The 72,089-nt window shown below is 38.7% G+C and overlaps 1 long non-coding RNA gene and 1 pseudogene across 2 annotated transcripts; one reads left to right on the forward strand and one right to left on the reverse strand.

Annotated features, from left to right (window-relative positions):
• Positions 1-22,851: 22,851 nt before the first annotated feature.
• LOC116740219 lies at positions 22,852-49,511 on the reverse strand. 2 transcript variants are annotated; one of them, XR_004345843.1, is made up of 4 exons: positions 49,382-49,511; positions 42,620-42,622; positions 30,410-30,415; positions 22,852-22,863 (listed from the first exon to the last, which is right to left on the reverse strand). It is a non-coding gene; the product is annotated as an uncharacterized LOC116740219 (long non-coding RNA). The 2 variants fall into 2 exon arrangements; XR_004345842.1 differs by having other exon boundaries at positions 49,288-49,511.
• On the forward strand, positions 47,388-49,063 carry LOC116740218 (annotated as a pseudogene).
• Positions 49,512-72,089: the final 22,578 nt, after the last annotated feature.

Here is a 72,089-nt window from a genome sequence, read left to right on the forward strand (position 1 = left end):
CCACAACAAACCCAGCCGTGCTCCCACAGGCTGCCGTGGACAAGTCAGGGACCACTTTCACAAGGGAAAAAACAACAGGAAAACTCTCACATGCTTTCCTAGGAAATAACCATATACAACTGAGAAAACAGAATGTGCATCACATTCTTGTATACTGGCAATCACAGGCATAGCTGATGTGCCTTTAAAATGCACCTTTCAGGTATCTGATGTGTCCTAGATGAGTACACATAGGCATCGTGCCTTGTGCCGGGCTGCATGACTATCATGGAATATTCTGCCACACCCATACGCAGCCTTCAACATATACTGGTGTTGGATACCTACTGCATTCAACGTACCGAATGCCTACTATACATGTTGCCTACTACATGTATTAAACCTCTACAGTATATGTTGAACTACTCTAGGCACTAGGAAAGAGCAGTGAACAAAGCAAACAAAATTTCTGCCTTCGTGGAACTTATATTCTAATTGTCAAGACAGGTTAAAAGCAAACATTTAAATACATAGTAGACATTTTATATGAGTACTTAAAAAAAAAAGAATAAAGCAGGGTAAATTAATAGCTTGTGATAGAAGCACATTTTAGACAGGTTGTCTAGGCACAGCCTCTCTGGGAGGGACTGAGCCATGATCCATATACCATGATATAAAAAGATCTTCTCAAGCAGAGGAAGTAGTGAGGACAAAAGCCCATGTGCTCATCATATTGGAGGAAGTACGGGGAGACCACAGAGAGGATAGAAGCTTGGACCACAGTGCTGTTCATAGAAATGGTGAGAAGTGTTCAGAAATAAGTGAAATACATTTTGAAGGTAACATTGTCATGGCGAGACTTTCTATCATAGAAAACCCATACACCAGATTTCTCCTCTCATGCAGACATTTGTGACAGACTCTCTAAATTGGGTCCCTAGGCAATTATCAGAAAATGAGCTTGATGCTTAAAGGAGAAAGCAGAGGATTGCCTCATGACGTCATGCCTCTACTATTTAATGTGTTCTTGTATTCCCTCTCCTACTCGGTCTCTTTATAGGCATTTATTTAGCACCTAATAACCTCTCCAGCACCGTGCTGGACACTGGGGGAGAAAAACGAATAAGGCACGATCTCTCTGTTCAAGGATAGAATCTTGCTGATGAAGACAAACAGATGATTACAAAACAGTATGGCAAGTGCCTTCACTGTAGTTTATGCCGAACGCTCCACAGGACTCGAGGAAGTGAAGGTTGGCCGGGGAACTCTTTCCCAAGAAGCAGAATCCAACGATATCAATTGAAGCATGAGGAGGTGCTTGCCAGGAAAAGTCAGGGAGGGAACCAGAGTGGGGAGAGGGGATTCTAGGCAGAGGGGCGCCTGATTAGAAGCACAGGGTGAGGGGACTCAGCAAGCACAAGGCATATCACCAGCTTGGTGCTGCTGGAATGACATTTCTCGTACTTCACTAAGGCCTGTATTCCCTGATAAATATGCAGATTTTCAGACCCCTCCCTGGGGGATGCTGGTTCAGTAGGTGCATGGTGGGAAGTGGGTGTGTGGATCTTCGTAAGTACCCCGAGGAATTGTGATTCCACTATCACAGGAATTGGGAATTGGTATCCACTATCACAGAGCATAAAGAGTTGGAGGGTGGGGAGATGTGCATCTGGAGAGGTGGACAGGATCAGAAAGGCCATCCAAGACGTACGTATGAACAATACACATGGACTTTGTAATGTGAACAATTAGGTTCCATGACAGTTTAAAAAAGGAAGGAAGGAAGGGGGGTGCAGAGAGATGCAGAACAGAGGGAACAGCGGAGGGAGATTAGAGGACTAATGAAAAGATGATTATACTTTCTTTTAGTAAGTAAGAAACTAAACCCCCTCACACACACAGAGTACCATTTTCTATTGTTTCATAGAAAAAAAAAGATGCCAAAAGTCATGATCTCACAAAAATAATAAAAATGTTGTATTAGTTTTTGGTTGTCGCCATAACGAATTTCCACGAACTTAGTGGCTTCATGTAACACAGGTTTATTATCATATGATTCTGTAGTTCAGCGATCAGACATGGGTCTCACTGGGCTAAAGATGAGGTGTCGGCAGGGCTGCCTCCTTCCTGCAAGCTCTGCAGGGAAGTCTGTTTCTTTGCCTTTTCCAGCTTCTAGAGGCTGCTCAAATCTATTGGTTCATGGTCCTCTTTTTCATCTTCAAGCCAGCAATGATGAAGTGAGTCTTTTTCACATCACATATCTCTGTCTCTCCTTCGGTCATCACATCTCTTTTTCTGGCCAAAACTGAGAGGGATTTTTCACTTTTAAGGATTCGACTGATTACACTGGGCCTACCTGGATAATCCAGGCTAAACTCCTGGTCTCAGTGTCTTTAACTCCATCACATCTGCAAAGTCCTCTCTGCCATGTAAAGTAACATAATCACAGGGTTCTGGGGATTAGAAAGTGGGCACCTGAAGGGACTTCCCTGGCAGTCCAGTGGTTAAGACTCTGTGCTTCCAAAGCAAGGGGTGCAGGTTCGATCCCTGGCTGGGAACTAAGATCTCACATGCCACACAGCATGACCAAGAAAATACTAAAAAAAAAAAGAAAGTGGACACCTGAAGGGGGGCATTATTCTGCAGACCACAGATATGTTAAACTGAAAAAAATCTAGTTTATGAGAACCTCCATCCGCTGTTCTGAGTTTCCTCACCTCACTCTGGATCATCAATGGCCCCATTAGGAAAGAACTCTCACTGGGCTATAGGTGCTTAAAACTAGGGGCCACCAGCATCCAACAAAGGATTTTAAGCTTGGGAGTCAGAGTCCCATTTCTTTCAATGAAGAGGATTCCACAAGTATCCAGTTAACTCAGATACTATACAGTTATTAACCCAAAAGAGGAGACCCAATTCTTTTTTTTTTTAATTTTGCAGTGAACCCAAAACTGTTCTAAAAACTAAAGTTTATTAATTTAAAAAAAACTTCAAAAAAGTATAAATATTAGAAATTGCTGTACAAAATAGAGCAATTTTGATCTATTCATTTCTTTTTGTTATGCAGAATCTTTGCTCTTTAAACCCTAAATGAACATGCATTAATAGAAACATTAGTATATTCTACCTTCATCATGGCTTGGACCTAACAATCTAGAACCTCCTGGCTCCCTTTCATATCTACTGGATTGCTTGGATTTCTGGGTGGTTGTTTTTTCATTTCTTTTTTTGTTGTTGTTATTTTATACTCCGTATAAATTGATGTCCTTAAGAAAGAAGGTTTTCAGTAGTTCGGCCCCGAACTTAGTTGCTAAAAACTTTGTCTTAGACAGTATACGGATTTCGTAATAGGCAGGAATTTTGTGAGTAGGTATCCTACCGGTAGATTTTGCCTTTTTCACGAGTAAAACTTTGTGAGTTTGCATTGATGCAGACAAATAAACCCAGTTAGCACAAAAGGTGGTCTGTGCAAGTATATTAGTCACTTCTTCCAAATAATTTTTTTTAAATAGCAACTCACTGCATAATAAATGAATCTAAAGGGAGCAAAGGAAGTTCATTTAGAGGCAAGAGAAAGAGCACAGTGATACATGACAATATTTAATAGCTGAGCTCAGCGTAAAGTCTGGTGCCGCTCAATCACTCCAGAGTCTGTGCTTTATTTTACTCCTTTGTGACAGATGAAGTTCAATAAAGTGTATTTACTTTCACAGTTTCCTTTGATTCTGGTTCTAAGTCACTTTCCTCCAACTCTGTATTTTCTCTTAGGTGCCACGAAGCGACCACTTAAGCCCAAAGTTACAGAGAACAGCCGGTTGCCCAAGCTGACAACCAAGAGTAAACTATCTTGGACCGAGTCAAAGAGGAGATAAGCAGGAATGCTGAAGGTCTGTGTTCTCTATTTCCTCAGTGTTTTCTATTCTTAAGTTTGTCTTCTGGATGAATCACAGAAGTCTTTCCAGTCTCTACATACAAACTGTAGAATGATCTACTGAAAAATTTTTCTCCTCTTGGAAAATTTAACTTTTCAAAGTAAAATATACACAGAGCATCAGGAGGAAATAGGTCATTCATACCACTACTACTCAGAATTAACCACTGTCAATATTTTGTCCTATCTGTGTTCAAAATCTTTTTAAGAAGTGATAGGGCTCAACACTCAAAAGCAGATTGCCCTTCCTAATGTAGGTGGTCTTCATCAATCAGTTGAAGGCCTGAAGAGAACAAAGATGGTGAGCCTTCTGCAGGGAAGAGGGAACTCTGCATCCTGACTGCCTTGAGCTGGGACATTGGTCTTTTCCTCCCTTTTTAAAAAAGATTTTTCTAAATTGAAGTATAGTTGATTTACAATGTTGTGTTAATTTCCAGTGTAAAGCAAAGTGATTCAGTTATATATGTGTGTGTGTGTATATATATATATATTCTTTTCCATTATGGTTTATTACATGATATTGACTATAGTTCCCTGTGCTATACAGTAGAACCTTGTTGTTTATCTATTTTATATATCGTAGTTTGTATCTGCTAATTTCAAACTCCTGATTTATCCCTCCCCCACCTCCTTTCCCCTTTGGTAACAGTAAGTTTGTTTGCTATGTTTGTGAGTCTGTTTCTGTTTTATAAGTTAAGTTCATTTGTTTTCCTGCCTTCTGATTGGAACTGTACTGTCGACTGCCCTAGACCTCCAGCTTGCCAACTGCAGCTCTTGGATTTTTTAGACTCTCAGACTCCATAATCACGTGAACCAATTCCTTACAATATACATACATCCTACTGGTCCTGTTCTCCAGAGAACCCTGATTAAACACTATGTGATTCTACTTACAACACAAAAAGACAAAACTATAGTGACAAAGAACAGATCAGTAGCTGAAAGGGCTTAGGGACTGGGGGGAGGTGTTACTATAAAGGGACAACATGAGGCTGGTTCTTGGAGCTGTGGGCTTGCTGTGTACCCTGACTGTAATGGCGCTTACACAGATCTACATACATGTTAACATTCATAGAATTGTGTGCTGAAGAAAAACAATTTTACTGTATTTAAAAAGCAAAGTTTTGACATACAGCATGATAAAAATTTAAAGTGTACAGCATAATGATATAATGTATGACAATTATGTGTCAATAAACTGAGGGAAAAGTTTTAAATAAAAGAAGTTTGGTCCACTGTTTTTGCTAAAATAATAATGTTTATTATAAAAATTAATTGAAGAAAAATATGAAATTTAAAATTTACTCCAAATCCAACCACATGGAAATAGCATAAGAAACATTTCTTAGCACCATTCCAGGTATCTTCCTACAAACCTGAATGGATAAATGGATGATTGGATAGATAGGGAGAGAGAGAGGAGAGAAAAAGAGAAATACTCTAGGGAATTTTAAAATAAAAAATATTAAATATTTTGTTAAATTTAACATAAGAAATAAACTGAAAAAATTATATAAAATTATTAAAAGGCAAATAAATTATTCTGCTCTAAAAAAGGATCTTCCCAATATCTCTAAAATTTAGAAAGAATAAATAACATTAAAAATCAGGTGTCATCTTTTTTTTTTTGTTTTTTTTGCGGTACATGGGCCTCTCACTGTTGTGGCCTCTCCCGTTGCAGAGCACAGGCTCTGGACGCGCAGGCACAGCGGCCATGGCTCACGGGCCTAGCCATTCCGCGGCACGTGGGATCTTCCTGGACCGGGGCACGAACCCGTGTCCCCTGCATTGGCAGGTGGACTCTCAACCACTGCACCACCAGGGAAGCCCAGGAGTCATTTTTTGTAACCTATAGTTTTAGTTTTACTCAGTTGTGTGAATAAGGACCCTAATGCCACTTTCTAATTTGTTACTCATTCATTATAGTATTTTTACTTTTTCAGGTTTACTATCTATACACCCTGAACATAATTTCTATAGTTGTTTATCAGTAATGTGGTATTTATATTTGAGTACACACTTATATATTTCTATAAATATATATGTATAATCAGACACACACACATATATATAAATGTATATGTTGAATATATATGCAAACATCTATACATATTGAGTACTTATCACCAGTCCTTTTGCCAGTCCTCTGTTTGAAGTTTGTTACTTACATTAAAATCTTAAATGTCTGGATAGTATTGACAAGTTTTTTCTTCCCAAGGAGGAATTCATAGGCATTTCAGATTGAGAAGGTTGGCCATTGTCTTTATACTTGGATAACTTAATTGTGTAGAGTATTCTTGCTTGACATCTTCCTTCAAAACTTTGTTCATATCTCAGTTTTCCTCCTAACAATCTACACTACCTGTTCCACTATACCTTGCCTGCTTGCTAATGCCACAATCTTCCCTTAAATCCAGGACTGATTGATTCTGAAGCACACGTTCTTTAAATGTAGAGTTTCTTTGGTGCTCCTTTTAGAGAAGTAGCCTACTACGATGACTCATGAAACCATTCATTTGACAAACTTTTGCTGAGTGTGTAGAACTTCACATCACACACTCTAACCACTAGGCACATAAAGATGGAAATGATCTTGGCCAGGCTCTCGGTGAGACATCACCTCCCAAGGAGGACAGTCAAGTCAAAAGGAAATTATATTGTAAAGACTATTTCATTCTTTTTATGGCTGAGTAATGTTCCATTGTATATATGTACCACATCCTCTTTATCCATTCCTCTGTCAATGGACATTTAGGTTGCTTCCATGTCTTGGCTATTGTAAATAGTGCTGCAATGAACACTGGGGTGACATGAGGAGATTGGGATTAACATAGGTACACTGATATATATAAAACAGGTAACTAATAAGGACCTACTTAGCACAGGGAACTCCTCAATATTCTGAAATAACCTATATGGGAAAAGAATCTTAAAAAGAATGTATATATATATATATATATATATATATATATATATATATACATATACATATATGTATATGTATAACTGATTCACTTTGCTGTACGCCTGAAACTAACATAACATTATAATTCAGTTATAATTCTGATAAAATTTTAAAAAAGAAAATAGAAAGCAATGCTAAGTAATCTAAAAAAAAAAAAGAATATTACAGAGAGCCTGCAATAGAGCCTGTTAGAAAACCGTGTTGAGCCTCATATCCATTTTTCTTATCACCTTTTACTATTCTACATGGAAAAAGGAAAAAAAGCTTGGGGAGGCTTGGTAAATTATAATGCCAACCAAGCAAATCAAACGTCCTGAAAAGAGTTTCTCAACCTCGGTGCCACTGATGTTTTGGGATAGATGATTCTTTGTTAAGGAGGGCTGTTCTGTGCATTGTAGGATGTTTAGCAGCATCCCTGGCTTCTACCCACTAGATACCAGTAATACCCCTTCTTCTAGTTGTGACAATCAAAAAATGTCTCCAGCATTGACAGCTGTCACCTGGAGATGCAAAATCTCCCCCAGACAAGACCCATTGCCCTAAATCAACCCTCCTTTTGAAGCTCCTTTTTGCTCTGTTTTGTTTTGTTAATTGCCTTACAAAGTGGAGACCTCTGGTGATAAGTTCTTTTTGAGTCACTTACTCATCTCTCATTATTCATTTGAAATGTTATGAGGGTAAGATTAATGAATTTATTATCTTTAAGCATCATTCTGCTGTCACTCTGAGGAATGACATTGTTCTAAGTTGAGAGTAAAGGGGTCCAAATTTTCTGGTTATCAACTGTGCTGCTCAGCAAATCGCCAGCATTCGTGTCATACCGAGAACCGTGAGTAAAGGCATGTATGTATTTTTTAAAATATCTTTATCCCATTTCCCTGGTTAAATGCAACACAGTTGATCTTTTGATTGACATGCCCCAGGGAGTTTATTGGTCCAAAAAGTGGTGCAAGGATGAGGGTCCTGGCACATAGTGGGTTAATGCTCAACAAACAAATCAAATCCATGCATCTGCATTCTTGACACTGACAAAATAATTATAATAAAACACAGCCTATATGGACATATATACACTACCAAATGTAAAATAGATAGCTAGCGGGAAGCAGCCGCATAGCACAGGGAGATCAGCTCGGTGCTTTGTGACCACCTAGAGGGGTGGGATAGGGAGGGTGGGAGGGATGGAGATGCAAGAGGGAAGAAATATGGGGATATATGTATATCTGATTCACTGTGTTATAAAGCAGAAACTAACACACCATTGTAAAGCAATTATACTCCAATAAAGATGTTAAAAAAAAAACACAGCCTGCAGGGTTTTCTTCTTGAAATATGTGGATTGAAACTAGAAAAACAAAACAAAATTGTTAAATGTTTAAATGAACAACATTTTGACAAACTGAAGCATTCAAAGCGTATCTTTTAAAAGATGTATTATTTTAACTTCATTTTTTTCTTACAAAAGTATTCAAATTCCTTGTGATCATTTACAACTAGGCATATAAATCTGTAAGTGTTATCAGCTTAGAAGTTACAAAAAATTGACAGTGAATTTATTTTCACTTCATAAACTGTAGTTGCAGGAGAAACTACAGAAGAAATTCAGAGGGAATTTATTTTACAAATGCTGTTGAGAGCACTGTTCCATGTGCTTTACAAATACTAATTCATTCAGAGCTCATTTCAACTCTCTGAAGTAATATTTATTTTTATTCTATGTAAAGAAAGGGACAGAGAGGGTAAGCATCCTTCTCAATGTCACACAGCTAGTGACTAGCTCAGCTCAAGCAGTCACTCTGGGCCCAGACGAGTCTCTATTATTAATCATTTAATCCTTCAGGCTTTTTCTCAACAAAAAGGAGTTAAAGTTTACATATCATTAATAAAATAACTGAAAATCATAATCTATACCTCTGTCTATATCATCTATATCTACATCTATCTTGGGAAAGAAGTAAAAGGTCATTTCTAGTTCAAGGATGTGATCATGAGTTATCTGCAAGTACCCATAAGTCTAAAGTACATGCCCGTGGAAGTCCCTCTACCAAAGAGGTTGATACTGCAACTGAGACTGAGGAAAAGACAAGAGTCTCCCAGCCTTTACCACCTAGTCAATGCAATGTGTCTTCCGTGCTCTGCTCTTATAATTTTGTACAGACAAATTACACACATACACATATTGGACCCCCTGCAGTACCTAACTGCATCTAAAATACAGTGTCAACAAATGCCAGTGGATTTAATTTCATTGTGCAAATGAGGTATTAAGACCAAGCTAGAATAATTGTTTTTAAATTTAACTTTTTATTTGAGATCATTGTAGATTTGCACACAGTTGTAAGAATAATACAAAGATATCTCCTGTGCTCTTTCCCCAGTTTCTCCACAGTAACAACTTGCAGAACTATAGTACAGACCATCCCCAACTTCTGATTTTTCAGCTTTATGATGGTGCAAAAGCGATGCATATCCATCAGACCGTACTTCAAATTTTGCATTTCGATCTTTTCCTGGACTCAGGATATGGGGAACGATACTTTCTTGTGATGCTGGGCAGCAGTAGTGGGCTGCAGCTTCCAGGCAGCCATGCCATCACGAGGGTCAACCACCCAGACACTTCCAACCATTATGTACCCAGATAACCATCCTGCTTTTCACTTTCAGTACAGTATTCAATGAATTACATGAGATATTCAACACTATATTATAAAATAGGTCTTGTGTTAGATGATTTTGCCCAAGTCTAGGTTAATGTAAGTGTTCTGAGTATGTTTAAGGTAGATGAGGCTAAGCTATGCTGATAGGTAGGTCAGGTGTATTAAATGGGTTTTCCACTTATGGATACTTTCAACTTATGATGGGTTTGTCAGGACATTAACTCCATCATAAGCTGAAAAAGATCTGCACAGCATCTCAACCAGGATGTTGACACGGATACAGTTAAGATACAGAACAGTTCCATCCCCACAAGATCACTCCTGCTGCCCTTTTAGAGCCACATCCACTTCTCTCCCAAACCATAGCCCTCTGTAAGTCCTGGAAACCAGTAACCTGTTATCTATTTCTATAACTTTGTCATTCATTTCAAGAATATTATAAGAATAGGTATATGTTTATGTATAACTGAATCACTTTGCTGCACCTAAAACTAACACAACCTTGTAAATCAACTTTACTCGAATACAAAATAAAACTTAAAAAAAGGAATATTACATAAATTGAAGCCACACGATACATCCCGTTAGGATTGGCAGTTTTCACTCATCGCTTTTCCGTGGAAATTCATCTAGGTGTTGTGTATACCAGTAGCTCATTCCTTTTTACAGCTGAATAGTTTATCATAGATGTCCCACAGTTTATTTAACTGTTCACCCATTAAGGGACATCTGGGCTTCTGTTTTGGGCTATTATGAATAAAGCTGCTATAAACGTTCACGTGGGGGTTCCTGTGTGAACACCGATTTTCTTTTCTCTGGGATAAATGCTCAGAGGTACAATTGTTGGGTTGTATGGCAGTCACATGTTTAGTTATTTAAAAAACATGCCACCAGAAATATATGTGATCTGGTTTCTCGGCATCCTTGCCAACATTTGCTTTGGTCACTTTTAAAAAAAATTTTTTAGCCATTCTAGTATGTGTATAGTGATGATAGCACATTGTGATTTTAACTTTTATTTTTTTATGGTTAGTAATGTCAAACACCTTTTTCCATGCTTCTTTGTTATTTGTATTCCTCTTTGGTAAAATGACTATGTCTTTTGTCCATCTTCTAAATGGATTTTTTTTAAATGTTGAATTTTGAACATTCATTATATTCTTCAACCTTCATCAGATATGGAGCTTGCAAAATTTTCTTCCAGTCTGGTGTTTGGCTTTTCATCCTCTTAACAGAGACCTTTCAAGACAAAAGTTTTTAATTTAGGTGAGGTCCAATGTATTGATTTTCCCTTTTATGGACTGTGTTTTCCGTGTGAAATCTAACATGTTTTTGCCTAGCTCTAGGTCCTGAAGACTTCTCTTTTTCTTCCTGAGAGTTTTATGGTTTCAAGTTTTACATTTACAACTGTGATCTATTCTGAGTTAATTTTTGTATAAGGTATGCGACTTAGGTCGAAGTTCGTTTTTATTTCTTTGCCTGTGGATATTCAATTACTCTCTAGCACCATGTATCGAAAAGGCTATTTTTCATTCATTGAATTGGTTTTGCACTTTTGTTCAAAATCTTTTGGGAATACGTACGTGCTAGAATCTATTCTGTTCCATTGATCTATGTGTCTATCTCTTTGCCAATCCCATATAGTCTTGATTATTGTAGCTATATAATAACTCTTAAAATCAGGTAGACTGATTCATCTCACCTTCCTTTTCTAAGATTGTTTTAGCTATTCTAATTCCTTTGCCTTTCCATACAAATTTTAGAATAATTTTGTCTCTACAGAAAATTTTGCTGGGATTTTGATAGGAATTTAAAAAAATATATTTATATATTTAACATCTTTATTGGAGAATAATTGCTTTATAATGGTGTGTTAGTTTCTGCTGTATAACAAAGTGAATCAGCTATACATATATCCCCATATCTCCTCTCTCTTGCATCTCCCTCCCACCGTCCCTATCCCACCCCTCTAAGTGGTCACAGCGCACTTAGCTGACCTTCCTGTGCTATGCGGCTGCTTCCCACTAGCTATCGGTTTTACATTTGGTAGTGTATATATGTCCATGCCACCCTCTCACTTCGTCCCAGCTTACCCTTCCCCCTCTTGTGTCCTCAAGTCCATTCTCTACGTCTGTGCCTTTATTCCTGTCCTGCCCCTAGGCTCTTCAGAACCTATTTTTTTTGTTTTTAGATTCCATATGTATGTGTTAGCATACGGTATTCGTTTTTCTTTCTGACTTACTCCACTCTGTATGACAGTGTGTAGGTCCATTTGATAGGAATTTTATTAGGCCTGTATAAGAATCTAGAGAACACTAACTTCTTTACTAAGTTGAACCTTCCGATACATGCCTGCAGTGTGACTCTCCATTTTAATCTTTGATTTCTTTCATTAGCATATTGTATTTTTCAGTACACAAGTCCTAAACCTGTTGTGTTAGATTTATACCTAAGTGGTTGACTTTTGGACACATAATGGTATTATATTGATATTATAAATTTCAGTGTACACACGGTTGTTGCTAGTATAACACAGTGATTTTTTTTTTTTGGTATATTTATCTTGTATCCTATGCTCTCACTGAACTTACTTATATGTTCTACAAGGATTTTCTTTCCTTTTTTTGTAGATACCTTGTGATTTTTCACATAGATACTCACGTCATTCACAAATTCTGACTGCTAATTCCTTCTTTCTTAGATGTATGCTTTTAATTTCCTTTTCTTGTCTTTTTGACCAGGTAGAACTGCCAACTCAATGTTGAATTAGCATGGTTAGAGCAGACGTCACTGGGAATCAGAGATGACACCATCTGTGTTCTGAAGATGGAAAAGTCAAGTGATGGGAAGACCTGGATATTTAATGGTAATGATGACTTCCAGGACACTCCTGTACCTATTTTTTTCTAGACTTCTTATATTGTGAGAAAATAACATGGTTTTATTTTATAAGCCATCTTATTTGCAAGCAGAATCATCATAACTTATATATTTATATATGCATTAAGTTTGAGGAACATATACGTGTGTGTATGTGGGATTAGACCCATATACCTCGAGGCACGCCTCTGAACGCTGACTAAGTCAAGTTTTCAAGTTGTATAAACTGGAGGAGGGAGGAGAAGAAAGAAGAGGAAATAGAGAGAGAACACGTGCTGAGTTCTTACTATGTCCCTCGTGTGCTGCCAACATTTTTAAAATAAGCTTTTAAAATTTTAGAATAGTTTTAGATTTATAGAAAATTTGCAAAAATAGTACAGAGAGTTCCATCTATCCCACATCTATTTTCCTCTGTTGTTAATATCTTACATTATTATGCTGCATTAGTCAAAACTAAAGAACCGATATTGTTACATTTATTATTAAGTACATTCTATTTGTTTGGATTTGAACCTGGGTACTTAACTTAGGTCCTTCTTTACTTCCTCCTTTTTTTTCTTTCTTTTTTGTGTGATGATCCCATCCAGATATCATGTGACAATTACTCCGACTTTCCTTATTTTTGATGCTTGTGACAGTTTTGTGAAACATTCCTGAGGTATTTTGTAGAATACCCTCAATCTGGGTTTGTTTGCTAATCTTCTCATAATTAGACTGGGGTTATAGATTTTGGGGGAGGGAAGACCAAAGAGGTAAAGTGTCATTCTTACCGTATCCTATTAAGGGTACATATTATCTACATGATTTATCACTGTTGGCTGAGGTCCAATCTGTCAGTGTATAGCTCCCTGTAATCCCCTGCTTCCTGTACTGTATCCTTTGCAGAAAAGTAACAATAGACAGTCCACAGTTAAGGGGTAGTGAGTTATGCTCTACCTCCTTCATGGGAGTTAGAGGGAGAGAGTATCTACATGGTTTGGAATTCTTCTGTGCATGTGTCAAACATTTTAACTTCAATGTCTCATTTAATCATCATCATAACTACTACCCCTGTTTAGTATATGAGAGAATGTAGGCACTGATGGGTTGAGTTACTCACATACAGTCACAATCCAGGCAGGATTTATATTGTCGTCTGGGACTCCATTTCCCATTCCATCACATCTCTGTGCCCAAGTGAATTATCCCATGGAGCATCTGGTTTGGTTCGTTACCTCCATTCACTTGTCTGATTTCTATCAGATGAGGAATGTCCTGCCCATGGAAACGGCAGGGACTGTGGTTACTGTGTATCTCCTTAATCTAAGGTTGGCATTTCCATCGTTTATTTCACTTGCGCTCCTCAGGACTTTGCATATCCCTTTATGATATTAGCTCAACCCTGTAAAGATCTAGCTATACGGTTTGGTGTTATAATGAACTAAGGATAGGACGACGGCTTGGTTTGGTTATCACACATTTAAAGTCAAGAAGTCTAACTATGACAGTGAAGACCACAGCTCTGTAGCCCTGCCCCCCAGACCAGTGATGTATTTGTTTCCACCAGATATCCAATCCGTGACTGCAAGTTCCTATTTCTTTTTTTTTTAAATTAATTTTTTATTGGACTATAGTTGATTTACAATGCTGTGTTAGTTTCTGCTGTACAGCAAAGTGAATCAGTTATACATACACATACATCCTCTCTTTTTTAGATTATTTTCCCATATAGGTCGTTACAGAGTAAGTTCCTATTTCTTTTGGCAAGTAGCCAGAACTTTCCCTTTCATTCCCGGGCTCATCCTACTCTCCTGGCATTCTCCCTCACTCTCATAAACATCAATCCTTACACACCATTAGTGTTCACACTGAGGTACAAGACCTCTTAAATGGAAAATGGAGAAGCTGTTGATAGTGTAAGAGTCATATCACTATGGCTAAAGGGATATGAAATGTCGATCTGGGTGTGAAATATGAGTAATCCCCCAAATTTATGGTCATATCAAGGGCTCATCGGTTTTAATACCCTGAGTACAATTCTTATCTGATGATCATTGAGGGCTATTGTACACACAACACTCTGTGTAAAGCACTGTTTACACTTCAAAGGCTTTCTAGAAGCCTCTTTTTATTTGCTCCCTACAGCAGCCCTGTAAAACTGAGAATCGGGGGTTAGTGAGAGCTTCTCAACCCTGAATGAACATCCAATCACCTGCAAAGTTTAAAATGCTCTGTTGGCCTCACCTACCAAGAGTTTGATTTCATAGGACTTTTGCACACGCGATTCCTTTTCCAGGCATGGTCTCCCCATCTTTCCCCTAATTAATTTGTTCTTCTTCTGCCTCATCCTTGGTACCTCAGTTCACCTTTCACTTCTTCCAGGAATCTGTCCTTCTAATAAGTTGGTTGCTGCTATTATAAGCTCTCTTTTGAAATATTTATCTTCTTTTTCTTTTCTTTTTCTTATAGTGATTACTTGCTATGCTTGTCTCCCCAATATCGTCTCAAGGACATTTAATTTTTGCTCCCCAGTTCCTAGCACAGTATCTGGTACGACCAGGCACTTAATAAACATGTGCGCAAAAAGTAGGCTGAATTTATGAATGGATAAATAACATGTCTGAGACAGGGCTCGGGCAGCTATTTTTTTTTTAACAGCTCCACATGGGGGATTCTAAGTTGAGGTACTACTCTATATACTGTGTCTCCATTGTACAGATGAGAAAAATAAGATGCTACGGGAAGACAAGTTTGGGTTTAAGTTGCAGTTAAGGAGAGGCAGAGGAGGAAATGAAGCTCAGACTCAGCACTCTCTCCTGGGATTCATCACTGGCTTGTTCTTGGTCTCTATTCCATCTTTTGCAATATGACCCAGTCTTCACATCCTGTGTTGTTCTTTCCTATTCCCCCAAGCAGAGAGGGGAGATCCTCTTCTTGGAGAATCCTTTACCTGTTACGGTTACATATCACATTACATTAGGTTGATGAGCTCATCTGTAAACCGTACTAAATAGTGAGATACAGGAGAACGAAGACCACGTGCCTTACCCATTTCTGAATCCCCAGCACCCAAGAGAGTGCCTGTGATGAAGTACATCCTCGAGCAATGTTTACTGGTTGGATGGATAGACAAATGAATGTATGGATGGACAAACACAGCAAGTTGCAAAAATAAAAAAGAATCACTTTATTATAAGTGAGTGTTTTGAACCTCTTTAGTGATCACTTATTTCTATGAGAATAGAAATTTAATGGAAAAAAAAACTTAGGAGAAAACATACAAATTCACCCTCTGTGGACAACAGCATATTTATATGCCTAGTGGTCTATCAGTCTTTAACCTCCATCAGATCAATTAAGAGCGCATAGCGCCTTAGCAAAGGCAGGACGGCAGGGCCTTGTGAAGGCACTTGACCAGAAGATGAAGAGCTGAGACTGTTCTTGCTCAGAATATGGTGTTCCCATTACAATTATAGTCACTTCAGTCTGATTTTTAGAGGTCATGGCAAACTATGTCATGAAAGGGCCACGTGACTCACACTATCCCAGGCTTCCATTAGGTCAAACTGGGTTATCTTTCAGGTGAACAGGTGAATAACTTCTTGGACGATTTCCCAGAATCCTGCCCAATGGCCCCAAATGCCACAGTTATAGTCTATAACAGGGATAGTTTGCATTCAGAGCAGTTGCTGGAACTTCCTGGTGGCACAGTGGTTAAGAATCTGTCTGCCAATGCAGGGGACACAGGTTCGAGACCTGGTCTGGGAAGATCCCACATGCCCCGGAGCAACTAAGCCCGTGCGTCACAACTACTGAGCCTGAGCTCTAGAGCCCGCAAGCCACAACTACTGAGCCCATGTGCCACAACTACTGAAGCCCATGCGCCTAGAGCCCATGCTCTGCAACAAGAGAAGCCACTGCAATAAGAAGCCCGTGTACCGCAACAAAGAGTAGCCCCTGCTCACTGCAACTAGAGAAAGCCCACATGCAGCAACGAAGACCCAACACAGCCAAAAATAAATACAATAAAAAAATAAAATTAAATTAAAAAAAACAACAACAAAGAACACTAACTGACATGATCTCAGTTAATTCTCCCAAAAGAACTATGAGGCAGGTATTATAGTCAATATCACTATATTGCAGAGAAGACATTGTAGTTCTGAGAATTTCAAGATCTCTTCTATGGTCTTCAGCTAGAAGAGGTGGCGTTGGGTTTAAATAAAGCCAGTCTGATTCCCAAGCCCCTTGGCCTTAGCCACCATTCACCATGTGAATCTGACTTTCTGAATACTGACCAGTAAATTAGCAACTAAAACTATAAGAGAAAATAAAAGAGACCCAAATTACAACAGACACATAGAGAATATTAAACATTCTTTACATTTAAGTAATCTAGTAAGTACCTAGTGAATAGCATATGAAGTAACAAAGATAGGATTAAACCCACGTTCACTATTTTTTGAAGTCCACCTACTTCCTTTTCCAAATCAGGTTTCATGCAAGAATGGCCCTGAGATACTTATTTCTCTCATCCAAATCAAGTTGCCCCCATCAACTGGTATGCTGGTGCAATAGTGCAGACATGAGCAATGTTAAATTATAGATTTGCCTCTATCCAAATCGTGCATGATATTCTGAATGTTTGCCTTCCCTCAACAAATCAACTCATGCTGCAGTTCTCAGGGCTGAAAAACTGTGTCAGATTGACACAGCCATAAATGCAGTAACTTCCAAATTTATAGACCAGCAAAGAGGGCTCGTATTCCAATTATCAGTGAAGCAAAGAAACCATCTCAATAAAAAAGATACAATAAAAGTTGGCTGATGAAGGGAAAGGGCGGGAGCAGTGGCTGAATTATGGGATAAAACCCCAAAGGTTTTGCCCCCGTCTGGCCACATGAAATAGAGCAGGGCATCTACAAACAGCTGGGCTCTCAGACCAACCTGACCTGCCTTTGGGACATACTTAGTTCACAGAGTCATGCTTCTGAATCTTTGAGGATAAGCAACATAAAACAAACACTTTTTACCCTTTCTTTCTCCTTAGAAATTGTGATAAGAATTTAAGAATCTCTGTTGGCTAAAGCCTTGGCCTTTTGATGCTGAGAATCTTTCCTTTGTGGCAACTATAAAAGAGACACCACGGAAGACCTCGTGGCCGTTCCTTGGTCTCAACTTCAAGATTAAGGTTGCACCCCAGACAGCCCTTAGAAGTGTCTTATTGATCAAGCTCTGAGATAGTCACTAAATGGTTTCTGAATCTGTTGACATTTGGGAGTAACTTTACTGTCTTGGAGGGATGAGCTCTATAAGTGTAATATTTTAGCGTAACAAGGTGTTTGGGTTTATCCATCTTAGCAGAATATCCTTTTCAGAACAATTCCAAGACTCCCCTTTGAATGTTCAGCCTCCCCAACTCATACTCTACTGGAATCTTTAGAAAGTCCATCTTGTGCACAAAGACCCCCTAATTGGTTCTCTCACCAAGTGGGAGTTGGAGGGGCAGCCACTTTATTTTAATGTGAAACAGTCTCATGACCAGTCATAGGATCAGGGATAAAGGTCTTCGGAAAACAGTAAGAGGGTAGGAAAAAATGTAAGAGGAAAAGAATATTAGAAAGATAGGGGGAGAGAAAGTATATCAGTCAGTTAGGATTAAGTTAAGAAGTTGATACAGAAAACAAAACAAAACAAAACAAATTAAGAGTAGTTTACAAAAGATGGGACTTAACTCTCACATCAACTTCCAGGAATTGGCATTGCAGGGTTGTTATAGTGCCGTATGGGGTCAGAGTCCCAGACTCCTAACCTCTTGTTGTTCATTTACTCTCTCACCCCGTGGTTCTTTTCACATTTTACCATCTCTCCCATGGTCCTTTCTATGGGTGCTTCAGTTACAGTTATCAATCCTGCAGCAAGATGGACTAAAAGGGGTAAAAGCTCTCTTCCATGTGATTCCCTTTAAGAAGACTTCTTGCAAATTGTACTTGTGTCTTCTTATATCTCATTTGACAGTCATATGCCACAGGTAGCTGCAGCAAAGGTTGAGGTGTGTAGACACTTCCGTTGGGCATGAATCTTGAAGATATTTGGGGGATCTATTACTAGGAGAAAAGGGGTGAACAGATTATTTTAGGAGTATCTAGGGGAGAGAGAGAGAGAGAGAGAGAGAGAGAGAGAGACTGCCTCAAAGAGAGGGTGTCAATCTTGTACCCAACCTGTGAAGTAGGGAAGGGAAACAAACATAAATTAAGTCAATATGAGAAAAGGATCAGAGATGAAGAAAGAAAAGCTTGTCTTTGGGCTACTTCCTGATTCTATCATCTACTTGATCCCTGGTGTCTTCCTGCCCTTGGTTCCTTGCAATATTCCTGTTGCCACATAGAATAGCCTCATTTTCAGCTTCAGCTAGCTGAAAGGGGTTTTGTTGCTTGAAATCAGAAATCTGCAATATACACAGTCTTTATTATCTTAGAGATATTGATCATTCCCTTTGCTATGCTAAAGAAAACGAATGCTGCCCTCTGACCTCACAGAACAGTGTGGCTTGGCTTACTCACATGAGGAGCGAAAGGGGGTGAAGTTGTGGAAATCCACTTCTAGCCCTTTGAAAAACCTGCCAGAAAGGTTCTGGGCTTTATCCCTGGAGAAATATCACAGAGACTGTCTGGGCCTCAGATACATTCCATCAGAAAGGGCCTGGCAAGGATATTTCCTCAAGTCTCTGTTTGGGCTGGATAAACAGAGTGACAATTATACAAGTTCCATACATTTTTTGAAAATCCTAAGTAGAATTTACATTTACAGTGACCCAATACAGAAGAGAAATTTAGGTCTGATATCTTTTTTCCAACATGTGTTCACTGCATATTCCTTTTTACATGTACCATACTAATTATTACTAATTCAGTGTCTTTAGACTTAACTTGATAAGGCTGCTTAATGATAAGCACATATCTATCTTATTCCTGTGGTATCAGCAACTGTCAGAATAGTATGTCATTTAGTAGGTGCTTAATAGTCTAATTTTTTTTGTATTATATGATCGCTGAGTCAAGACACCTGCCATAGTGTACATTATCAAAGGAAATATCCATTGTGTAAGAATTCTAAGAAACTAAACCAATATACAAAAGTACATTAAAATATTCATTTTAGTGTTGCTGAATTTAGTGTTGCTGAACTTATATTTGGTACCATGCAATGAAAATCCAATGAAGACAGAAACATAGTATCTCTATAAGGAAATCTGAGGTCACATTTCTTTCCTATTCCCCAACCAGTAAATTTTCTGGCTCTAATCTTAGATGCTTATACCTCTAACACATAGTTTATCGTTTTTAAAAGGTAAACCTGAACAGGAGTTTTAATAGATATCTTTATGATGGACATTAAAAATTTCCTATTTAGTCTTGAGAAACCTTGCAAATATGTATACAGTATACTTTATATGTTCAATATTTATGGTGATTTGCATAGTCTGATGTTTATTCATGTTATCATTTACAAAACCCATTCGATCAGCTAATATTTGAGGCCTTTCTGGGTGCCAGGCCACAAGAATATCAAGGAGAATAAGACAAGCTTGCATCCACCAAAGGCACATTATCCACGGGAGGTCAAGCATAAAAATGAATAACTGATGATAAAGTGTTAAAGACACTATGATAAAATTTGTTCATAGGTGATGTAAAGAAAAAGGATGTCCATTTATTTTGTTTTGTTCAGAGATAAAGCTGGGGCTAAATCTAGATGATTTGGCCCTTCATGAATGATTTTTGATGGTGACAACAGGCTTGACTTGGAAAGCACAAGATAGATAACTCTTATTCTGGAGCTCTCAGTACTGTCAAGTGTAGAGAGAATTTCCCCAGCAAGAGCAAGATTCGATTGAAGAAAATTATTGTTCAGTGAACTGTTGCTCAAACATGACTCACAACCTTGCAGTTGGGATAGATTCCCTTTAATGTCAGACAGAGAGCTTCTTATACAAAAAGAGGGATAAAAACAAAACAAAATTTAAAAAAACCTTTGGCATGGTGAGTCTTCTATGTATGAACCCAAGGAGAGAATCTGACTGTATTTTAAAATTTCTTTGTATGAGTGGAAAGAACTAGTAAGATTCATCCCACTGGAAATATGTGCAAGTTGACGAGGAATAAATGTTAGTCATTATTCTAATACTCATTGAATGAAAATAAACTTGCGATTTCGGTGCCATGTTTGTATTTAGGCTTCTCTCATAACCCAGAATGCTTCTCCTCTCTACACATCCCAAACCTAGCTTCCAAGTCCAGTGGCAATGACACCTCCTCTTCCTAGCCTTTCCTAATTTTCCAAGGAAGAAGTACAAAATGGCACCATACCTTATTATTGACTTTTTTATAAAGTGATATTCTACTATTAATTTATAATTAATTAATTCTCCTGACAGTAAACACATTTATTGAGCAAGTATCATATTCTAGCTTAGAAGGAGGCAGTGGTGACCAAAACAGTATTGTAGGCCTCATGGAGCTAACATTTTAGTCCAGAAATACATAATTTAACAATGGAAATAAACAAGGTAACTCAGTTCATTGTGACAAGTGTAGCAAAGCAAATAGATAGAATAACATGATAGTAAATGGGTGGGTGGAGAATGGAGTCAGGGTTCGGGTTGCTTTATCAAAGGGGAGTCAAGAATGGCCTTGCTGCAAACTTAAATGGATTATGGTTCACTCACACAGATTGGAGTTCCCCTACTGAACTGCAAGACTTTTATATCCCAAAAGTACCCAACACAAGACTTGGCCAATGGAAGTGACTCAATAACAATTGCTGAGATGAATCCTGTGAGATAACCCATTTTCTCAGTGGATTAGAGCAGAACTGTGGAATGCAAGACAGGAAATGAGGAAGGCTCTAGGCCTGGGAATTTCTTCTCTTAGAGCTACAGTACCAATAATTTATTGATTTGTATTGTGTGTTGAGATTTGAGAGATAATGCATCAGGACACTTCTCTTTCCCTGTACGTTCTGAATAAACTGAAAAATAAAGAGAAGAGTCAGACAGATGGAAATCAAAATTTCAGCCTTTTAATTAGGTTTTCACACTAGTGGGCTTTATTTTGGAGAGTTTCGTTTCAATCTGCAGCCACAGTCAAGCTCTGCAGTGCTTCCTGAGCTGAATCCATGGTCCATCCCAAGAAGAGTTAGGGTCTCAGGGGTGGACACTTATCCAGACACCCAGAGTCACTTCCTTATATGCTCGGGTGGTGACAGTGGGCACACACAGGACTGATTCTTTACACAAGGGTGCTTACAATACAGAAGCAGAAGCACAAGCAAGTACACAAGCATGTCCAGGGAAGATAGAACATATACATGCTCAGATCCAAATGGCACCAATCCAACGTGTGTGGAATTGGATGGATAATAGACCAGGTACTGAAATTCCCACTACTTCTAAAAGGTGGAAAGTTCCTACTTAGGGCAAAAATAGGAACATAGGAAAAGGGGGAAAATGCTTCTCTTACTGAATATTTAGTAGCACCAATCACTAATCATTTATGAGAAAGTTCCAGCTATCTTGGTCACTCTCCAGGGTTTTCAGAGGGTTTTTTATTTCTTTCCATCTTTATAGTTGTGCTCTGTGGGGTGGAGGTGGGCTGGGGGGAGCGGGGATTAGTCTGCCAGAAGCCATTCTGCCATAGCCAGAAGTAAAACTCTCATATCTGTGTAATTATGTTTGTTTTTAATTTTTTAATATTAAAACTCATTATTCAAAAATAACCTGTGAAACAGAATCCCAACAAGCTAGAAACATTAAAAAAAAAAAAATCAAGAGCTCCAGTTTAACAAGGGCATGAATACTCAAGGTCTTCCCATTCAGCCCTCCCTCATTCCTTAGCATAAGCTTTGGGGCCCTCTTAAGAATTTCCAGACACTGGGAGAAAGGCTTGGAATATCATAGATCTAGGTGGTTTGTGAGGATCATTAACCTATTTTTTAAAAATCACAGCAATCAAATTGTAGCTCAACTGAGTGTTAAGTACTCAGTGCAGAACTTAAAAAATATATTTCCCTGTTCCTACCTTTCCACTCATTTCCATTCAGTCTCATTTTCATTATAAGCTCTAAGTGTGTCCATCAAAGTTTATTGCCTGAACATACCGTGTGGTTTCAGCCTTTGCCCATGATAATTTGACTTCATGTCTTTCTCTTATCTGCCTAAGAAGCTCAGAAATACCATCAACTCTTCTGAAATACTACCCTTCTGCAATGCTTTCCCTAATCTCCAATATCTGTCTCATGCTCCCAGCCTTCCTAATGCACTACTTTCTGTCTGCCTAAACTCACTATATATACTTCCATTGAAGAACTTATCAATACAGCGAATGCCCAGTTTGTATTGTACTGTTTCTTTAAAATGTAATGGATATCACTATCTCAAATACTCTTCTCAAAGGCTTTTTAGACTTGTGCTCCTTTTCATCATTCAGACCCAGCAACACTTCTTCAGGGATGGCTTTCCTTGACCATCAAATTGAAAGTAGCACTCCTCAACACTCCATCATGTTGCCTGTTTCATTGTCTTCACTGCATTTATAATTTTCTGAAAAGTACTCATTACTTTATATGTCAATCTCCCACAAACTTCATGAGAACAGAAACTTTTGCCTTGTTCATCCCCAGCACCAAGAATAATTCCTATCACATAGTAACTACTTAGTAAAGAATTGTGAATAAATATATGAATCTCAGAAACATCTTTTTATCCCATGCTGATAGGACAGAAGAGAATTATTGGTGTTTGTTGATTGACTGAAGAAATTAATGGATGAATGACTTCTTTGTGAGAAGATAAAAATAACGCAGCAAGACTTAGAGCTGGGTAAGATACATTAATGTTGGGGATTGCAGGGTCAAATGTTTGCCTCTGGTGATAGAAGCAGCCTAGAAAATGAGTCAGGAAGGCCCACTTCCCCATGAGTCATGCATATCCTCTATCAGGCATTCCTGCAAACCAATGGTATTTTAAAATCCACTACTGAGCAACTGTCAATGTCTCAAACATGTGCATCTAAATCCCTGTGACAGAATTTAGAGTGAATTTGTACCTGGCATCAGAAAGTAAAATAGAGGAAGCTGTTAAGGAAATTGACATTTCCATCATCACATTTTTTTTTTGTTGCTGTTGTTAGATGTGTTTAGTTTAAGGTCTTCTGCAAATTCTATTAAATCTAACAGTTTTATCTTTTCTTAGGTATTTACTTGTTCGCCAAGTAAGACTGAGGTAGAATACAAACTAAGCTCTAGTGAGAACAGTTTCTGTTTCTAGTTATCAGTTTTCCCTCATTTACACCTTTGATGCAGTTTATTCTTCTTATGACATTTTCAGTCTTTTCTGAGATAGAGTCATTGACTGATTAGCCATTCTGCTAGAGCAGAGTCCCTCATTTCTGGTTGAAGAACTGTAACTTATATATTTTTTACAGCCCCCCCACCTGTGCCTAAACAAGAACTTTCTAAAAGCAGATCCACACAGCCACTGGCTAGGTTACAATGACACAACAGTGATGCTGGACTCCAAAAGACCCTAGGAGGGAAGCTTGTTGGGTGACTAACAATTTAGATTGAAAGAGGCTGGATATGGTTGTAAATGGAGAGATCCTGAAACAAAATACATTCAATAGAAATGATTTCACTGTGGTATCACTAAATTCATTCATTAAAAAAAAATGAATGTCTACCTTCCTTCATTTCTTCCTTTCTTTTTTTTTTTTTCAGTCAGTCTGGTGACAGCTGTGGTCCATATGAGGAGGGTATTGAAATGCAATAAGATGACAGTTCAGTGAGGTTTCTCACTGCCTGAGAAGGGACGGGAAAGATGGAAAGGGGAAAAGCTAGAATAAACTTTTTATTGTTGGATCGGAATTGGAGATATTGATGTGAATTCTCCACCCTGAGATCCTAAGATCACTGACATCCTAGTGGCCATGAGTACAGCTAGTGTCCAGATCTTGGTTTCTAAATATCATTTCTCTATTGAAAGGAACCAGGTCTCATCAGAGAAATGGCAGATTCCCAGGACTAGGTCAGGAAAATCACAAGATAGCCTGGAGCACTTTGTCCTACCAGAAAGTAAGAAAATGCTCAAAGATTGATGAGGACATGTCAAAAGGATGCAAAGACAGATTGAAGGGGCTCCCACTGGCTAAAATCAGGGAAAATTTGAGCCTCAAAATTAATAAAGATATTAAGAGATTATAACTCACTAAATTAAACTGGAATCTACAAGTCCATACTAATATAAACAAATAGTTGTATGAATAAAAGGGGGGGATTTTTTCCATACAAAAAAATGCAAACTAACAACTATAAAAGAAATTGTGTAATTAGAAAATCTCCATTTCATGGTAATAATCATACTAATAATTAACTCAGCCAAGGCATATCAGTGGTGCTAAAACCAGTGGTAAAAGTGAGAAGAATAGGATTTTAATTAGTCTCAAGTTACCTCTCTACAAAACACTGTTAATTACAAGGGGGAGGAAAGTTACTCTGTAGAGGCAATAATGCCAGGCAGGTACCATCTTAATGAAGTAACCAGAGTTAGCACCACCAGTAATGAAACAAATCTGTGTCACAAGCCATGCAGTAGGATGCAGACAGAAGAATAAAATATCACATATGTGATAATCTGGTCAAGAAAGAAGAAATGCATACCTTAGTCAAATCATAAACAAATACTAGAGAAACCCCATTCCACAAAATAACTGGCTTGTAAGCACTGAAAATTAATGTCAAGGCCACATTAGGGCCCTGTCCCAGTTGAGAGGAGATCAGAGAGCTGACAGCTGGTGCCCTGCAATCCTGGATATGCATCCTTTTACTTCAAAGGACATAAACGGGAAAATTAGAAACTTGAAAGAAGCCTCTAGGCAAAGGATATATGGGAGTACTATGCACTACTCTTTCAACTCCTCTGTAAATTTGAAATTGCTTCTGTATCTTTCATATAGGATATATAGTTTCTCCTGATGTTCTGATCCCTTATACAACACATAGTTATTGGATATATGATAGGTGGCCATTAATACCATAGTTCTAAGCAAAGGGAATGTATCAAAACTGTTACCATGTCTTAAGGCATACCTTACCTAGCACCCTTCCCCACTTCTCATCTTGTTTTATTTCGCTTTACCCACCCTTGTCTCCTTTCCAGATCATTCTTTATGTAAAAGGACCTCTGTGGATACTGTTCCTTAGCCTGGAACATTCTTTTCCCTGTCTTTTCACATGGCTTGTCCTCATCTTTCAGTTCCTTCAGTTCTCAGACCACCTTTTCAGAGGTCTTTTCTAACTACACTATCTGTTGAAAATAACCAGCAACAGATTTCTATCATATCACCCCATGTATGACTCCCACAGAAATGATCACTCTATTGTTTATTCAGGTGTTTGTTTTCTGACTCACTATCCTTTAAGTTCTATAAGGACAGCACTTCTGTATTTTGTTTACAGCTCTATCTCCAGAGCCTAGCACAAAGCTTGATAATCAGGAGAGGTTCAATAAACATTTGCTGAATTAATCAAAATCTGCATCCTCTTGCTTGGGATCTGATGTTCTTTCTGTGCATTTCTTTCATTCAACTGGCTGTCTCCATACCTAATTTTATGCTCAGTGCATGACTGTTAAATGAATGAATGAATGAATGAATGAATAAACAGATAAATGAAGGAAGGTGGGCGTGAAATGAAGAGGTAGTGTTTAACTTGAAGAAATTATTGCACAGTTATAACTTTAGTCAATTAAGAACTCAAAATTTAGGGTATTTTGTGACAAATCTTAGGGCAAATGCTGCCCCTTATTTTTCCTCATATTATCCCATATGAGTGATATACAACACTCTGTTGAAGGAAAAAGAATGTCAGGAAAATGTTCCTCTTCTTTCAGTTACCTTAAGGTTCAGAGAGACAAAAATATCATAACTTTAAAGTTCTGAAAACTTCAATATCTCACTTTTAAAAAGAGGCCAGGATGTCTAAAGCATCTGAAGAAAAGACTGAGAATGTATTTTTTATTTTGTTCAGTACTTCTACAATGAAGAATAAGTTCCCAGGGCTTGACAGAACATATTTTAGCAAAAGAAACAAAAGTGATTTTGTAAAGTATAAAAAAAATCTAGATCAACATATTATCCAGAATTTGAAATATTCATGCTCTTTATAAAATATGTCAGCACACAAAACACACCACCAGGTGTGGACCTGCCCACCAGAAAGACAAGATCCAGCCTCATCCACAAGAACATAGGCATTAGTCCCCTCAACCAGGAAGCGTACACAACCCACTGAACCAACCTTAGCCACTGGGGACAGACACCAAAAACAATGGAAACTACGAACCTGCAGCCTACGAAAAGGAGACCCTAAACACAGTAAGTTAAGCAAAATGAGAAGACAGAGAAACACACAGCAGATGAAGGAGCAAGGAAAAAAACCACCAGACCTAACAAATGAAGAGGAAATAGGCAGTCTACCTGAAAAAGAATTCAGAATAATGATAGCAAAGATGATCCAAAAACTTGGAAATAAAATGGAGAAAATACAAGAAACGTTTAACAAGGACCTAGAAGAACTAAAGAGCAAACGAACAGAGATGAACAACACAATAAATGAAATTAAAAATTCTCTAGAAGGGATCAATAGCAGAATAACTGAGGCAGAAGAACAGATAAGTGACCTGGAAGATAAAATAGTGGAAATAACTACTGCAGAGCAGAATAAAGAAAAAAGAATGAAAAGAATTGAGGACCATCTCAGAGACCTCTGGGACAACATTAAATGCATTAACATTCGAATTACAGGGGTCCCAGAAGAAGAAGAGAAAAAGAAAGGGACTGAGAAAATATTTGAAGAGATTATAGTTGAAAACTTCCCTAATATGGGAAAGGAAATAGTCAATCAAGTCCAAGAAGCACAGAGTCCTATACAGGATAAATCCAAGGAGAAACACGCCAAGACACATATTAATCAAACTATCAAAAATTAAATACAAAGAAAACATATTAAAAGCAGCAAGGGAAAAACAACAAGTAACACATAAGGGAATCCCAATAAGGTTAATAGCTGATCTTTCAGCAGAAACTCTGCAAGCCAGAACACAGTGGCAGGACATATTTAAAGTGATGAAAGAGTAAAACCTACAACCAAGATTACTCTACCCAGCAAGGATCTCATTGAGATTTGGCGGAGAAATTAAAACCTTTACAGACAAGCAAAAGCTAAGAGAATTCATCAACACCAAACCAGCTTTACAACAAATGCTAAAGCAACTTCTCTAGGCAGGAAATACAAGAGAAGGAAAAGACCTACAATAATAAACCCAAAACAATTAAGAAAATAGGAATTGAAACATATATATCGATAATCACCTTAAATGGAAATGGATTAAATGCTTCAACCAAAAGACATAGACAGGCTGAATGGATACCGAAACAAGACCCGTATATTTGCTGTCTCCAAGAGACCCACTTCAGACCTAGGGACACATACAGACTGAAAGTGCAGGGATGGAAAAAGATATTCCATGCAAATGGAAATCAAAAGAAAGCTGGAGTAGCAATTCTCATATCAGACAAAACAGACTTTAAAACAAAGACTATTACAAGAGACAAAGGAGGACACTATATAATAATCAAGGGATCAATCCAAGAAGAAGATATAACAATTGTAAATATTTATGCATCCAACATAGGAGCTCTTCATTACATAAGGCAAATACTAACAGCCATAAACGGGAAATCGACAGTAACACAATCATACTAGGGGACTTTAACACCCCACTTCCACCAACGGTCAGATCATCCAAAATGAAAATAAATAAGGAAACACAAGCTTTAAATGATACATTAAACAAGATGGACTTCATTGATATTTATAGGATATTCCATCCAAAAACAACGGAATACACATTCTTCACAAGTGCTCATGGAACATTCTCCAGGATAGATCATATCTTAGGCCACAAATCAAGCGTTGGTAAATTTAAGAAAATTAAAATCGTATCAAATATCTTTTCTGACCACAACACTATGAGACTAGATATCAATTACAGGAAAAAATCTGTAAGAAATACAAACACACGGAGGCTAAACAACACACTACTTAATAACCAAGAGATCACTGAAGAAATCAAAGAGGAAATCAAAAAATACCTAGAAACAAATGACAATGAAAACACAACGACCCAAAACCTATGGGATGCAGCAAAAGCAGTTCTAAGAGGGAAATTTATAGCTATACAAGCCTACCTTAAGAAACAAGAAAAATCTCAAATAAACAACCTAACCTTACACCTAAAACAATTAGAGAAAGAAGAACAAAAACACCCCAAAGTTAGCAAAAGCAAAGAAATCATAAAGATCATATCAGAAATAAATGAAAAAGAAATGAAGGAAATGATAGCAAAGATCAATAAAACTAAAAGCTGGTTCTTTGAGAAGAGAAACAAAATTGATAAACCATTAGCCAGACATATCAAGAAAAAAAGGGAGAAGACTCAAATCAATAGAATTAGAAATGCAAATGGAGAAGTAACAACTGACACTGCAGAAATACAAAGGATCATGAGAGATTACTACAAGCAACTCTATGCCAATAAAATGGACATCTTGGAAGAAATGAACAAATTCTTAGAAATGCACAACCTTCCAAGATTGAACCAGGGAGAAATAGAAAATATGAACAGACCAATCATAAGCAATGAAATTGAAACTGTGATTAAAAATCTTCCAACAAACAAAAGCCCAGGACCAGATGGCTTCACAGGTGAATTCTATCAAACATTTAGAGAAGAGCTAACACCTATCCTTCTCAAACTCTTCCAAAATATAGCAGAGGGAGGAACACTCCTATACTCATTCTACGAGGCCACCATCACCCTGATACCAAAATCAGACAAAGATGTCACAAAGAAAGAAAACTACAGGCCAATAGCACTGATGAACATAGATGCAAAAATCCTCAACAAAATACTAGCAAACAGAATCCAACAGCAAATTAAAAGGATCATACACCATGATCAAGTGGAGTTTATCCCAGAAATGCAAGGATTCTTCAATATACGCAAATCAATCAATGTGATCCACCATATTAACAAACTGAAGAATAAAAACAATATGATCATCTCAATAGATGCAGAGAAAGCTTTTGACAAAATTCAACACCCATTTTTGATAAAAACCCTCCAGAAAGTAGGCATAGAGGGAACTTTCCTCAACATAATAAAGGCCATATATGACAAACCAACAAACAAACAGCCAACATTGTCCTGAATGGTGAAAAACTGAAACCATTTCCATTAAGATCAGGAACAAGACAAGGTTGCCCACTCTCACCACTATTATTCAACATAGTTTTGGAAGTTTTGGTCACAGCAATCAGAGAAGAAAAAGAAATAAAGGAATCCAAATTGGAAAAGAAGAAGTAAAGTTGTCACTGTTTACAGATGACATGATACTGTACATAGAGAATCCTAAAGTAGCCACCAGAAAATGACTAGAGCTAATCAATGAATTTGGTAAAGTAGCAGGATACAAAATTAATGCACAGAAATCTCTTGCCTTCCTATACACTAATGATGAAAAATCTGAAAGAGAAATTAAGAAAACACTCCCATTTACCATTGCAACAAAAAGAATAAAATATCTAGGAATAAACCTACCTAAGGAGACAAAAGACCTGTATGCAGAAAATTATAAGACACTGATGAAAGAAATTAAAGATGATACAAATAGATGGAGAGATATACCATGTTCTTGGATGGGAAGAATCAACATTGTGAAAATGACTCTACTACCCAAAGCAATCTACGGATTCAGTGCAATCCCTGTCAAACTACCACTGGCATTTTTCACAGAACTAGAACAAAAAATTTCGCAATTTGTATGGAAACACAAAAGACCCCGAATAGCCAAAGCAATCTTGAGAACGAAAAACGGAGCTGGAGGAATCAGGCCCCCTGACTTCAGACTATACTACAAAGCTACAGTAATCAAGACAGTATGGTACTGGCACAAAAACAGAAAGATAGACCAATGGAACAGGATAGAAAGCCCAGAGATAAACCCACGCACATACGGACACCTTATCTTTGATAAAGGTGGCAGGAATATACAGTGGAGAAAGGACAGCCTCTTCAATAAATGGTGCTGGGAAAACTGGACAGGTACATGTAAAAGTATGAGATTAGATCACTCCCTAACACCATACACAAAAATAAGCTCAAAATGGATTAAAGACCTAAATGTAAGGCCAGAAACTATCAAACTCTTAGAGGAAAACATAGGCAGAACACTCTATGACATAAATCACAGCAAGATCCTTTCTGACCCACCTCCTAGAGAAATGGAAGTAAAAACAAAAATAAACAAATGGGACCTAATGAAACTTCAAAGCTTTTGCACAGCAAAGGGAACCATAATCAAGACCAAAAGACAGCCCTCAGAATGGGAGAAAATATTTGCAGATGAAGCAACTGACAAAGGATTAATCTCCAAAATTTACAAGCAGCTCATGCAGCTCAATAACAAAAAAACAAACAACCCAATCCAAAAATGGGCAGAAGACCTAAATAGACATTTCTCCAAAGAAGATATACAGAATGCCAACAAACACATGAAAGAATGCTCAACATCATTAATCATTAGAGAAATGCAAATCGACACTACAATGAGATATCATCTCACACCAGTCAGAATGGCCATCATGAAAAAATCTAGAAACAATAAGTGCTGGAGAGGCTGTGGAGAAAAGGGAACCCTCTTGCACTGCTGGTGGGAATGTGAATTGGTTCAGCCACTATGGAGAACAGTATGGAGGTTCCTTAAAAAACTACAAATAGAATTACCATATGACCCAGCAATCCCACTAGTGGGCATACACCCTGAGAAAACCAAAATTCAAAAAGAGTCATGTACCAAAATGTTCATTGCAGCTCTATTTACAATAGCCCGGAGATGGAAACAACCTAAGCACCCATCATCGGATGAATGGATAAAGAAGATGTGGCACATATGTACAATGGAATATTACTCAGCCTTAAAAAGAAATGAAATTGAGCTATTTGTAATGAGATGGATAGACCTAGAGTCTGTCATTCAGAGTGAAGTAAGTCAGAAAGAAAAAGACAAATACCATATGCTAACACATATATATGGAATTTAAGGGGAAAAAAATGTCATGAAGAACCTAGGGGTAAGATAGGAATGAAGACGCAGACGTACTGGAGAACGGACTTGAGGATATGGGGAGGGGGAAGGGTGAGCTTTGACAGGGTGAGAGAGAGTCATGGACATATACACACTAACAAACGTAGTAAGGTAGATAGCTAGGGGGAAGCAGCCGCAAGGCACAGGATATTAGCTCGGTGCTTTGTGACAGCCTGGAGGGGTGGGATAGGGAGAGTGGGAGGGAGGGAGACGCAAGAGGGAAGACATATGGGAACATATGTATATGTATAACTGATTCACTTTGTTATAAAGCAGAAACTAACACACCATTGTAAAGCAATTATACCCCAATAAATATGTTTAAAAAAAAAAAAAAAAAAAAAGACAGTATGGTACTGGCACAAAAACAGAAATATAGATCAATGGAACAGGATCAAAAGCCCCGAGATCAACCCACACACATGGTTACCTTATCTTTGATAAAGGAGGCAAGAATATACAGTGGAGAAAAGACAGCCTCTTCAATAAGTGGTGCTGGGAAAACTGGACAGCTACATGTAAAAGAATGAAATTAGAACACTCCCTAACACCATACACAAAAATAAACTCAAGATGGATTAAAGACCTAAATATAAGGCCAGACACCATCAAACTCTTAGAGGAAAACATAGGCAGTACACTCTGTGCCATAATTCACAGCAAGATCCTTTTTGATCTACCTCCTACAGAAATGGAAATAAAAACAAAAAGCAACAAATGGGACCTAATGAAACTTCAAAGCTTTTGCACAGCAAAGGAAACCATAAACAAGATCAAAAGACAACCAACAGAATGGGAGAAAATATTTGCAAATGAAGCAACTGATAAAGGATTAGTCTCCAAAATATACAAGCAGCTCATGCAGCTCAATATCAAAAAAACAAACAACCCAATCCAAAAATGGGCAGAAGACCTAAAGAGACATTTCTCCAAAGAAGATATATAGATTGCCAACAAACACATGAAAGGATGCTCAACATCACTAATCATTAGAGAAATGCAAATCAACACTACAATGAGATAGCAACTCACACCAGTCAGAGTGGCCATCATCAAAAAATCTACAAACAATAAATGCTGGAGAGGGTGTGGAGAAAAGGGAACCCTCTTGCACTGTTGGTGGGAATGTAAATTGATACAGCCACTATGGAGAACAGTATGGAGGTTCCTTAAAAAACTACAAATAGAACTACCATACGACCCAGCAATCCCACTACTGCACATATGCCCTGAGAAAACCATAATTCAAAAAGAATCATGTACCAAAATGTTCATTGCTGCTCTATTTACAATAGCCAGGAGATGGAAGCAACCTAAGTGTCCATCAACAGATGAATGGATAAAGAAGATGTGGCACATATATACAATGGAATATTACTCAGCCATAAAAAGAAACGAAAGTGAGTTATTTGTAGTGAGGTGGATGGACCTAGAGTCTGTCACACAGAGTGAAGTAAGTCAGAAAGAGAGAAACAAATACTGTATGCTAACATATATATATGGAATCTAGGAAAAAAAAAAAAAAGGTCATGAAGATCCTAGGGGCAAGATGGGAATAAAGATGCAGACCTATTAGAGAATGGACTTGAGGATATGGGGAGGGCAAAGGTAAGCTGCGACAAAGTGAGAGAGTAGCATGGACATATATACACTACCAAACGTAAAATAGATAGCTAGTGGGAAGCAGCCGCATAGCACAGAGAGATCACCTTGGTGCTTTGTGACCACCTAGAGGGGTGGGATAGGGAGGGTGGGAGGGAGGGAGACGCAAGAGGGAAGAGATATGGGGACACGTGTATATGTATAACTGATTCACTTTGTTATAAAGCAGAAACTGACACACCATTGTAAAGCAATTATACTCAAAGGTGTTTAAACGAAAAGAAAGAAAATATGTCAGCAAACATGTATAGTAGATTAAGACGTCACTCAATAATTTGAGAAGTTAATATGTTGTAGACATCATGTAGGTGCTTTGGATATGGGAGAGGGTATGGAAGAGACATGACAAAATGCCCCGAGTTTCTGGATCCAACTTCTGTGAGCTTATGTGTGTGCGTGTGTGTGTGTGTGCGTGTGTGTGTGTGTGCGTGTAGTTTGTTTGAAATGGGTTCCCAGCACTGATACTTTGAAACCATCATAAGACAGCCTGGGTTATTACCTGATTTTCATGGCTTGGGGTGGGAGTGTCATCTTGTGACAAATAAAATGTCCTAATATTTTTCCAGCGAGTTTTTCCCTAGAAGCTAAGGTTCCCAACTACAGAGTGAAAAGGTCTTAAGCTCAATATCATAGAGGTAAACTTGGTCACCTGCACTGGCGTTTGGAGATCACATCACTGAGGGTAGGTACAGTATAGACAGAGCATTGTAACCATCCCCCACGTCTCTACAGCCCTTTAGATCTTACTCTCTTTCAATCTTCACAGCATTTTGAACAGGAGGTAGAACAGAAAAGATGGCAGAAAGGTCAAGGTTTTACTGTGGTTTGCCCACTGTGTAAGTGGGCATTTCCAGGACTCTAACATAGGCCAGTCTACGTGGGAGTGTGGATACTATTACATTCCAATTTTAGAGATTAGGAAACTGAGGCACAGAGGGGTCAACAGGTCCAAGCCACTAAGTGGTGGAACTGGGTTAACAGGTATGCAATGACTGTTAAAAGGCCAGTATGAATCATTTAAGCAAATTTTTAAACATCAATTCCAGAGACCTGTGCCCAGATTCTCAGTATTTTCCTCTTGCTGTATTTTCTAGCAACTCTAAAAGTGAAACAGTAACTCATTTAATTCCCAGCCTGTGCCTCACTGTAGTAACAAGTTGCCCCTGCTATGTGCATGGCTCTCTCTTCATCTGCTTTAATCTCCTACTTTTCACACATAACTTTAAAAAACTGAAAGAATAAGCATGACTTTTGTTAGTAGAAGGTGGTTATATGAGCCTCAAAATGAGACACGGCAGCTGGATTTGGACTTGGAGAGGTGCCCGAGCCTGCAGGGAGCAAGCACCAGCAACGTGTGCCTGAATTGCATCATTTTGTGAAATGTGCAATCACTCCCTTCACACCGACAACAGGGATATTCTTAGCATGTGGATTTTGTCTTTTATGTAAAGTGGGGAAAGTGCACTTTATCTGCAACTAAAGCTGCAGTGATCACAGTGTTAGAACACAGCCCTTTTGTTTTACCCAAGAACCAGCTGCTCCCCACAGAGGGGCCAGTGTGCGGGGTCAGCATTTGTCTATTTTTATATTTTTTAATTGACGTATAGTTGACTTACAATATTATATTAGTTTCAGGTGTACCACATAGTGATTTGATAGCTTTATAGATTATACTCCATATAAAGTTATGATAAAATATTGGCTATGTCCCCTATGCTGTACATCTGTACATTACATCCTTGTATCTTACTTATTTTATACCTAGTAGTTTGTGCCACTTAATCCCCTACCTTGTCTTGCCCCTCACCCTCACCCTACTGATAACCACTAGTTTGTTAGCATTTTGGATTAGAAGTCAGGAGACCCTGGACCCCTGACCTGCAGTGACCACCACAGGTCTCTATGTCCTTGGTTATCAGTTTCCTCATCTGTAAAATGAGTAATTCAGACTCTGTTGTTTCCTGAGGCCTATTGGTGGTTTTGGGAAGGTCTTAACTCACCTTAGATCACAAATGCACTTAAGTGCCCAACTTTATGTATACTCCTAATTTTCATTATAGTCGCTACATTACTGTTCTCAAAAATATATTTCTAAAATGTATAAAGAATTAAGTAGTTTTGCATATATATTAAATTATATATTATATATATTTGTATATTTATACTAAATTAAGTGCCCCAAATATCATGTATATATTTATATTTGATGTCATACCATATACGATATTTTTGGCATTTAATTTCAGATTTTTTTTGTTGAAATGATCCTATCAAAGGCTATACCAGGAACCTTTCTTTGTGCTCAGCTTCCCAACATCAGGTAGCACGTTGCTTTGTTTATCTTATAATAAATTGTCACTACTCCTGACTCAATATATCATTAATAAGAACTTTACTAGAAATTAAATTCCTTAATGAAGCATTTTCACTTTTTTCTTATGAGTTAATTTTCTACGTGTGTTTGAAATATGGTTATGGATTTTGTTCATTTAGTGGAATCTAATGATTAAGGATAGTTTCACAGGGTGGAAGGAGAGGTGGTTCTAACCCAGAAAAAGCTCAGGTTTAATACGTGTACTGATGATTTTTTAAGTGATCAATCAAGCTCCATTTTCATTCTTACCTTCTTAGATGTTTTCTTTCTTTTTTTGCCAACTTTCTGATGAAGGTGGTGCTGAAGTAACATGCACATTGATGAAGATTTCCATGCACTGATGTCTTTGAGATTTAAAACCTTGGTCAGCAACAAAAAATCCCCAAATCAAGTTGTCCTTGCACTTGCATTACGGATTTATTAAAGAAGTACCCATTGAAAAATAGTGAGATAAATGCTCCACTACCAATCTTTTGAGAAACAGATAAGCTTTAGCTTTCTAGAACTTCAGATTCAAATATTTTGTCCTGATCTTTATCTAACAAAGGTGGGAAAAGATGGAAAGAGACAGTGCCTTAAAAAGAGGGTGAGGAAGTAGAATCGGGAATATGTTTGTCAGAAGAATGAGTTTTACCTTTGTTAAAATGATCTCTTCAAATTTGAAGAGTGAGGGAAATAGTTGCCTAAGTATATACACCTCTAAAATACTCACTGAAAGGTAATATTGCCAGGGGTGCCCATGTGACTGCCATAGTCTTAAGTCTACAATGCCAGATGACAGTGTATCAGCAAGGATTCAATCAGAGAAACAGAACTGTAGATCAGATATATATGGATTTAGTACCTATTTGGCCATAAGTAACTGTGGAAGCTGAGTACTTAGCTTCTCTAAGGCTGTTATCCCATTTCTGATGCTGGAGCTGGTATCTGCTGGACAGAAGTTGGGTCTGGGGGAGGAAAGCTGATGCAAAGTGGGTGGGAGTGAGAACAAGCTGGAACCTACAAGGATGGACAGAAACCCTCATCAGTTCTTGTTGCCTCTGACCATAATGAGTAGGGTGTCCTATGGAAGCTGGACCTTTCATCATGGAGCTGAACACATACCTGGCCCAGGGGTCAAAGAAGCTGAAGGAAAAACCAGGGAAACTGAATCGATAGCTGACCCAGCTGGTGGCTCAGGCCAAGGAGGTGAGCTGACAGTTGAGTGGTGACAATGTGTGTCACCATCCACAGAAGGGCTACAGCTCCACTTCACCCTCCTGGTCTCCCACGAGGATCTCTCTCTGGCCCTCCCTGACCACACACCTGCATAGAAGGGGATTCCAGGAAATGCGGTTCCACCAGGCCACATCAGCACATACAAAGCCAACAGGGGCAACTACTGCCTAATTTTTGGACTGGAAATTTTTCAAGAAGTTCAAACATTTAAATCAACTTGAGATAAGGCATACATTTCCTTCACCATGAGTCTATTTTGTTTCCTCCAACCTCAAAAATAAGATTTACGCTCGGATCCCTCAGCTGGAATAATAAAGTCCATGTAAATTATATTACCAGATGGTGTCAGTTCCCTAGGTGAAGTTACACAATAGGGGAAGAGTTTACTTATATACTCAGATTAAATGCCTTTGACCTCTCATCCCACTGATTTGGGGAAGTCCACACTTCATTTCTCATTCCCAGGATCTAGTAGCTTTGGCGTGCTGATGGTCATAATAGAAAGGAAGGTGAGACTTCATTCTCCATTGCTGCTGCTACTACCTCTGTGTGTCATTCTTCCCAGCTGGGAGGGCCAGCAGTCTAAAGATGTAACAGAGATTGTACAGAGGATCTCCTTCTTTCAACCACACTCATGGTACCTGAGTAACTGGGTCAGAAAGGGAACAAGTGTAACTCACCTGTTATATGACCTGACATAAAAACTTACAGGTTGGTGCTGTGTCTGGGACACCAGCCCTAATTCCTCTTTTCATTACAGTTATCTCCCTTTAGGGATTCGTAGGTCTCAGTCATAGCTCCAGGTCCTTCAGACATGGTTTAAAAACATGGAAACTCAATGGGAAGGAGTCTAGATCATTATCTTTCCACTCTCAGCAAGCCTCTGGGCTCCCTATGCAAACGTGTCCATTTTTTCACCAAACTATAAGGTGGGAAAAAGAGAAAATTTACCCCAAGATAAATGGACAACACTATCTCTAGAAATGGAAAGAAGCAAGCAGTTTTTATGTGCAAGCTCTCTTATTTAAATACATACATACATACTTAGAAATTAAAGTTCTACCTCACTGGACATCATGCTTCAAATGATACCAGGTAAAGAAAAAAAGGCATCACTTGTAAAGGTTATTTTGTTAGTAATTCCAGCTGAGCGTTTTGTAGTTAAGGTTTACTGCAAGCAAGAAAGATTGAACTGGGATGAAAATTACTAATTGCATGCAGGAATTATAAAATAGCTTTCTGTTAGCACATATATAACACACCCTCACCTATCATTATCGGATATGGGCACTGCCAGAGATATGTAAATTTAACATGACAAACAACAGATGGAGAGAAACATCACCCCACCTAGGCTCTCCTGGTGTGAACCTTGGTTCATTAAGGGGGAAATTAAGGGTCATAAACAAATTGGTAGCACAGTACCAGGTTGTGCTAAAGATTCGAAGGAAGGAAGAGAGGGAGGGAGGGAGGAAGGAAGGGGAGAAGGAAGGTACGGAGGGAGGGGGGAAGGGACAGAGGGAAGAAGGGAGGGAGGGAGGAAGGAAGGGGGGAAGGAAGGGAGCGGGAAGGAGTTATTAAATCACCAGTGTACTGTCATAAGGAAAGACATAAAGGAATTATGTAGAATTAGAATTTAGATGACATAGGGGAGGTAGATTTTTTTTTTTCTGCGGTACGCGGCCCTCTCACTGTTGTGGCCTCTCCCATTGCAGAGCACAGGCTCCGGACGCGCAGGCTCAGCGGCCATGGCTCACGGGCCCAGCCGCTCCGCGGCATGTGGGATCTTCCCGGACCGGGGCACGAACCCGTGTCCCCTGCATTGGCAGGCGGACTCTCAACCACTGCGCCACCAGGGAAGCCCTGGGGTGGTAGATATTGAATGAAGAAAATTGAAATAATATTTCCCCTTGGAAAATTCTTACCTATTTGGGGGGCTATTCTTAGAATGTAAAGAATTAAAGTGGCCTCAGGGATAGTAAAGAAGAAAGGAAAAGCTGGGTTTTATTTTAAAATTTGTCCAGTCAATGGACAGAAAACTGGGAGATGTGATTAAAAAAGTTACTTTATAGTCTTACCTTGTCACTTATTTTTCCAGACAGTGTGGAGACTGTGGGGCAATCTTTTGTGCATTTAAAATTTTCCTATTTTCGATCAAATCATATTTTGTAAAATTCCTATCCAATTCTTTTTATTTTCTTTTGTTTCAGCAAAAAAAAAAATATTTGTAGCAACTTAGTATGTTGAAAATTAGCTTAGAAAATGTTGCTATAACTTATTACTTATGGTACTTTTGCTGTTACTTATTATACTTGTTTAGTAGTTTATTTCACTACCTTTGGGATTATTGAAGAAATTCTCCCTGTACTTTCAAATATAATGTGGCACTGTCTTTCTATCACCACTGGCAATTCAAGAAGAAACAATGATTCAAGCAAACATTAAAAGTGGTTTGAATATAGTAGAAGCATAAATAAGTGATTATGGGGGCTTCCCTGGTGGTGCAGTGGTTGAGAGTCCGCCTGCCGATGCAGGGGACACGGGTTCGTGCCCCGGTCTGGGAAGATCCCACATGCCGCGGAGCGGCTGGGCCCGTGAGCCATGGCCGCTGAGCCTGCGTCCGGAGCCTGTGCTCCGCAATGGGAGAGGCCATAACAGTGAGAGGCCCGCGTACCACCAAAAAAAAAAAAGTGATTATAAAGAAAAAGTGATTATGACTGTTCCTCACACATATCTGTGGAAATTTCTTTGGAATTGTAAATGAATTTAAGAGGAATCTTATATTCTCTTGTTTATTTAAATAAAACTGCTATAACTAATAAATCATTGCTCTTCAAATTATAATTCTTTAGTAATCTTTGGGTCTTGAGACTCTGATAATCTACACCATAATGGTTATGAAATACAGTAATTTTTATTAAGTTTGAGGAAATAAATAGAGAGCCTAACAAGTGACAATGGGAGAAAAAAAATCGAATCAAAATTATGACTATAGCTAATATTGCACTGAGTTCAGGAACTGTAGCAAAAAACAGCAAAGTCACTGGGAGGCAGGGAGATGTTCCTCCTCCACAGCCCAATCTATCAGGTTTAGAATTAACAAGTTTATTTTCTTTATATTTTCCACTAGAAACTGGGTATGGTAGGGAGCATATTTGATTGTGAACATTTGTGCATCAACAAAGTGCAAAAAGTCTCTTTAGTTAACACATTCAGTAAATATTTATAAAGAATGTACTTTGCACTGGATGCTATGTCAAAGAATACAAGGAAGACAGCGTGCCCACACTCACGGTGTCTGCACATTTAGTGGTGAAGACAGATATGTAGATGGTCAGTCACAGTGCTCTGGAGAGATATGGTAAGTGCAGATGGAGCAGCTGTGGGATGTCATAGCATCACTGAGGAAGGGCACCTAACTCAGGTTAGGGATTCAAGGAAAGCTTCCAGGAGGAAGAAATACCTATACTGAGACCTTAAGGAAGAAGAGGAAGTAGGTGGTTAGGAAAATGTGTTCCAGACATAAGGACTAGCCAGAGATAAAAGAAAGCAGTGTACACTGGAAGAAGTGAAAGAAATTTATAGCCAGAGCTTCTACAGTGAGAGTGAAAAGTGTTGAGGAATTAGACCAGTGAGGTACATGGTAGTCAGAACACAAAAAACCTGGTAAGTCCTGTAATGGAGTTTGGGCTTCACTGAAGTGTTTCAGCAATAATAAGAAAAAACTAAAACAACTAACATTTATATAGCACTTACATAGTATGCATTTCATGTGGTTAATTTCATAGTAATCCCATAAGGTTATCATTATTATTATCCTTATTTTACAAAAACAAAATTGATGCATAGAGAGGTTAAGTAACTTTCCCAAGGTCATAAATGACAGAGCCAGGATCAAACCCAGGCAGTCTGGCTCCATGCCTTAAACCCTATAGTACTACAGCAGGAACAGGGATTGGCATGTTCAGATATTCATTTTTAAACGTTTACCTCGTATTACAGCATGGAGTTCAGATTGTAGGAGTGGACAAGGAAAAAGATTGAATAGAAACCCCTTTAGAAAGCTAGTGGATTGATTCTTGAAAATAGATGCCAGAGACTGAACAACATTAGGGGCAAAAAGGCTGACTACTTGAGAAATATAGACTGTAAAGCCAGTGGGTCCTGGAGATCGATCAGCTGCAAGAAATGAAGAGTAGTCAAATGTGCTGCTCTGGTGTTTGGTTGGCCACCAGATGGCTGGTGGTACCCTTCAATGAAAAGTGGAACACGGAATGTGGAACTGGTTCTTCCCTCCTTCCTTATTTCCTTCCCTCCTTCCTTATTTCCTTTTCATTCTTTCTTTATCACATCTATAATGTTTATTTCGCAGAGAGGTGACAGAGTTGGTTTTGGAATTGTTGAATTCTAGACGCCAGTGAAACCTCTAAATGAAGAAGAAGTACTTGGACTCAAGGATTTGGAGCACAGTGAAGATGTATGGGCTGGGGAGTGAGATTCGAAAACAAGCAGCACGGATATAATAATTTAGTCCATTGACATGAATGAGGTCACGCAAGGAAAGCAGATAGAAAAAACATTGGGACTAGATTGGAATCCTGATGTTCAACACCCCAGTGTGAAAAACTAGAGTATGATGTTGAATTCCATTATTAACAGCTTCTATTTTATCAGCAGGAGTTTTCAACTCATGGAATGGAAGTTGAGTAGACAAAGTTGGGGGGGGAAACATAGTAGGGTAAACTAGACCTAACAACTTTGGCTCCTGAGGGCACATTTTATTTTCCTTTCCCTATTTAAGAATAACATTCGGTGAGGAAGAATAAAAGGTTAACAGGTTAATATCCAGTAATTCTTAAACTTATGAGAAAAGAGCAAAGAAGTGAGTTTTGACAAAATACTTCATATGGCTGAATGTACACACATAAGGGACATAGGGTCAAAAATGACTTAAGTTTAAATCCCAATTTCACCTCTTAGCATCTGAGTGATTTTGTGTAGATAATATCACCTCATGGAGCCACAGTTATCTGTGGTAATGGTAATACTTCCACCACCAAGGAAGGGATGAAGGAGGTAGTGTTTGTAAAATGCTCAATGATTGTTTGTTGCTTTTCTTTGTTTTTCTTTTTCTCTTTTTCAGTGTCACCAATATTGTATTAATTCTGCCTTTTCTGGTACATTGAAAGAAGAATTTTCCTGTCATCATTTGGGAAAAAGAAAACAGGAGTTTACCCTCTCAGGAATGCCATACAGGGTTGTTGAGGGTTAAAAATTGAACCCAGAATACCAGTAAACTTGTAATTTCTTGACTTTATAAAGAAAAACATCATTTTTATTACTTTAGTTGTTGAATTCAGAGGGAACAATGGCTTAATCCTCTTTTTGAAGGAGGGAGGCATGAGGGAAAGGACGATTCACTGGCTAAGATTATTCATCCAGCAAACAATACCTTCTCCATGGTTAGACTTAGGTGTTGACATTTTAATAAGAAGGGAGGGGAAAAAGCACTAAGAGACTTTTTATATAAAACATCTTCCAATGATTTGATTTTGAGTGCTTAAGTGTACTAGTCTATTTAAGGTACAAGAGAGTGAAGCAAAGGAATTTGGCATATTGTAAGAAAGTTTTTGCCACGATGATATGACATTTGTTAACAGTCTCTTATTTAGAGAGTAGAAACACAGGCCCTTCTGAATTGATAAACCTAACTCTCTCTTTTTCAGAGTCAAGAACACAGCTCTCCCTCCATGCCCACAGAACTTGGAAAACAACAATCTACGTATACTCACGATACTCCTAAATTTGATTAGCTCATTTAGCTTGGAGTTACTAACCACTTAGATATATAAGCGGGTACTGAGAACCAGCTCTAAGGCATGAATTCAGTCTCTATACAGCCTAGTGGTTAAGGGCTTGTGCTTCCACATTTGTGAAATGAGAGGAGGGGGAGGTAATATTGCAAATTCACAGGATTATTGGTCAATGAAACACCAAGGTTATTGGTGTTGGTACGGGAATATTTTTGAGACATACCAATGTTGTAATATACATTACTTTGTTCCATTCTATGGAAGAATGGTATTTTTTAATGAAATCTTTAAAAATGTGGTATATTCATTCAGTGGAATACTACTTAGCAATAGCAGCAATAGTAGCACAGGGAGATCAGCTCGGTGCTTTGTGAGCGCCTAGAGGGGTGGGATAGGGAGTGTGGGAGGAAGATGCAAGAGGGAGGGGAAATGGGGATATATGTACATGTATAGCTGATTCACTTTGTTATAAAGCAGAAACTAACACACCATTGTAAAGCAATTATACTCCAATAAAGATGTTTAAAAAAAGAAAAAAATATAGTTGAATATAAAACTGAGCCTACTCCATATTTATTGATCATCAGAAAACGTGGTTCACATTGGCCATTGCTGATGTCTTTGTTTCTACACTGCACAGCACCCTTCATATGTTATCCATAACCCAGTGAGCAAAATTTTAGCTTCTGCAGCACAGTGGGTGAAGCCTGGAATATTCTTCATATATGTGTGTATACCTTGTGTGTATTTACTCGTGATTTTTATACCCAACAAGATGGTCTTCTTTGCTGACTGCCATGGTAAGGTTTTCCTCCTGTGCTAATCTCTGTAGCCAGGTTCTTACCTATCTGCTTACTTTTTATAGCTCTCCACCAGAGCGCACATAAAACAGGAGAAATATTATGTAATTTTAATATAGCTGGAGAGAACAATGAGATTGTTGTCAGTTGGCAACAACCGATGGGACGTTTCTGCCATTCCAAGCCCATGAGTTACTACAATTCACACATGCTTGACACCTTTAACTAGACCTTTTTCATGAGTTTCAGAAAAATCTATTTTAGGTTTGCCACAGTACTGGTTTAAAAAGCAAGATTTTTGTATAATCTAAGTATAATAATGCTCATAATATAAGAAAGACTTGACTTTACTTTAGTATTTTTAATCTCTATTTTTTCCCTAACCAGATCCTCAAACATTTGACTGACTGACAGGTAGTAGGTGTTACCTTCTAATTTGAAAATAAGTTTTAATTTAACTTTCACGTTGTTGAAGAAAAGTATTACTATTCACTCAATAATTAGACTTAATTGGTCTGAGGATTTAAATGCTACCTTGACACCAAATATTTCAAACTGTGTATATTTCACAACTCTAAACGGACTCCTGACACCACAGCTACCAGATATATTTTATCAGCTTGTGGTATACTTCTGTAAGCAAGCAAATTTAAAAGCCCAATTGCTGACACTTAAAAATAAAAATCAAAACCAAAGATAAATATTATGTTTTCTATCCTGATTTCTGGACTACATATGATATTGATTTCTTTTCATGTTAGAGATTGACTATTTATATTGCTTTCTTATTTGTCTTCTAATCAGCATCATCATTAAATGGCTACCAATTAATATGACACCAAAAGCACAAGTAGCAAAAGCAATATTAGACAAATGGGACTACATCAAACTAAAAAGCTTCTGCAAAGCAAACAAAACAACCAACAGAGCGAAAAGGCAACCTACAGAATGAGAGAAAATATTTGCAAAACATATATCTGATAAAGGATTGATATCCAAGTTATGTAAGAAACTCCTACAACTCAATAGCAAAAATGAAATAGTCATTAAAAAATGGGCAAAGGACTTGTATAGACATTTCTTCAAAGAAGAAATACAAATGACCAACAGGTATAAGAAAAGGTGATCAACATCACTAATCATCAGAGAAATACAAATAAAACCACAACGAGATATCACCTCACACCTGTTAGAATGTCTATTTTTAAAGCAAAACAAACAAAACACATATTGGTGAGGATGTGGAGAAATTGAAACTCTTATACATTGTTGGCAGGAATGTAAAATGATGCAGTCACTATGGAAAACAGTATGGAGACTCCTGAAAAAATTAAAATATAGAATTACCCTATGACCCTGCAATCCTGCTTCCGGCTATATATCCAAAAGAACTGAAATAAGGATCTGTAAGAAATACATGCACTCCCTTGTTCATTGCAGCATTATTCACAGTAGCCAAGACATAGAAACAACCTAAATGTCCATTGATGATGAATGGATAAAGAAAGTGTGATATATATATGTGTGTGTATATATATATATATATATATATATATATATATATATATATATATAAAATGTAATATTACTTAGCCTTAGAAAAAGAAGGAAATCCTGCCATATATGACAACACGGATGAACCTGGAGGACATTATGCTAAGTGAAGTAAGCTGGACACAAGGGACAAATATTGTATGATTCTGCTTATATGAAGTCTTTAAAATAGTCAAACTTATAGAAATAGAGAGTAGAATGGTGGTTACTAGGACTGAGGGAAGGGGGGTTGGGGAGTTGCTTCTCAAAGGGTATGGAATTTCAGTCATGTGAGAGGAATAAGTTCTAGAGATCTGCCATACAATATTGTGCCCGTAGTAAACAATACTGCATTGCGGACTTAAGGACGTGTTAAGAGGGTTGACCTCCTGTTAAGTGTTCTTGCCACAGTAAAAACATGAAAAAGAATCTACAAATCATATCCACCATTTATTAAACATCTCTCTTATTTCAAATATTGTTAGACTCGTTATATACATTAAAAATGTCTCACAATGATGTTTTATGAAATAAATTATCGTTTCTATTTTTAAAATGAGGAAGTGAATTCTAAGAAAGTGTGATAAATGTTGCTTTTGCCTGACTGATACAGACCACCCCACCGCAATTCTCATGCCATCTCCCCAAAGATGGGAACATGGCCTATGTTGGGATCATTGTAACATCTACAGGGAGTGATTCTGTAATGAACACATGATTAAACCTGGACCAATTAAATAAATTCTTGCATATTTTTCTGGTTGAAACTAGTGAAGAAGACTTTTCTTCTATTAGGTCATAAAACTAGATTTAAGGGAATCTGATATGGACACCAGGCATATTTCCTGCGACGCAGACAAAGATAAAAATCAAGCTTTGACAGAAGAAATGAGAGAGGAATAACAAAGAATTCCTAATAACTTGAGTGTTTGGATCTAGTCGAGTTTCTCAATTTTGGCACCGGTGGCATTTTGGGCTCAATACTTCCTCCTGGTGGTGGTGAGGGTGCCTACCTCTACCTGGCACTAGATGACAGTAGCACCACTTTCGTGCAGTTGTGACAACAAAAATGTCTTCAGACATTGTCACATTTCTCCTGAGGGACAGTAGGTGGAGGGACAAAATCACCCTCTACTGAGAACTACTAAGTTATAACCAAGATTGCCATCCACCATTATATTTGCCAATATGAAATCTTCCCCATTTGCTAAAACTAATCTGAATTTGTTTTTTGCAAATTATATCCAAAGGAATCTTGAGATAGTAAATGTTACAGCACTGTGCTAAGGGTGATGGGTGTATGCCGTAAGGAAAACAGAAGAATTCACATCAGTGTATGTATGGGAGGGGGCAAAAGAGAGACCAGGATGCAAAGAGCTTTAAGAGTGAATTTTCCAGATTGTTGACCCAGGAAACAGATTTACCCAGGTGTGTTTCCAAAACAAGGTATTCTGAGTTCAGCTATGTTTGGGAAATGTTTGGTTAAGCAAAGCTGCTTTTTTCTTTTTCTTTTTTTTTTTTAGAATAGGATGTTCAGACTTTAGCATGATTTAATATTCACCAATTTCTCAAATTTCTTTGACCAATTTTTTTAACAGCTCCAGTTAACATCTTTCATGACTTACATTCTGCAGAATTCAATGTGATAAATGCAATGGCTACCGACACAAAAGGCAGGCCAAGCCAGGGTAGACAGAACAACGTGAGAGGTAAAGAGTGAAGGGTCCCCTGCCTGTGGAGATGTAGACAGAAACCTGATCACTTTGCAGCTCATAGGCCCCTTGGTTGAGGAGGTTTATCCGCATTTAGAGAGAAGTGGAGAATCACGATGCACCCTCTAGTCTGTAACAGAGAGTTTGGACATTTCCCGCCACAGGCAACCAAAGAGAGCCAATGAGAAGAATAACCTGACCCATGACGACTGTGGGAAATCTCTCTGCCATGTGGAGAATAAATTACAGCAGGGTGAGACTGCAGGTAAGGGAACCTGTTAGGATCGCAACAGAAGTGGTAAGGGTTTCGACTAAATCAGTAGAAATAAAAATGGATGAAAGAGAGTGATTTGAGAAATGCTGATGCAAAAGATTGTACATTGGTATTCTTCCACTTTTCGCTGCCATTTTTAACCACTTTGGTAGGCCATTTTAATTTCAAAGACTACACAGTGTTTTTTCACACCAGTGAGCCAAATCCTATGGGAAGGTAATGAACATAAGTGTGACTCGCTTAGAATCTGGCCTCAGTAGAAGAAAAAATCTCCTTAAGAAATGTTTCTAGGGAGAGCGGCTGAGCACAGTCCCGAGGTGAGGCAGAGCTCTGAGCAGGTGCTACATTATGGCTGACACGCAAAATCTGGTAGAAAGACTGGAGAGAGCGGTGGGCCGCCTGAAGGCAGGCTCCGTGCCCCTGACACGCACCGTGGGTGTAGAGACAGTGCTGCAAAAGCAGGAACGACTCCGTAGGTGCAAGCGTTTGACTCACCGTTGGCCAGTCCTGTGGCAGAGTACCTCAAGATCGGTAAAGAGATTGGGGGAGATGTGCAGAAGCATATGCGGAGACGGTCCACACAGGTCTGAAGTTGGAGTGAGCGCTCTTGGTTACAGCCTCTCAAGGCCAGCAGCCAGCAGGCAATAAGCTTTCTGATTTGTTGGCACCCATCTCCGAGCAGATCCAAGAAGTGATAACCTTTCGGGAGAAGAACCGAGGCAGCAAGTTGTTCAATCACCTGTCAGCTGTCAGCAAAAGTATCCAGGCCCTGGGTTGGGTGGCTATGGCTCCCAAGTCTGGTCCCTAAGTGAAGGCAATGAATGATGCTGCCATGTTTTATACAAACTGACTCCTCAAGGAGTACAAAGATGTGGGTTGGGTCAAAGCTTACTTGAGTATATGGACAGAGCTGCAGGCTTACATTAAAGAGTTCCATACCACTGGACTGGCTTGGAGCAAAACCGGGCCGTGGCAAAAGGACTGAGTGGATTGCCATCTGGTCCCTCTGCTGGATCGGGTCCTACCCCAGCCCCAGGCCCACCTCCCCCTGAGTCCCCAGCAGTTCAGGCTCAGATGAGTCTGCTTCCCGCTCAGCACTGTTTGCACAGGTTAATCAGGGGGAGAGCATCGCACATGCCCTGAAACTTGTATCTGATGACATGAAGACTCAAAAGAACCCTGCCTTGAACGCTCAGAGTGCTCCAGTACGAAGTAGCCCCAAACCATTCTCTGCATCTAAACCAGGAGTCAGCCCATCCCCCAAACCAGTCACAAAGAAGGAGCCAGCTCTACTTGAACTGAAGGGCAAGAAGTGGAGAGTGGAAAATCAGGAGAATGTTTCCAACCTGGTGATAGATGACACAGAGCTGAAACAGGCGGCTTACATATTCAAGTGTGTCAACTCAACATTGCAAATCAAGAGCAAAATTAACTCTACTACAGTAGATAACTGTAAGAAACTTGGTCTGGTGTTCAATGACGTGGTGGGCATTGTGGAGATAATCAATTGTAGGGATGTCAAAGTTCAGGTAATGGGTAAAGTGCTGACCATTTCCATTAACAAAACAGATGGCTGCCACGTATACCTGAGCAAGAATTCCCTAGATTGTGAGATAGTCAGTGCCAAATCTTCTGAGATGAATGTCCTCATTCCTACAGAAGGCGATGACTTCAATGAGCTCCCAGTCCCTGAGCAATTCAAGACCGTATGGAATGGGCAGAAGTTGGTCACCACAGTGACAGAAATTGCTGGATAAGCAAAGTGCCACTGGGTTCTTTGCCCTCTCCCTCACACCGTGGGATAAATCTGTATCAAGATGGTTCTTTTCTAGATTTCCTCTACCTTTCTGCTCTTAAACTGCTTCTCTGCTTTGAGAAGCACAGCTACCTGCCTTCACTGAAATATACCTCAGGCTGAGATCTGGGGTGGGATAGCTGGTCTTTGATCTTCTGCAGGAAGGTGCAGCTTTTCCGTATCAGCTCAACCATACAGCCAATCCATTCTTAAGGAACTGCACATCAGGACAGGTGTGTTTCAGCTTTCAGCCTTTGGGGTTATTTGACCAAAAAATAGTCTTTGGGGAAGAATAAAGCAGTCCCCAGGAATTAACAGATCAGAACGTTCACACAAGTTAATCTTTTTCTAACAATGAGCGTGAAGGTAGCAGAACTTGGTGTGACCCTAGTTGGTTCTTCTAACTTAAACTAATTTTCACTATTGACAAGTGAGGCAAGGGTTGCACAGGACCAAAGGCTGAAGCTTGGCCATCTAGCATTCCAAGCAAAATGATTTCCTATAAGCATTCATTTTCTTCTGCATTCCATCCTGTATCTGCCCGAACCTGAGATAGTAGGTTGTCCTGTGTTAGCTGCTGGGGTGGTGCCCTGCACCCAGGCCAGCTAAAGGAGTCTTGGACCCTTCCTTTCTCTGGGGCCCCTGCCCACCACCTTCCTACAGAGATGAGTTAAAAAGAGAGAGAGAGGGCTTCCCTGGTGGTGCAGTGGTTGAGAGTCTGCCTGCCGATGCAGGGCACGTGGGTTTGTGCCCCGGTCCGGGAAGATACCACATGCCGCGGAGTGGCTGGGCCCATGAGCCATGGCCACTGAGCCTGCGCATACGGGAGCCTGTGCTCCGCAATGGGAGAGGCCGCATACCACAAAGAAAAAAAAAAAAAGAGAGAGAGAGAGAGAGAGAAAAAAAAGGAAAACCACACCACTCCCAGGAATCTGGCTTCCCTTCCTCCTTCCATGCTGGGTGCCCATCATCCATCTTCATTGCTTCCTTTGCCCTGTCATGCTCGACAGCTTTTGGCTTCTGTCTGGGCACCTGAACAGAGGACTAAAATCTCCATTGCAGGCTGGTTTTAGGCCTTGTGTAAAAATCTTGCACAGAATTGCTATTGTAAATTTCAGTTTTTCCTCTAGGACAAACACTTTACCAAAATACGCAACTTTTTTTGGTGGGAAGAGAGATTGTCCTGTGATTTCTACCCATTTCCTGAGGCCTGTGGAAATGAACCTTTATATACTTAAAGTTATACAGAAAATAGAATAAAATTAAAACCAAAAAAAAAAAAAGAAATGTTTCTAGAAGCCAATTCTACTAGCTCCATAATAGACTCCATTTTATCCATAAAATGTAAAAATACTAGTACATCCTATACTGATATTCCGATATAGAGGCACCATGTCTGTGTTGAACCCCTGTGTGTACTTTTCTTAGTGACTTTGCAAGCGGAAAGCATCAAGCTGCTCCCTCGCTCTCTCCACGTGTTAAAACCATCGGGGTTGTAATGGGCATCTTTGGATCAGGTACCTTCTGGCTCTTGCCGTCTTTGCTGCCTGCACGCTGAAAGATAAGGATTTGGCCAACCAGCCAGGGCTTGCACAGGGCAGCTCGCAGGGTCTCGCTCACGCCTGGCAGCAACTGAACACTCGGTGTCATTATGCAAGTTATCATCAATCAGCAGGCAGCTGCTTTTAGGACTTCCAGGCAGCAAGGCAAACATTTGTGATTGTGGTTTCCTCCCCGAGCGTGCTGGACCCAGGGCCCATCAGACAAGAGAACTGCACACACAATCACTGCCCACTGCTCAGGACCACCTGAACAGCTGTTCAGGCTGGTGTCAGGATGCTCACCTGGCAGCCCTGGTGAAGCGCAGAGGAAGATGTGCAGATTAGAGCCTGTTTGCTCAACACAAAGGGCTTTCTGTGAAAGAACCACAGGGAGGCCGGGGAGGGAAAAGCAAAGCTGAGGATAAATCTAACAAGACATTCTTCATAAAACAGACCAGATGATGTAGACACAGGGGTGTACAAGACCAGCCGAAAACAAAATGCAAAAACACCCCACCACAAATAGAAACCATTTGGATCCTGATGGAATGACAGTGAGGCTGGCCAGATGTGTTCAAGGAATAAGAGGAAGGAACACTGATTCCATAACCAACGAATAAATACTTATTAAGCACATGCCATGCACCCAGCCATCTAGGATACAAGATGAAATGCAAGGACCCAACAGCCCAGGGAAGTTGCAGTCTTGTTAGGCAGATAAGACACACCCATGGGAACAAGGTAGGCATGAATGGCACTTGATGTCAAAAGCTGAACTTCAATATACGGAACTTGCAGGAAGGATGGGAATCAGGGAATCCTAAATAGGTGATGTTCTGTGAGTGAAGTCCTTTAGGCCTCTCAGCAGATGTAGGTGGGCAACACCCCTAGTTTAAAAGGGTCACAGTGAGTCCAAAGAAACAGGAAATGCTCCAGGGTTTAGAATGTGTGCACCAGAATCTCCCAGGAGCTTTTAAAGTTTTCATTGAACAGAATCACACAACTGTTGTTAAAATGAAGAGTCCTGAACCCCACACTAGAGAAACTTTTTTAATAGGTCTGAAATGGGGCCCCAGGAATCTGCATTTTAAACAAACATCCCAGGTGTTTCCAATGTAGCTGGCTCCCAGCCTTTACTTTGAGAAATACTGCATTAAAGGTGAAAATGAACTAAAGGGATTTAGACTAAAGTTTTCCTAAAGTATTAATCTGTACCTGCTATGGAGCCTTCTGTGATCTCCTTGAAATTACATTTTTAAAAATGGTATGTTTACGGGCATTATTTTTTGAGTGAGAAAGGCAAAATCTTCCTTATATTCTTCAAAGGGTCTGCCCACAACTTTACCCCCAGAGCTAATAATCTCTAAAGATGTTTGCGTGTATGTGTTTATTTATTTAGAAAACAACTTATTCAATTCTTCCGTCTCCAATCTAGACCTGGAAATCTCATTCTGCTCAACTTCTATGGTTTCCACCTTTGTCAAGTCCTTTCCAAAAGTGAGTGCAACAAATCACTCCAACATCTGGGTTCTCCAACACTTGATATTTAGCTACACTATGGGACTCATCACATTCCATCATGAGTATTTGTTTAAGCATCTGTTCTGTTTCCCCAGGGGGAATATGAGGCAGCTGACAGCAGGGACCATGCTACTGAATTGCTCCAGATACTTTGCATAACCATCACCTAACATGTGTCAGAAAGAATTCAATTCATAATTTCTAATAATTGAATGAATGAATGAATGTACATGTTGAATGTTGAGAGAATGTGATAGAGAAGAGAGGAAAGTTGTTCCTGTTTCTTCTTCCTACTTGAATCTGTAATTCAAGAACAGTTTGGTGTTGAAGACAATTCAAGATAAAGAGATTTCAGTAACCCAGCTAAAGTCCTTATATCCTTGAATATTCAACCAGAATCCGGGCACTTCCATGTCCAATGATGTGTGGTCCAGTTTTTCAAGATGTCAGATAAAACAGAACCCTTACATCAAATATGATACAATTAGAATTACAGCCATGATCAACCCACAGACGTGTTTTTCTGCAATGGCATAACTAATCCCATCTCACACTGAGAGAAACAGTTAAATCTTAGTGCTCCCAGCCTTGGTTATTGTCAGACAGGGACCTCCCTGGTTTGAGGAATGACTGCTAGTTACCACTCCCCATGCCTACCCCAGGCCTGTAAGCCACGTTCCCTGCCACAAGTCCTGCCAAGATTTCCCTCAAAACACATTAATTTTCAGCTGTGGAAGAAATTTACTTTCCTTCAAGCAGAGAGCTGTTTCTGGCCAGAGGCTTTTAGCGGATAAGCAAGCGCTCTAAACAACTCTTCATCCCCTTCTGCCTATAATCTGGAATTTTCAATCACTCGACCCCGGCATTTGAAGACTTCAGCTTGGCAGGGGCAGCAGCTTCAAACCATGTTTGCAGTTAGCAAGTAATGAAGCTGTTTGTGCGGCTGACAAGAATAGACTTTGTTGGCACTGCTTCTATTGTGTGCCTGAGATTGCATTCACGTCGCTGGAAAGGAAAAAAAATGTCACCTTGGAAGTGTTGGGGGTCCCTTGTGAGAAGACAGCAGTTCTTTTTACTTTTGGGAGAAAAATGGCTGTAATATCTGTGTCACAGATATTTCTACTGAAGCCTGTGGTGGTAGAATTCTGGGGAAAACATTACTCTGGGTGGAAGAAACCACTAAATGGATCACCTGAGAAAGGTAGTGGTGGCTGAAAGAGCTGAAGATGGCCCTCAGTTCAGGAAATACTTGGGTCTTGCAACAGGAAGAGCAAACAGCAATAAATTAGACAAAATCAGTGGTTATTGATTTTTTGTGTGTTTATTTGTTGATTTGGGGGGGTTTTTGGTGTATTTATTTGCAGTAATTAGTTAAAATGCTTTCAATTGTTAATTTGTCTGTTTTTTGTTTGATTTTTGGTTTTATTGTTTGTTCTTGTTTATTTAACCAACAAGTGGCACAGGAGAAATTTCCTCAGGGTTAAGGGTCTGGGAGTACCCATCTATCTCAGTCTACTGTTCTTTAATGAATTAATTCATTTTAAAAAATCCAACACATATTTATTGAGCACCTACTCTGTTGTGGGTCTTCTTCTAGATTCTGAAGATTATAGATAGGAATGAGATGGGCATGACCTCACCTCCAAAGAGATCACATTCTCATCAGCAAAGGCAGACAAGAATCATGTAAATTATCGTTGTAATTACTAGGAAGAAAATCAATCAGGATAGGTGACAGTGACTAGAGTTAGGAGGGCATTTTAGACTGGATAGTCAATGAAGGTTTCTCTTAGCAGAGCTGAAATCTAAAAGATAAGAAGGCAGCCATGTAATGGCCTAAGGGATAATATTTAAAATCAGAGGAAATCATAGCAAATTCAAAGTCTATAAGATGGTTATGAACTTGAAAAGCTCTAGGAAGAGTAAGGTGCCCAATATGGTTGGAGCAGAAAGATCTAAAGAATAAGTGGTCTGGGATAAGGATGAGAGGGAAGTAGGAGCTGTATCATACAGGCTTTATAGGTCATGACAAGGGGTCTGAGTTGAGTAACGGGTGTAATGAGAAACCAAAGGAGGGTTAATGTGGGAAAGTTGCATAATCAAATATAGATTACCTTAAGATTATTCTTACAATTGTGTGGAAAAAGACCGTAGAATGACAGAGCAGGTGGATCACTGAGGACACAATCATAGTTGTCCACGATGGAGAGGATGGAAGCTTGAATGAGGATGGTGGTGGTATGGATGGAGAGAAGAGATGGATTCTGAATATAGTTGAGGGTATATCTAAGAGGACTTGTTAATGGATTTGATGTTGAAGTAAGAGAGAAGAATCAAAGGTAAATCTTAGGTTTCCAGGCTTTTAGATAACAAACTTGTATATTGCACATTTATTTGTTTCTTGATCAACATTTCTAGGATGCTCTTCAGTGTGTTTAGGGGTAATTGGTGTACTTTTGGTGATCACAATAATTTCAAACATACACAGCTTATGATGTGAAGGACAGGAGTGGTATAAGCAGATGAATAACTTATGCTTGTAGAATTGGCAGGAAATTATATAAATCAAAACACAGGTGGAAGTAAGGATTGAGAGAAAATGGATTCCACATAAGTATTTTGGGGACAATGTTTCCAGATACACTACATCTTTGTCCATTCACTGAGAACCATGAACCAGTGATTCTAAGGTCTTTTTACGTCCCCATCCCTTTGAGCAGTGTGCATTCCCACTACACACTCAATAAAACCTTTTTTTGAAAGTATGGATGGATGGATGAATAAACGATTATCATTCCATCTATGAAAGATCGGAATAAGAGTGGAAAATAGCCGAGGCTTATTTATTCATAATTCTTTCTTTTGCTTTTGTTTGTATTCTCTTTTTTCCCCCCACAAAGTAGAGCTCAATCCTCAGCCTAGATGAAGGAGGGTGAAGAAGACATACTCCTATGTATAGAACTTCTGGGAGACAAGAAATTTTTCTCCTCGAGGAGAGTTGGGAGACAATGGTCATAGTATAGAGTAGGTACCCAAGACTTATTTGTTGAATATTTAAGGGAGCAATATATTATATAAGAAGAAATTGAAGGTCAGAAGGCACCTCTATAACCTCACAAAATAAGGCAGAGATAAGAATTTCCTTCCTCCTCAGCTGGGGTTATCTCTACTCAAAGGACATTTCTTCTTTCTTTCTTTGGTTCCAAAGTATCTCTCCATCCACTATTCCATCTTTTCCTTTCCCTTCTCTAAGTTCTAACTTTTCCTTTCCTTTCTCTAAGTTTTGTGGGGCTCGGAAGCCTGAGATTCTACACTGGGAGGTAAAAGTCATTATTTGCAGCAGCAGTTGGGCTGCAGACTCTTCTATCTCAGGCACCACCACAACAGAGGGAAGAATGCTCCAGAGCAGGTGCCTGAAGGCAAGGAACATTCAGGAAAAATTACATCTTATGAAGAATCATTGTCAAATGAAAACTTTTGTGAAAAAAGTTTCCCTAGAAGAGAGACTTCACCATAAATTATCTCTGGGAAGATACGGCCATCACTCTACTTGGCTGTAGGTGCTGTACATAGAGACTGCAGGAAAATTTCAGGGGCCTGATACCAGAATGCCAATCAATAGCTGTGGGTCAGGATGAGTCACAGTCCCACCACTTTTCATCAGTATGTGTCCTGCTTTCAGTCCTGGTGGATGATGAGTTGGCATAAAGTATATCTAAGTCTCCTAGAAATCGGCGTGTCAGATCCTTAGCTGTCTCCAATGGCCAAGTGGTGGAGATGACCGTAAGTCTTACTCCAGGTTCTCAAACTGAAGTGTCATCATGGTCTCCTGGTTGGTTCCAGCCATGGCATCAGTTAAATAACACCTGGATGTTTGGAATCCTCTGGCTACCACATTGTGCTGTTGGGAAGCCTCCTGCCTCCCCCCTCCCCCTGGAAATACACACATACTTATTTGATGGTTACAGTGTGGCTTCTCTGAGAGCCATGAGATTTTTGCATAAGGTTCCCAAGGTACCAATCACTTACATTGTCATCTCAGGTGACTGGACACAAGGACCTGATCACAGACCTGGGCTATGGGTAAAGCATCCCCCTTAAGCCTTCTTGCCATTCTTTCTTTAAATATTTGCTTTTATCTTTTCCATGCTGGATGGTGTGTTAGATATCATCAATACTGAGATGAATATGCCCCTGCTTTCAATGAGTACATAGTCTAATAAGCAGAAAGAAATAAATAAATAGTCATTTATAGTGGCTGATCAAATAGATATTAGAAGGAAATCAGAATTTCATCAGACTTGATTATAATATTTTTCAGGACGTGTGTCTGAGCTTTATCTAGTTCACAATACGAATAGAATTGAGGAGATGACAAGGAAACAATAATAACCAAGCATCTTTGGGCCAGACTTCCATTGTATTAAGAAAATTAATTTGTGTTCAGAAAAAGCTCTTAGTCTCCCTTATTTTTCCAACCCTGGCATGAAGCAAGGCTCTTCACAGAATTCCTCAAACATATGAATTAACTGGCTGCCTTCAGACTGAACATCTTCACCAGCTCTTCTCTCTGTTGGCTCTGAATAATCTGTGGTCTCCGGGAGCTGTTCTCTCCTTCCCTACCGTATCATTTTCTGCTGGAGCAATTGCCCTAAAATGCACATTAAATCCTAAATGAGGAATGGCAAACTGCTCATGCTTTGAATAGGAAAGAAACCAGCCCGCTGCCTTGCTTCCATCCTGAGAACAGCCAACAGATGGGTGGCACAGGTGAGTGCCAAATACGTGCCATTATCATAACAGCAGAGTCTAATATTTACAGTTGTGTCCCAGCACAATGCTGAGGCCTTTACATTTAGTGGGCATTTGGGCTCCTCCTCCTACTTTTTCGTTAACTGTTATCTGATGATTCTCTATGTCTAAAGATGCCAGAAGTGAATTTCAGCTATTGGAAAAAATCACTCTCCTACCTGCCTCGCTCCCATACCAGGCAGTGCTCTAGGCAGTGTGAACACACTGGCTCTTTCTTTTCTCCTCTCTCTCAAAGACAAGGTGCAGACCCCCGACCTGTGCAGCAATTTCTCATTATCTTTTTGTGATCATTACAGATAGTTTCACTACCCTAAAAATTCTCTGTGCTCTGCCTATTCATCTTACCTTCCCCCCAATCCCTGGCAACCATTGATTATTTTACTGTCTTCATAATTTTGCCTTTTCTAGAATGTCCTTTAGTTGAAATTATACAGTATGTGCCTTTTCAGATTGGCTTCTTTCACTTAACAGTGTTTGTTTAGTTTGCACCATGTCTATTCATGACTTAGTAGCTCATTTCTTTTTAGCATTGAATAATATTCCATTGTCTACAGGTACCACAGTTTATCCATTCACTAGTTACTGAAGGGCATCCTGGCTGCTTCCAAATTTTGGCAATTGTGAATAAAGCTGCTATAAACATCTGTGTACATGTTTTTGTGTGGACATAGTTTTTAGCTCCTTTGACTAAATACCAAGAAGCATGACTGCTGGATCATATGGTAAGAGCCTGTTTAGGCTTGTAAGAAACTGCCTAACTCTTCCAAAGTGGCTGTACCATACAGCATTTCCACCAGCACTGAATGAGAGTTCCTATTGCTCCACATCCTTGCTAGCATTTAGTGCTGTCAGTGCTCTGGAATTTAGCTACTCTAATAGGTATGCAGTTGTATCTCACTGCTGTTTTAATTTGCATTTCTCTGATGACATGAAGCATCTTTTCATATGTTTATTTGCCATCTATATATCTTCTTTGTGAAGTGTCTGTTAAGGTCTTTGGCCCATTCTAAAAATCAGGTTGTTTATTTTCTCTATTGTTGAGTTTTAAGAATTCTTTATTTTGTCCTCTACCAGGTATGTCTTTTGCAAATATTCTCGCCTAGTCTGTGGCTTGTCTTTTTATTCTTTTGCTGTTGTCTTTTGCAGAGCTGAAGTTTTTAATTATAATAACATCCATATTTCAATTATTTATTTCATGAATTGTGCCTTTGGTAACGTATCTGAAAAGTGTTACCAAAGCTAATGTCACTTAAGTTTTCCTCTATATCTTCTAGGAGTTATATAGATTTGCACTTTACATTTAGGTCTGTGATCCATTTGGAGTTAATTTGTGTGAAGATGTAAGATCTATCTCTAGATTTTTTTTTTTTTTTTTTTGGTACGCGGGCCGCTCACTGTTGTGGCCTCTCCCGTTGCGGAGCACAGGCTCCGGATGCGCAGGCTCAGCGGCCATGGCTCACGGGCCCAGCTGCTCCGCGGCATGTGGGATCTTCCCAGACCGGGGCACGAAGCCGTGTCCCCTGCATTGGCAGGCGGACTCTCAACCACTGCGCCACCAGGGAAGCCCCTGGATTCATTTTTTTGTCCAGTTATTCCAGCACCATTTGTTGAAAAGACTATTTTTCTGAATTGTATAGCCTTTGCTCCTTTGTCAAATATCAGTTGACTATATTTACATGGATCTATTTCTGGGCTATTCTCTTCCATTGATGTATTTGTGTATTCTTTCACCAATATCACACTGTCCTGATTACTGTAAGTAAGACTTACTTTATAGTAAGTCTTGAAGTCCAGGGTATTAGTCCTCCAACTTTGTTCTTCTTCAATATTGTATTGGCTATTCTGTTTTTGTGTATGTGTGTGTGTGTGTCTCCATATAAACTTCAGAATTAGTTTGCTGATATCCACAAAATAAAGTGCTGGGATTTTAATTGGGATTACATTGAATCTATAGATCAAGTTGGCAAGGACTCACATCTAAACAATATTGAGTCTTCCTGTCCATGAACATGAAATATTTATCCACTTCACTTAGTTCTTCTTTGATTTCTTTCACCAAAGCTTTGTCATTTTCTTCACATAGATTTTTGTGCATATTTTGACAGAGGTATACCTAAGTATTTCATTTGGGGCGGTACTACTGTAAGTAGTACTCTGCTTTTAAATTCAAATTACACTTGTTCATTCTTGGCATATAATAAAGCAATTGACTTTTGTGTATTAACCTAGTGTCCTGCAACCTTGATATAACTGCTTATTAATTCCAAGAGTTATTTTGTTGATTCAGATTTCCTCCATAGATTAATATCTCATCCGTGAAAAAGGACTGTCTTTTCTCCCTTCTTAATCAGTATACCTTTCATTTCCTTTCTTGTCCTATTGCATCAGCTAAGACTTGCCTAAATAGCATTTATAATCTATAAGTATTTATAACTATGTAGGAAACATTACATTCATATAAACATTGGAAAGGTTCTGGTGACTGTAATGGTCTACAAAGAATGTCTTCTAACCCCCAGTTCATTATTTTTTCTACCACAGATAAACTATGTTGCTTTTCTTATCCCTCATGTTACATTTTCAGCATTGAATGTCTCCACATTTGGGGTATTAAGGGTATATTAAGGCCCAAGGTTAACAGAGGAGGGATTATCAAATTAATAAACTTAGTATGGTAACTAGAAGAGTCTCCCAGATGCTACCAGTGTCACTAGGTAGTTCTAGATGGCTGAGAACTGCCTATGAAGAAAGGTGGAAACAGAGATCCAAGGATTAGAGAAACAATTGAAATAAGTGAGCGGGGAAGGTGAAAATGTATAGAAGGAAGAAAAGTGGTTGGGTGGGGGGGGTGGGGAATTATCATCTAGCAACTGAGAACTGTCAGAGGCTCACCATGGCATTTAAGTGCTTAGAACTTCCCTAGAAGCAAGGCTTTTGGTGTCCCCAGCATATAGGTCTTATATTCATTCCACTTTCTGTCATTTCCAGAGCTATTATTTTGTTGCCATTTCTAGGACATGGAGGCCTCCTGAAAATTGCTCCTTCAATGCAAAGGCTATTGTGGTTGTCGATGGTTCATTTCTGAATCTATAAACAACCCCCTCCATATGCACATGTTTGTGTTTACATACTATATAAATAGGTATTTTCTTTAGGTAATTCGTCCAAAAGATTATTTGGCTTTTAAGATTTCCAAATTTTATTTATTGAAAGCAAACCCCATAACTTCCTAAATTAATCTATTCTCTTCATTTTAACAGGAAGTTCCTAGTATTCTCACATCAGTCTTTTAAACTTGACGGTATTCAAAAGTGAAAAAGTAGATATTTATGTAGAAACTTCAAAACTAATAAAAGGAAGTTAAATTATTCAGTTTACAAAATGAATAGACATTGTCAAGCCAGTCCTAAGTCTATCCACAGGAAATAAGATGACAATCTGTACTTGTATTTTTAGACCATAAAATGTTACATCCAACGTACTTTAAGAAACAGAATAAGACAGCACATCTAGCTATCTCTCCCTGCTCTCTAGGACACAGGCCATGAGACAGACACACCAAATTTGTTGTCACCCCTTTGTGCTTGCTCGTACAAGCATACTATTGCACACACCCCATTCCTGCCCTGTCTACTCTCCACCTTTCTCCCAACCAATAGTTCAGCCAACTCCAATAATCTCTCAATACATACATCAGGTGCAGCCCCACAGTGACTCCAGAAAATTTTTTAAGGGTTATGTACAACCACATCCCTCATCTTAAGATTCAAAAGAAGGATTCTAATGTGAATTGCATGTACATCAAGGAGGGAAGTAAGGAGAATCCATGCAACTGCCAATTTGCAAATACTTCTCTTAGAGGCAAGCATGAGGAAGCAGGATAAAAGTAACATATAGACTCTAAAAGCAATCTGACACATTTATGTCAATGAACTTATATGAAAACTTTTATCTTTCCAAGTTACTAGAGAAATAAGAATGAAAAGAATAAGGAGATTTCATTTTCAACTTTCAAATAGGAAACAACAATGTTTCTCAGCATTGGCTAAAGTTTAAGATAAACAACACCCTAACACCACTTGGCAAAGATTAATTGGAAAACTCTTTCAGGAGGGCCATTTTGCATATGTATCATTTATCTTAAAATATATGTGCATATTAAGTAAATAAATATTCTCCCACCAAGATATACTAAGGAAATAACCAAATACATAAATATATATGTATTTTATGTATGTAATTATTAATTACACATGTGAAAAAATTAGAAAACAGCATATACATTGAGTTATTTTAAATGATAGACTATTCATATCAGAATATGATATAGAAATTAATGGATATTGCCTACCCGTTAATATCATATAAAAATTATTTTTAATGACTTAGGAAATGCTTATATATACTCATCAGTTTAATTAAAAAAAATTAATATTGTATGATCCAAACTTGAAAATTAGAAACCATCTCTCTAGGTACAGAGAATGCAATGATACAAACCATGTTGAACAGTTAGAGGTCATATATTTTTTATTATCTTAATTATTCCTTCCCTCAGTCATACATTTCTTTAATTATTCAACAAATGTCCACTGAGCTGTGGCTTTGTCCCACAGAGTGCACTAGACACAGGCAATAATCATCAGTGGACAAGGGACTTATATTTTAGGCCCTCAGAAAACTTAAAATTTTAGAGCATTTTCAGCCCATATTCATTCTCTTGGATGTTCTGCTAAGATTTCCTTGGGGCATGTCCCACCCTGTAGAGAAATTCTGAGAAGTAATATGTATATGCATTCATGGGTTTTTTGTGTGTGATTCACCATCACATTCACATTAATTGAAAAGTAAGTAACTAAAACATCTGAAAATGTTTTAAATTTACTTATTCATTCCTTCAACAAATGTATAGTACCTACTACATATTAGACCCTATTCTGGTTCAGTGAAAGAGACCCAATCCTATATATTTGGAGCTTGTGTTTAGGACAATAGATTCTGAACACTTGTCCTTGTATGACATTTTATCTGCAAAATGGCAAATGTAACAAAAAATTCATGTATTTTCAAAGAGCTATATATATGTTTAATACTTGGTGCTAAAATATTTTTGTTGCTATTTGCAATCACTCCCCAAAGCAGAAAAGAATATTAGATATAAATCTAACAAACATGTATAGGATTTGTAAGCTGAAAACCACAAAATGCTAATGAAAGAAATCAATAGATGGAGACATCCTGTGTTCACAGAATGGAAGACTCAACATAGTAAAGATGTCAGTTCTCCACAAATTGATCTACAGCTTTAACACAATTATTGTCAAAAACCCCAGGAGGATTCCTTGTAGATATAGATAAATTGATTCTAAAATTTATATGGAAAGGCAGAGAAATTAGAATAGCAAAAATAATTTTGAAAAAGAAGAATAAAGTTGGAGGAATCACACTAGTTGATTTTTAAGACTTGCTGTATAGCTACGTAGTCAAGACAACGTGATATTAGCAAAAGAATAGACATATAGATCAATGAAACAGAATAGAGAATTCGGAAATAGGCCCACATACAGTATGATTTTTGACCCATATGCAAAAGTGATTCAAGAGAGAAGCACAGTCTTTTCAAAAAAGGGCACTTGAACAATTGGACATTTACAGGCAAAACAAAACAAACAAACAAACAAGAACCTGAAACAAAAACCCAGACCTATCAAGAAGAACTTGAATAGATTATAGGTCTAAATATAAACAGTAAAATTATCAAACATCTAGAGGAAAACGATGAAGAAAATCATGACCTAGGACTAAGCAAAGAGTTCTTAGACATGACACCAAATGTCATGATACATAAAAGTGAAAGTTAATACATCGGTTCTCATCAAAATTCAAAACGTCTTTTATGCCAAAGACTTTGTTACAATGATGAAAACGAAAGCCACAGATGCAGAGAAAATATTTGCAAATTACATATCCAGAATATATAAAGAACTCTCTAAACAGTAAGAAAACAATCTAGTTAGAAAATGGGCAACAGTCTTGAACAGACATTTCACCAAAGATGATATATGGATAGCAAATAAGCATATGAAAAAATATATATATTCAGCATTTGTGATGATTAATTTTATGTATCAACTTGACTGGGTTAATGGATGCCCAGATAGTTGGTAAAAGAGTATTTCTGTGTGTGTCTGTGAGGATGTTTCAGGAAGAGATTAGCATTTGAATCCACAGATTGAACAAAGAAGGTATACAACCAGTGTGGGTGGTGATCACCTAACCCACTGAGAGAGGCTGAATAGAACAAAAGGTGGAGAGAGGGCAAATCTGCTCTCTGCTGAGTTGGGACATGCATCTTCTCCTGCCTTTGGATATCTGCGCTCTGGGTTCTAGGGCCTTCAGACTCAGACTGGGATTTAGACCACTGGTTCCCCTGGTTCTTTGGGTCTGTACAACACTGGCTTTCCTGGGCCACCAGCTTGCAGAGAGCAAATTGTGGGAGGTTTCAGCCTCCACAATCACATAAGCCAACTCTTTATAATAAATCTCTTTCTATATTCCTATGTATAATATATTAGACTGGTTCTGATTCTCTGGAGAACTGTGACTAAAACACATACTTTTCTACAAAAGCTGTGAAGGAAATTCCAAAGTCTGAGATCTGGTGTAGTAGATACTGATCCTGACAAATCCCAAAGTCCATTTTCCAACGCTTGTCTTTCTGAAATACTTGAAATATGATGCTCCCAAGAAAGTTCCCCTAATGTGATCCTATAAGTGTGGGAGCCATATCTAGTTTTTCAACCATCTATCTTTTGACTAGTACCTGAAGCATAGTAATGCTCATTTGTATAACAGATGAATGAATGAGCTAAGGCTTATGACTTCAAGTGTAATTAACACAAAAGTAGAGCTATCAAGGCTGTGTTTTCTTTCTTTGTGGATTTCCAGACCTGAAACTCCTCAGGGAACTCAGCATAATGACCATAGCTAATAATACTGTACTGTTTACTTGAAATTTGTGAAGAGAAGAGGTAGGCAGTGTTCTCACTATACCAAAAAAAAAAAAGAAAAAGGTTAACTGTGTGAGGTGATGGATATGTTAATTAACTTGATTGTGGTAATCATTTCACAATGTATATGTACATGAAATCATGTTGCACACCTTAAAAATATTAATTTCTATTTCTCAATTATAACTCTTTAATGGTGTAAAATAATTTCAAAAACATTTCTGGACAAGCATTAAGTATAAATGTTAGGAGAGTGTTGGATAAAATGTATTTAAATTATCAAAATAAAAACACTTTAGATATTTTAAAATAAAAAATCTTTTAGTTAAGAGAGGAATTTTTCCTAAATTTTTTTTCTTTCTCCCTTTTAATGGTCTTTCTTAAAAAAAAAAAAGTGCTAGGTCTACAATTAGTGTTGCAAGGAGGGCACAATTCTAAAATCTAATCAGAAATGCTCCCATCTTCTCTTAACCGTCATAGTGTTTACAAAGTATTTTAACCTATAACATTCTTCCAATCATGCACAGACTGTAATTAGCGAATTGAGGGCATTAGAGCATTTTTTTTAAACATCTTTATTGGAGTATAATTGCTTTACAATGGTGTGTTACTTTCTGATTTATAGTAAAGTGAATCAGCTATACATATACATATATCCCCATATCTCCTCCCTCTTGAATCTCCCTCCCACCCTCCCTATGCCACCCCTCTAGGTGGTCACAAAGCACCAAGCTGATCTCCCTGTGCTATGCAGCTGCTTCCCACTAGCTATCTGTTTTAAATTTGGTAGCGTATATATGTCCATGCCACTCTCTCACTTCGTCCCAGCTTACCCTTCCCCCTCCCTGTGTCCTCAAGTTCATTCTCTACGTCTGCATCTTAATTCCTGTCCTGCCCCTAGGTTCTTCAAAACCATTTTCTTTTCTTTAGATTCCATATATATGTGTTAGCATATGGTATTTGTTTTTCTCCTTCTGACTTACTTCACTCTGTATGACAGACTCTAGGTCCATCCACCTCACTACAAACAACTCAATTTCATTCGTTTTATGGCTGAATAATATTCCATAGTGTGTATATGTACCACATCTTTATCCATTCATCTGTCGATGGACACTTAGGTTGCTTCCATGTCCTGGCTATTGTAAATAGAGCTACAATGAACATTGAGGTACATGACTCTCATCGAATTATGGTTTTCTCAGGGTATATGCCCAGTAGTGGGAGTTCTGGGTCGTATGGTAGTTCTCTTTTTAGTTTTTAAGGAACCTGCATACAGTTCTCCATAGTGGCTGTATCAATTTACATTCCCACCAACAGTGCAAGAGAGTTCCCTTTTCTCCACACGCTCTCCAACATTTATTGTTTGAAGATTTTTGATGATAGCCATTCTGACTGGTGTGAGATGATACCTCACTGTAGTTTTGATTTGCATTTCTCTAATGATTAGTGATGTTGAGCATCTTTTCATGTGTTTGTTGGCAATCTGTATATCTTCTTTGGAGAAATGTCTCTTTAGGTCTCCTGCCCATTTTGGATTGGGTTGTTTGTTTTTTCTTATTGAGCTGCATGAGCTGCTTGTAAATTTTGGAGATTAATCCTCTGTCAGTTGCTTCATTTGCAAATATTTTCTCCCATTCTGAGGGTTGTATTTTCCTCTTGTTTATGGTTTCCTTTGCTGTGCAAAAGCTTTTAAGTTTCATTAGGTCCCATTTGTTGATCTTGGTTTTATTTCCATTTCTCTAGGAGGTGGGTCAAAAAAGGATCTTGCTGTGAATTACGTCACAGAGTAATCTTGTTCCTGAACTTAGAGGAAATGATTTCAGTTTTTTCACCATTGAGAATGATGTTTGCTGTGGGTTTGTCATATATGGGCCTTTATTATGTTGAGGTAAGTTCCCTCTATGCCTATTTTCTGGAGGGCTTTTATCATAAATGGGTGTTGAATTTTGTTGAAAGCTTTTTCTGCATCTATTGAGATGATCATATGGTTTTTCTCCTTCTATTTGTTAATATAGTTTACTACATTGATTGATTTGCGTGTATTGAAGAATCCTTGCATTCCTGGGATAAACCCCACTTCATCATGGCGTATGATCTTTTTAATGTGCTGTTGGATTCTGTTTGCTAGTCTTTTGTTGAAGATTCTTGCATCTATGTTCATCATGTAATATTGGCTTGTAGTTTTCTTTCTTTGTGATATCATTGTCTGGTTTTGGTATCAGGGTGATGGTGGCCTCACAGAATGAGTTTGGGAGTGTTCCTCCCTCTGCTATATTTTGGAAGAGGTTGAGAAGGATAGGCGTTAGCTCTTCTCCAAATGTTTGATACAATTCGCCTGTGAAGCCAGCTGGTCCTGGGCTTTTGTTTGTCGGAAGATTTTTTTTTTTTTTTTTTTAATTTATTTATTCATTTATTTATTTTTGGCGGTGTTGGGTCTTCGTTTCTGTGCGAGGGCTTTCTCTAGTTGTGGCAAGCGGGGGCCACTCTTCATCGCGGTGCGCGGGCCTCTCACTGTCGCGGCCTCTCTTGCTGCGGAGCACAGGCTCCAGACGCACAGAGCTCAGTATTTGTAGCTCACGGGCCCAGCCGCTCCGCGGCACGTGGGATCTTCCCAGACCAGGGCTTGAACCCGTGTCCCCTGCATTGGCAGGCAGACTCTCAACCACTGCGCCACCAGGGAAGCCCTGTTGGAAGATTTTTAATCACAGTTTCAATTTTAATTCTTGTGACTAGTCTGTTTATATTTTCTATTTCCTCCTGGTTCAGTCTCGGAAGGTTGTGCATTTCTAAGAATTTGTCCATTTCTTCCAGGTTGTCCATTTTATTGGCATATAGTGGCTTGTAGTAATCTTTCATGATCCTTTGTATTTCTGCAGGGTCAGTTGTTACTTCTCCATTTTCATTTCTAATTCTATTGATTTGAGTCTCCTCCCTTTTTTTCTTGATGAGTCTGGTATGGTTTATCAATTTTGCTTATGTTCTCAAAGAACCAGCTTTTAGTTTTATTGATCTTTGCTATCATTTCCTTCATTTCTTTTTCATTTACTTCTGATCTGATCTTTATGATTTCTTTCCTTCTGCTAACTTTCGGGGTTTTTTTTGTTCTTCTTTCTCTAATTGCTTTAGGTGTAAGTTTAGGTTGTATATTTGAGATGTTTCTTGTTTCTTGAGGTAGGATTGTATCGCTATAAACTTCCCTCTTAGAACTGCTTTTGCTGCATCCCATAGGTGTTGGGTTGTTGTGTTTTCATTGCCATTTTTTTCTAGGTATTTTTTGATTTCCTCTTTGATTTCTTCAGGAGCTCTTGGTTATTAATTAGTGTACTGTTTTGCCTCCATGTGTTTGTAGTTTTTACAGATTTTTTCCTGTAATTCATATCTAGTCTCATAGTGTTGTGGTCAAAAAAGATACTTGATACGATTGATTTGTGACCCAAGATATGATCTATCCTAGAGAATATTCCATGAGAACTTGAGAAGAAAGTGTTTTCTGTTGTTTTTGGATGGAATGTCCCTTAAATATCAATTAAGTCCATCTTTTTTAATGTATCATTTTAAGCTTGTGTTTCCTTATTTATTTTCATTTTGGATGATCTGTCCATTGGTGTAAGTGGGGTGTTAAAGTCCCCTACAATGACTGTGTTACTGTCGATTTCCCCTTTTATGGCTGTTAGCATTTGCCTTATGTATTGAGGTGCTCCTATGTTGGGTGCATAAATATTTACAATTGTTATATATTCTTCTTGGATTGATCCCTTGATCATTATGTAGTGTCCTCCTTGTCTCTTGTAATAGTCTTTATTTAAAGTCTATTATGTCTGATATGAGAATTGCTACTCCAGCTTGCTTTTGATTTCCATTTGCATGAAATATCTTTTTCTGTCCCCTCACTTCCAGTCTGTGTGTGTCCCTAGGTCTGAAGTTGGTCTCTTGTAGACAGCAGATATATGGTCTTGTTTTTGTATCTATTCAGCCAGTCTACGTCTTTTGGTTGGAGCATTTAATCCATTTACATTTAATTAGTTATTGATATGTATGTTCCTATTACCATTTTCATAATTGATTTGGGTTTGTTATTGTAGGTCTTTTCCTTCTCTTGTGTTTCCAAGCCTGGAGAAGTTCCTTTAGCATTTGTTGTAAAGCTGGTTTGGTACTGCTGAATCCTCTTAGCTTTTGCTTGTCTGTAAAGGTTTTAATTTCTCTGTCAAATATGAATGAATCCTTGCTGGGTAGAGTAATCTTGGTTGTAGGTTTTCCCTTTCATCACTTTAAATATGTCCTGCCACTCCCTTCTGGCTTGCAGAGTTTGTGCTGAAAGATCAGCTGTTAACCTTATGGGGATTCCCGTGTATATTATTTGTTGTTTTTCCCTTGCTGCTTTTAAAATTTTTTTCTTTGTATTTAATTTTTGATAGTTTGATTAATACGTGTCTTGGCATGTTTCTCCTTGGATTTATCCTGTATGGGACTCTCTGTGCTTTCTGGACTTGATTGACTATTTCCTTTCCCATATTAGGGAAGTTTTCAACTATAATCTCTTCAAATATTTTCTCAGTCCCTTTCTTTTTCTCTCTTCTTATGGGGCCCCTTTAATGTGAATGTTGGTGCGTTTAATGTTGTCCCATGAGGTCTCTGAGACTGTGCTCAATTGTTTTCAATCTTTTTTCTTTATTCTGCTCTGCAGTAGTTATTTCCACTATTTTGTATTCCAGATCACTTATCCGTTTCTTCTGCGTCAGTTATTCTGTTATTGACTCCTTCTAGAGAATTTGGAATTTCATTTATTGTGTTGTTCATCATTGTTTGTTTGGTCTTTAGTTCTTCTAGGTATTTGTTAACATTTGTTGTATTTTCTCCATTCTATTTCCAAGATTTTGGATCATCTTTACTATCATTATTCTGAATTCTTTTTCAGGTAGACTGCCTGTTTCCTCTTCATTTGTTAGGTCTGGTGGGTTGTTACCTTGCTCCTTCACCTGCAATGTGTTCTCTGTCTTCTCATTTTGCTAAATTTACTCTGTTTGTGGTCTCCTTTTCTCAGGCTGCAGGTTCTTAGTTCCCATTGTTTTGGTGTCTGCCCCCAGTAGCTAAGGTTGGTTCAGTGGGTTGTGTAGGCTTCCTGGTGGAGGCAATTAGTGGCTTGTTCTGGTGGATGAGGCTGGATCTTGTCTTTCTGGTGGGAAGGATCGCATCCAGTAGTGTGTTTTGGGGTGTCTTTTGACCTTATTATGATTTTAGGCAGCCTCTCTGCTAATTGGTGGGGTTGTGTTCCTGTCTTGCTAGTTGTTTGACATAGGGTGACCAGCACTGCAGCTTGCTGGTCGTTGAGTGGAGCTGGGTCTTAGCGTTGAGATGGAGATCTCTGGGAGAGCTTTTGCTGTTTGATATTACGTGGAGCCAGAAGGCCTCTGGTGGACCAATGTCCTGAACTCAGCTCTCCCACCTCAGAGGCACAGGCCTGACACCTGGCCAGAGCACCCAGACACTGTCAGCCACATGGTTTAGAAGAAAAGGGAGGAAAAAGAAAGAAAGAAAGAAAAAAAGAAAATAAGATAAAGTTATTAAAATAAAAAATTTTTTAAAAATTAAAAAAATAAAAACTAATATAAAGAAAGAAGGAAAGAATAGAGAATCCAACCAAAAAGCAAATCCACCAATGATAACAAGCAGTAAAAACTATAGTATAAAAAAAGACAAAAGGACAGATAGAACCCTAGGATAAATGGTAAAAGCAAAGCTATACAGACAAAATCACACAAAGAAGCTTACACATACACACTCACAAAAAGAGAAAAAGGAAAAAATATATATATCTATGTATAAAAAAATAAAGGAAGAGAGCAACCAAATCAATAAACAAATCTACCAGTGATAATAAAACTCTAAATACTAAACTAATATAAACATAAAACCAGAAACAAATAAGATGCAGAAAGCAAACCCCAAGTTTACAGTTGCTCTCCAAAGTCCACCACCTCAATTTTGGGATGATTCGTTGTCTATTCAGGTACTCCAGAGATGCAGGGTACATCAAGTTGATTGTGGAGATTTAATCCGCTGCTGCTGAGGCTGCTGGGAGAAAATTTCCCTTTCTCTGCTTTGTTAACACAGCTCCTGGGGTTCAGCTTTGGATTGGCCCCGTCTCCGCTTGTAGGTTGCCTGAGGGCATCTTTGGGAAATCTGAGGTCTTCTGCCAGCATTCAGTAGGTGTTCTGTAGGAGTTGTTCCACATGTAGATGTATTTCTTTTTTTTTTTTTTTTTTTTTTTTTTTTTTGTGATACGCTGGCTTCTCACTGTTGTGGCCTCTCCCGTTGCAGAGCACAGGCTCTGAACACGCAGGCTCAGCGGCCATTGCTCAAGGGCCCAGCCGCTCCGCAGCACGTGGGATCTTCCTGGACCGGGGCACGAACCCATGTCCCCTGCATCGGCAGGCAGACTCAACCACTGCCCCCATGTAGATGTATTTCTGATGCATTGTGCGGAGGAAGTTGATCTCCACGTCTTACTCCTCTGCTGTCTTGAAGGTCTCTCCCATTAAGAGCATTTTAATGTAAATGAAGTTGTAGATACTCTGCTGTCACTGTACCACATTCTAATATATTTCATGGGGATTATATTAATATAAAAAGAGCCAATTACCAATAGACAGAGTCTGGAGGGAGTCATACTGCGCTTCTGATTAGGAATCAATTGGAATTACTAGAGCTGTAGGTAAAATAGTGCCAACGTATTTCAAAGAGGCACAAGAAGCAGATGGAAAAAGGAAATCAAAAAGTACAAGATGGGGACTCTTACATTTCCAGGCTGGGAAATTCTCAGCTGCATTTCCTGGTGTGCAGAATCATGGGAGGGATGTCTGATACTGAGCATGCTAGACAGTGGATGGCTCTCATCCTCTTGACCCTTTTTCACCCAACCTTACATCAACTCACTTGTTTTACTGTAGCTTCTCTGTTCAAGACAGATTTATAAATTCAGAAATACTGACATCATTTTTATACACATTTGTCATCCTGAGATTGTTATAGGGTTCAGGCAGCTGCTATGGTAGTGGCACAATTTAAGAAAATCAAATGCACAAAATCTTGAACACACACAACATACAAATTGGGTGTGAATACTACAAGAGAAAACTTAACCAGAGAAATTTCTCAAAGAAGTATCTCTAAAAACATAGCCTGTGATTCCCTGCATCACAATTTCTTACTTTACTTTTCACAAACTAAGAATTCTGGACCTCATCTTGTGGCCATGGAAACAGAATGTATGGATTGAGGGGCAGCAATTTGATGTTTAACACTTATCTAGAATAATCCCCCGGCACCTTAACATTGAGCACTACCAATTTAAAGAACTAATCTCTTGTTGTTTCAAATTAACAAATTGCTCAAATTGAACAAATTTGACGCAACTTATCAAAATTTATTACGTTTTCACCTTCAAACAATCAACAGATACAAACAGAAGCACCTCCTATTGTCTTTGGCAGTCTAATAATTACCAGGAAAATATGGAGGACTCATTACCTTCTCTATCATTCATTCTCTAGGTTTTTAGATCTCCTACAGTTTCATGGCTTTAAATATCATTATTAACAACCCAACTTATATATCTACACTGAACTTTTCCCTTTGGACACCAGGCTCCTTCATCTAACTGCCTACTCAGTTCTCCACTTGTGCTGTCTAATAGATATCTCAAATTTTAACAGATCTCAAACTGAATTTATGATTTCCTTCTCCATACCACTCCTTCTGTGGTCTTCCTCATCTCATAAATGGTTAACTCTATTCATCCCGGACTTCAGGTCAAATCTTAAGAGTCATTCTTGACTCTTCTCTTTCACATTTTTACATTCAGTTCATCAGTTCAATAATCATACACCCTAGATTCTCCCTGTTGTCCCTGTGTTATTATTAGTAGCACCTCCTTTCACTGGAAAGTGTTCCTGGCTTGGGCCACCCAATCCAATGCCAAGTACAGTTAGTTTATCTACCTACAAAACATAACCAGGGCTTCCCTGGTGGCGCAGTGGTTGAGAGTCCGCCTGCCAATGCAGGGGACGCGGGTTCGTGCCCCGTTCCGGGAAGATCCCGCGTGCCGCGGAGCGGCTGGGCCCGTGAGCCATGGCCGCGGAGCCTGTGCGTCCGGAGCCTGTGCTCCACAACGGGAGAGGCCGCAACAGTGAGAGGCCCGCGTACCGGGAAAAAAAAAAAAAAAAAAAAAAACATAACCAGAGTCTGGCCATATCTTGCATCTCCATCTCTACTGCCTTAGTTCATGTCACCCTTGTCTTTCATACAGACAATGTAATAGCCCCCTGCTTCCACACCTGTCCTCTATAATCTTCCATAACATGTGCTGCTA

The sequence above is a fragment of the Phocoena sinus genome, chromosome 15 (genome assembly GCF_008692025.1).
Source record: "Phocoena sinus isolate mPhoSin1 chromosome 15, mPhoSin1.pri, whole genome shotgun sequence".
NCBI classification, from domain to species: Eukaryota; Metazoa; Chordata; class Mammalia; order Artiodactyla; family Phocoenidae; genus Phocoena; species Phocoena sinus.